Source organism: Emydura macquarii, unplaced genomic scaffold (genome assembly GCF_026122565.2).
Source record: "Emydura macquarii macquarii isolate MOO-44397 ecotype Brisbane River unplaced genomic scaffold, CSIRO-AGI_Emac_v2 contig_67, whole genome shotgun sequence".
NCBI classification, from domain to species: Eukaryota; Metazoa; Chordata; order Testudines; family Chelidae; genus Emydura; species Emydura macquarii.
In genome coordinates, this window is record NW_027130204.1 from 4,647,282 (window position 1) to 4,715,765 (window position 68,484).

At 55.9% G+C, this 68,484-nt stretch overlaps 4 protein-coding genes across 5 annotated transcripts; 1 reads left to right on the forward strand and 3 right to left on the reverse strand.

Annotated features, from left to right (window-relative positions):
- Positions 1-365: 365 nt before the first annotated feature.
- ECHS1 (enoyl-CoA hydratase, short chain 1) lies at positions 366-14,702 on the reverse strand. Of its 2 annotated transcripts, none has more exons than XM_067538769.1 (8): positions 14,547-14,702; positions 8,956-9,156; positions 7,179-7,306; positions 6,174-6,273; positions 4,876-4,980; positions 2,837-2,956; positions 859-926; positions 366-771 (listed from the first exon to the last, which is right to left on the reverse strand). In XM_067538769.1, the coding sequence occupies exons 1-8, from the start codon at positions 14,638-14,640 to the stop codon at positions 706-708; spliced, it is 882 nt and encodes a 293-aa protein (XP_067394870.1). In that variant the 5' UTR covers positions 14,641-14,702; the 3' UTR covers positions 366-705. The 2 variants fall into 2 exon arrangements, with proteins under 2 accessions (XP_067394870.1, XP_067394880.1); XM_067538779.1 differs by having other exon boundaries at positions 8,956-9,153; positions 14,547-14,675.
- Positions 14,703-19,780: 5,078 nt separating this feature from the next.
- On the forward strand, positions 19,781-28,454 carry SPRN (shadow of prion protein). The gene is made up of 2 exons (XM_067538815.1): positions 19,781-19,961; positions 25,103-28,454. Exon 2 carries the CDS (start codon positions 25,123-25,125, stop codon positions 25,546-25,548), a length of 426 nt encoding a protein of 141 aa, XP_067394916.1. The 5' UTR covers positions 19,781-19,961; positions 25,103-25,122; the 3' UTR covers positions 25,549-28,454.
- A 1,712-nt stretch (positions 28,455-30,166) lies between these two features.
- MTG1 (mitochondrial ribosome associated GTPase 1) lies at positions 30,167-40,482 on the reverse strand. The gene is made up of 11 exons (XM_067538803.1): positions 40,204-40,482; positions 39,993-40,059; positions 39,746-39,848; positions 38,419-38,499; positions 36,832-36,888; positions 36,412-36,502; positions 35,625-35,686; positions 34,510-34,606; positions 33,675-33,756; positions 31,632-31,744; positions 30,167-31,076 (listed from the first exon to the last, which is right to left on the reverse strand). The coding sequence occupies exons 1-11, from the start codon at positions 40,298-40,300 to the stop codon at positions 30,979-30,981; spliced, it is 948 nt and encodes a 315-aa protein (XP_067394904.1). The 5' UTR covers positions 40,301-40,482; the 3' UTR covers positions 30,167-30,978.
- Positions 40,483-43,272: 2,790 nt separating this feature from the next.
- PAOX (polyamine oxidase) lies at positions 43,273-56,763 on the reverse strand. Its single transcript, XM_067538791.1, has 7 exons — positions 56,540-56,763; positions 55,614-56,103; positions 53,962-54,161; positions 51,016-51,271; positions 46,684-46,796; positions 45,692-45,849; positions 43,273-44,264 (listed from the first exon to the last, which is right to left on the reverse strand). Exons 1-7 carry the CDS (start codon positions 56,700-56,702, stop codon positions 44,115-44,117), a joined length of 1,530 nt encoding a protein of 509 aa, XP_067394892.1. The 5' UTR covers positions 56,703-56,763; the 3' UTR covers positions 43,273-44,114.
- Positions 56,764-68,484: the final 11,721 nt, after the last annotated feature.

Below are 68,484 nucleotides of genomic sequence, written 5' to 3' on the forward strand. Positions count from 1 at the left end.
AGCCAGGCAGGCAGACACGCTAGCTCTCCTCCAGCTAACGGACTAAAAACAGCAGCGTGGCTGTGGTGGCACAGGCTTGGGCTAGCCGCCTGTGTCCACACCAGTGTACTTAGGTAGCTAACACACTCCCAGCTACTATGTAGACATATCCTTTGCGCATCTGGTGCAGCCATCCTGGCGGTTAGCCAGGACACGAGCCAAACAGAACTGGGTTTGGAAGACACACCCCTAGGGTTATTCCCACTGCTGGGTCTCTGCACACTAAAAGTGTTTGGGGTGCACAATCAGAACCCGCCTTCCCCTGGCAAGTGCAGTGCTTCAACATGGCCAGGGAAGCCTGTTCAATAAAGATCAATGTGACAATCTCCATTTTGGATTTTCTTATGAGGGACAACAGCATCAGGTCACTTGAGGTTCAGCTCAGACGTGTTCCCCACTCCCCATCAGCGGATTACATGGAAGGGACCAAAAGATAAGCTAATGTATGTCAGCTCCTCGCCCAATGCCCCATGTAATATAGCGTTTGTGAATCAAAAAATCAATCTCCTCTCAGGGCAGCCCATGGCAGCAGCACAGGATTAGGCACACACACTCGTTACTGCTGGGCGCATTATTTGTCAGTCCCACACTCCACGGGGATCAAGGCAGACGCCCCTTTCAGCAGCTCCTAGAGGATGCGGCACGGAGCACGCTGGCCGCGGGCATTCAGTGGTCTGTGAAGTCTGCCTTTCTCTTCTCAACAAAGGCTGTCATCCCTTCCTTCCGGTCATCCTGAGAAAGACAGAGTGGCTCAGAGGCACAGGCCGTACAGGAGTCACTCTACAGACAAGCAGCCCACAGGGCAGTGCCTATACTCACCGTAGCAAAGGTGGCGTGGAAGAGCCGCTTCTCCATTTTATTCCCCTCGGTTAGCGTCATCTCAAAGGCTGAAAAAGAAGAGCCAGTGGCAGATGCTGGTGAGCGGGAAGGGGAAGGCTGGATGGTTAATGGATCACATCTAGCCCGCTCCCTAGGAGGAGAGTCCCCCAAGGAGACCCACCTCTGCCGAGTGATGGCCTGAAACACGCACAGACCCACCTTCTCCCTCCCTCCATGTTTCCTTCCCAGCTCCTGGGAGTTTGGAGGGTTGCACCCGAAGCCACGTGACACTAAAGAAGGGAAGTTTAAGAGAGCACTTTGCTCGTGGCGAATCTCCCGCCCGCTCCACAGTGCATTCGATTCCCTGCCCTCCCCACTTGTTTGTTTCCCACCTCCTTGCCCAGGTTTGCACAGGCACAAACCTGCACTGTCTGAGCTCTTCAGGAGCAGGCTGGGGCTCTGGCACGTGGGAGACTAGCTGGAACTGCACTGCTGCCGCTAGAAGAGCCGGCAGTGAAAGGGTTAATGTTGAAATGCTCTTGTCCCTGTTCACCCGAGACCATCACCCCGCGCCAGGCTGCCCGCACACGTCACTGCAGCAGCTGACGCGGGTCATGTTTGCGAGGTTTGAGGCACAACTGGCAGATGCAATGAACAAAGGCCATCGTATTGAGATGGACCAGACGTGAGCTTGCAGAATGGGGGTCATGGAGCTGAAGGCTAGAAGGGCCACCAGATCACCTAGTCTGCCCTCCTGTTGGTCACAGGCCACCAAGCCCACCCAGCCCCCGGACACTAGCACCCAAAAGGAGACCAAAGCATTACAGCTCACAGGTGACTGGACTGGTATGTGCCACAGGCAATGAACAGGAGGGACCGAGGTGCACCAGTCGTCGAGACCCTCACAATGGCAGGGAAATGATTAGTGAGAGACACCCAGATAGTCCTGGCAAGTGACCCACACCCCATGCTGCAGAGGAAGGCAAAAAACCCCCAAGGTCACTGCCAATCTGACCCAGGGGAAATTCCTTCCCAGCCCCACACATAGCAACCATCAGCCACTGAGCATGTGAGCAAGCAGCAGCCAGCCACACACCCGACAGACAAAACAGTCAGTGCCCCACAGAGCCCTGTCCCTCCTCCAGGCTCCCATCACCAGCCATGGCCACCCCTGATGCTTCAGAGGAAGGGGATAAAACCCCCTCCCAGAATGCCCTTTCCTAGCCTGCGGTATCAATGCAGGGTGTGTGTATTTGCATGTTCCTGAAATCACCAAGCAAAAACCCTGCCTACCACGGGACTGGGGCAGCGGACTGGTTTGACCCGTTTTCGGCAGGCTGGGGGCACAAAGTTTCTGGTATAACAGGCTGAGTTCACACAGACTCTGAGTCCTCTTTTCTGACCCAGCAAATGGCCACGGCCTTATGTCCGAGGGAGGCCCCCTGCCAGCCTCCCCGTGTGAAGATGGGTGCTCCTGGGGAGGTTTAGCATGCATTTAGACCCTTTCCCCAGTGTTCTCTGAATGCTTTTGTCCTGAAGATAAAGACATCTGCTTTGGAGGAGCTGGGTGGGCACCCGGAACTGCTGGTGCATGCTACTCACATCCCTGGAGAGAAAGCTACGCACAGGCGCTGGGGATAGCAGAGTCAAGAGCAGGGGCTGCAGCCTAAAGGCCCCAGTCAGGAGGGAGTGGAATGAAGCCCCTGCCCAGCGACAGGTAAAGACTAGAGGCCTCAGACCTGAGGGGCGTTCCTGGGGTGCACCATGGAGGGAGGGTTAAAGGTGCAGTTGCCCTTGAAAGCATGATACGACTTTTTTCATGCAACCTCCTATTCTGGGTCACCATTCCTCAGCGAGGCTGGCCTCTGCGGCAGACTCCATGCTCCCAGAGCACCTCAGCCTCCACTGGGTCCTGGAGGGACCATGTCAGCCCGGTGCACCCACGCCCACATTCAGCCATCACTCCATACGGCTGTACCTGCATTAACAGCTTCCTTGGCCATGGCTGTGACTAGCTTAGAATTGCCTGCTATCTTCTCCCCACAACTGATGGCTTCGTCCAGCAGCTTCTCCACAGGGTAGATTTTGCTGACCAGACCTAGGGAGCAAATTACAGGACAGTCAGCACTTGGCACTCAGCGTTCCTGCGTCCGCCCCCGACGCCCCCATCCAAGAACATGTTCCCAACTCCCAGCCTCCCACCAGCCACCGTGCCGCAGGTCAGAGCACAGAGCAGCCGTGCTCGTCAGACAGCCTCGCCCGGGGTCCAGCGCCCGACACCAGTAACACAGAGCGTTGCAGAGCACTGCCAGCCATGAACCTCAGCTCAGTTAGCTGGCTCAGCACGTGGCACAAAGCCACACTGGAGCAAAGCATGACTACGGCCAGAGACGTGACTGTGCATAAACATCCCTTTCTATCCCCGCACACCCGCTCCCCACAGGTATTCAGAGCCACCTCTGCTGCCATTTGAGCTCAACAGCTAGTAGTGCCCAGCACTCTAGAACCAAGGCGCTGGAAGCAGAGGCGTTAGCAGCAGCATTCAAACCCAGCAGCTTTGGCCTGGTCACGCAGCCTTCTTGCCCTCAGCTGTGTTGGCTTTGCAGGGCTACGAGTCTATTCTTCCTTGGACTGAAGCCAGCTCCAGCGGCAGGATCTTTGTTGCTGGTTGGGCCTGAGCCAGAAAGGGTCCGGCTGGACTTGGAGCCCAGGCTGAGTTTAAGCGTTAGCAAAACCCTCTTACACTAAAGTGAGCCCAGCTGAGGGAGACAACTAGCACGGAGCTGCCTGATGCCAGTTCAGCACACCTGGGCAGTTCTCACTGTCACCCCGCTTTGGGACTTCCCCCTGCAGCAGAGTAGGGACAAAACTGGAAACACCCGAGTGAAGCCTGCAGAGCCAATGGAATACTAGCACCCAGTGCCGGGCTCCCTGCATGCTTCAGACAGAGCAGCAGCGGGCACCCTGCTCCGAATCCTCCCCCTTACTTCCCGGCAGCGAGTCCAGATGAAACAGCAGGATCCAGGAGCTGACAATAAGCGTGTGCCTAGCTACAGAGACGAGGGTCAAACTCCACCTGGGAGATGCACTGGGGGGAGGGTCAATACCTGTTTATTCTAGCTGTGGGGCACAGGGTTGCCAACTACAGGGACACGCTCCAGCACACACCTAACCGCCGTTCCAGTCAAGAGCAGCACAATCCCCTCTAGCCAGCCCCAGCTGCTGAGCGCATTAATTCACACTGGGGATCTGGCCGCCCCCTTTAGGACCACAGTGTGCAAAGAGCTCCCTGGCCTGCTGAGCTGGGCTGAAGAGCCCCCTAAGCGGGCATATCACCACCACCCAGGATCGGGGGTGTCCTACTGAAGGGAGAGTGCATGAGGGAGGAAATCCATTCCAGTAACGTCCCCGTCTCTCTGACTGATTTCTCCCAGGGCACTGGACAGAGAAGACAGACGGGATCGCGTGGAGAGTCAATGGTGGGAGAAGGGCCATTGGCCCCCAGCAGCTTCCAGCCAGGTATGCTGCTAGGGGACACTTTCTCGTGCCTTCCGGTCTGCAGCCTCCCGCACCACACGCTCAGCTACTGCTGGGCCACTAATACAGCAGGGAATAGTTATGGATTCGTACTCCAGACCCCACAAAGAACAGGGCTCCATTGGGCATGGTAGCAAACAGAGGACACCCTCTCTGCCCTGACTCGTTTAGTGAATTAGGGCCACATGCCCAAGGCACAGAGCCGGAATGATCTCAGCTTCCATGGGCACCTTCCCAGGAGCCATGTGCTCTGGAGAAGGGCAGAATGTGGCAGCTTCCATCAGCTGGCCAGTCAAAAGATCCTTGTCCAGAACAGATATGATGCCTGAGTAGCTAAGGTGGAGCGGTCGGAGCCCATGCTGCATCCCAGGGGTCACCCTCCCATCCACCGCATGGGTACGGAGCCTTCCCCTCTCTTCCCACACAGTGCCATAGGTGCGGTCTGGGGGGCGGGGGAGGTGTACATGCTTGTGCCCATACCTGCTTCTTTGGCTTCCTGAGCCGAGATCCTGTCTCCCGTGAGAACCATTTCCATTGCCAGGGACTTGCCCACTGCTCTCGTGAGTCTCTGAGTGCCGCCAGCTCCTGGGGTTAATCAGGAAGACTGCAATTAGCTTGCAAGGGACATTCAGGGGGAATTTCCTCAATCAACACACCCTGATCACACACACATGTGCAATGGTCTGTGCACAGGGGCAGCAGCATGGCTAGGAGAAGAGGAAGGTGATGGGCAGGGAAACAAACTATTGGATTCTTATGTAACAGACAGTAAGAGACAAGCGCATTTCCACCTGCTGGCTATTTCATCACAGGATGTCCCCATACTCGCCCCTGCCCCTGTGGAATTATGGGGGCACACTTGCCTGCCATCCACTCTGTATGTAACCACTTGAACTATATTCTGCACAGACCTAGGCAAAGAGTGTGCCTGGGCTTATCTAAATGTACATTTTTTGAGCATCTGATATGGGGCAAGCTCAGCAATTCTTTCCCGTTTATGGGTTTTTAAAGTGATCAGATGACGGACAGCTGCTCAGCACGGTTGTGTTCGAGTGCAGGCATGCAGGTCTATCAGTGGCTACCCGTCAAAAATCAGAGGGTAAATCAGGCTAATTACTGAATGCCAGGCTCCAGATGACTCAACAACAGCTCCACCTGATCTTGGAGGAAGTAGGGTCTCTCTCTAATGGACAAGAAAGTAGTCTGACAACATATCTAGCAGCTGTAAGACCTATGGGTTCCTTGTACTCCATACCTACTCTGAAAACAGATAGAAGCCAAGTCCCGAGCACTGAAAAGGCAGCAGGAACAACGAAGGATGAATGGGATCAGAGACTGGTGTGGGCATATAAGAAAAGAGAGAAAGACGCATGCCAGAGATCTAAAAGGCTCTCACTTGGAAGTAGGAAGCGGTCAGACAGCGATGTGTGTCTCTGCACCCTCTAAGCATAATTTTGTCAGGGGATCCAGCAACTGCAATGCCACAAGAGGGCCGTCAACATTTCCATCAGAACCCCCCCCGGCAGTTTAGGATTCAAAACTAACAAAGCTCATAAGAGATGCCTGGGTCTGAACTGGTCACACCAATGTCTCTGTTGGAGTGACCAGAATGGGTCAGTTTCCATGCACCATGTGTGTCACTGGAACTCCGACAATCACCTGAAATACAGCTTTTGAAAAGCGTTCGTTTCCCTAACACCACTAGACAACGGCAGGGCTGGGGAGGAGCTTTGCCGCACTAGACGCTTACACGCAGAAGTGTACTCAGCATGGGTTACCTGGAATGGTTCCCAGCAAGATTTCGGGTTGCCCAAACTGCGCCTTTTCGCCAGCATAGATGATATCGCACATCATGGCCAGCTCACAGCCACCGCCCAGCTTCAGGGGAAAGAGGGGGGGAGTGCATTAGAACTAACAGAGCAGACAAGCGTTTCTTCCAGTTGAGCTACCTGGCCCTGCTCCTATGGGGTCAGAGGCCTTGCAGCTTGTGCTGTATTCATCCACGCCCCAGGCAGCAGGGGAGGGGGAACTGAAGCACATGGTAGATAAAGTCACTTGCCCACAGTCACCCAAGGAGTGTATGGCTTTGCCAGAACATGAACCCACTTCTGCCAAGTTCCCATCGGATGCCCTAACCTATCCAAAGAGAAACAGCTCAATACGAAGCATTCCAAAGTCCACTCCTTTCCTCCATGAGGGACTGGGGGTAAGGGATCGTATATTCCCCAAGGGGTCAAGGGAGGAAGGCAGAGCTGCTTCCTGGGCAAAGCAAAAGCAGATATCTCCACAGCCAGAGCTGCAGGGAAAGAGGTGGTGTTGGTTTATGCAGAGTTGTTTGGATGCACTTCCCTTATCCTGCAACCTCGACCTCAATAGTTCCTGCCTGGATTTCCAACCCCCTGCATTTCTTACATGGCTCATCAAACAACATCCTGTGTTTCATTCACACCTCCACCTGGTTTCTATGTATAAATACCAGGAGGGAAGGAAGATCCCTGTTCATACTGACCCTGAAACAAGGTATTTTATTACCCTTTAGTAATCAGGGAAATAAACACCAATATTCAAACCAATAAGTGTTCATTCCATGGTATCAGGAAAACTTTCTATTAGCTCTTGCAATAAAAACTATATAAAGACCACCACACATCCCCATTAGGATTGGCTTCTGGATCTGCATGGAGCTGGCTGGACAATGACACAGAAGTGAACCATGATGCAATATTTACCAAGAAACATTTTAGGCTGTGGGGTAGATTAAGGAAAGGAAAACCGAAACTCACAGCATATCCATTCACAGCTGCGATGACTGGCTTTCTCACTGTAGAGACTCTGTTCCAATGCGCAAGGAAATTGCCCCCGTAACATTCCTGGAAGGTTCTGTTCTGCATCTCCTTTATATCTGCTCCAGCTGAGAAAGAGAATATTGCATAACTAGGGTGAACTAGGGAATGACCATCTTCACACCCCTCTTGTTGTAGTCCTATTGGTCCCAGTATATTACAGGTTATTCAGGAGATTGGAAAAAGAGATCTGTGTAAGCTGGAAAGCTTGTCTCTCTCACCAACAGAAGTTGTTCCAATAAAATATATTATCTCACCCACCTGGTCTCTCTACCATCCTTGGATCAGTAAGTGGTCAGCACTAGACTAGTTTAACTAAAACTAAAAGGGGCATCTTAATCAGGGTCAACTTGAAATAGTTTCAGGTCCAATCCCTGCCTCCGAGTCACCCTGGTAAGATGTGTGGTTTTCAAAAATCACAGAAATCTCCTGATCTAGTAAAAAAGTTTTCTTTTCTTCCATTACTGTATGAAAGACTGACATAGATGGGGAAAGGACTCAGGGACTGCATCAGGGAACCAGGGAAACTGACTCTATACTCAGAGCTCCCTCATTAAAGAGAGAGAACTATGTTTTTTGCTACTTTTTCCACAGAGTGATCTTAGGGGTTATTTGTAAGAAAAGCAGTAAGTGAAATAGGCTTGGACAGAGGTGTGGTGCTTAAGTTGAGTGTCTCTTTAACGAGAGCACCTGTCACATCACATGCCTGAAGGACATGGTTATAAAGCATACTGGCAGTAAAAATAATCCCCCCCATGCTTGAAACTTCACACTGGCTGCTCAATGGCAAAGCCAGACCTTAGCCGTGACCCAGGTCTGACTTGTTTTTGCTCCCAGGGGAAGGGCTGGAAGCCGTAGTGCTTGGGCATTTAAAAGCCAACTGGACAAACACTGAGGGTACGCCTATGGTAGAAAAGCGGCAACTGCACCACTGGAGCGCTGACATGTAGACACTGACTACAGTGACAGAAGGGGTTCTTCTGTCACTGTAGCAATCCACCCCTCTGTGTAGCAGCAGCTAGCTCTATGAAAGAATTCCTCCAGTTCCATCAACGTCACAGTGTCTACACCGGGGCAAAAGTTGGCTTAATTACATCGCACAGGGGATAACAATGTCATTAAGTCGACCTAACTCTGTATTGTAGACCAGCCCTGGGAAGTGTCCTTCACTAGCCCCTGGGTATGAGTGGGGCCCTTCCCATCTAACGCCCACAAGTTTCTGAACATTCTGGGGGAGCAGCCAACCACTTGGGATCCCCAGAATTATCAGCAGCTTCCTGCCTCGCATCTCTCACACTGGGCAGAATTCTCCACTTTCCAAGAGGAGGGGGGGAGAGACACTTCCATCCGAAACTGGACCCATGACAGGAGACACTGGTTCCCCTTTCCAAAGTCAAGCCCCATTTTCCTCCTGCAAGTGCTCCTGCTAGAAACAACAGCGCTCACTAGCGTGCCTGTCTGCAAGAGAGAGCACTGGAAGGGCAGCTCACAGCTGGCCTTGGAGTTTCCCCATAGGTCTCACACATCCTCTTCACTGGGAGATAAAGGATCAAAAGCAGCAGCCATCACCCAGAGCCCTTGGACAGCCCCTCCAAGCCCACTGCCTGCCAAAGGCAATAGGTACCACCTCAGGCAAAGCAGCCTCCAGCCCTAATTTCCAACCACCTCGCTATGGGACATGCTAAGCGAGCCACACCACAGCGCCCTCTCTGCCTACCTGCGAAGGCTTTCTCGCTACCGGTGATGACGATGGCCCCCACATGAGGGTCCTTCTCGAAGGAGTCCAGAACTTGGTTCATCTCGTTCATCAGGCCATCACAGAGGGCATTCAAGGCCTTGGGGCGGTTCAGCTGGATCACGCCTACATTCTGTTTCACCCCCTTCTTCTCCACCACTATGTACTGGAACTGGGTGCCTGCTGGGGGAAGGGACACCGTCACATCATTAGAGCAGCAGGCGGCTCTGCACGGAATGAACCTGCTTTCTGGCTGGCTGGGATCCACCTCCTCTCCTGCAAGGGCAAGCACCCACCCCATGATGCACTTCTGCCAGGGACACGCAGGACCATGCCCCCGCACCAGTGTGGAGCTGACTCTGGGCTTCGCAAGTCTGGTCTGCTGGCTAGCGTTCTGCACTGTGAGCGACTCAGGACTGGGCTGGCTTCCTGTGGCTATGAGCATGCAGTCAGCACACACCTGCTGCTTTCCCTGGCGTTTCTACAATGCACAGGGCTTGACCCTCCTAACTGGGGACAGCGGGGTCCAGGGCAATGCCGAGTGAGCAGCTCAGCTCCCCCACACCCAGGCTGCTGGAACTCCTACCCTATAACTTGGGTGGCTCCCTATTTCATTTCCGCCTCTGGCAGACAGGTCTTTAAAGCCCTCCCTACCCGCTGGAACAGAGAAGCATCCTCTGTCTCTCCACCCCTCACTAAGCCTGACTTCTGCAATAGTCTCTCCTCTACCGCACGCTCTCCTGGAGCCTCTTAGCCATGTGTTGTCGGGAGGGTTGGGAGGGACAACCTCTATTATTCTATCCCTTCCCTCAGCCTTCAGCGTTGGCCCCCTCCCCACAGCTTCTCTCTTGTGCTGGTCTTTGCCACTGCTCAGAGCTTCCTCAAGGAGCCGGGACACTGACAGATTCCTGTCTATTTCACAGCTTGGGCTGGTTCTAAACAGCAGCACAAGCCAAACTCAGTCTTGATCATTTCACTAGATGCTGCTTGGGAAAGCTTTGGGCAACAGCAGCGGCACTGGGGAGTCTGCAGTCTCAGGCAAACAAGGATGTGTCCAGTATCCCATTTGGAAGGTTTTGTTCCTAATCATTAAGGCCAGAAACCTACTTTTAAATAATTCACACCTAGCTCTTATTTAGCAATTGTCATCAGAGGATCTAGAATCACGTTACAAAGGTGGGTCGTACCATCATTCCATTTTATAGGTGGGCCTTGCGGGGTAAGGACTAGCCTAAGATCACACCAAAAGTCAATGGCAGAGCTTGGAACTGAACCCAGGAGTGCAGGATCCCAGGCCAGGAAAGGTGACAAATGAAAATGTAAATTCTGCAGACGTTGCTGGCATAAACCCAATCCCCCTTGCTAGGGAGGGTCCTGACAAACCACTGTAGGGTGCACTACCAAGCTCTCTGCTATGCACCTCAACAACATTCCTTCTCCACGGCAGTAGAACGCCCCAGATGACAGCCTGCAGAAAAGCAGCAATAATGCAAGGCAGTTCCAAGTTAAAAGCTGCAGCCTCCACAATTGGGAACCTCCAATTAAATGCATTGCACTTCAATATAAATCCCTTCAGTCGTTCTGGCCACATTTATTCCTGTGTGTCTTTGCAAGTATGACTGGCTCCTCCCAGTCTATCTACTTCTCTTAACGTGAACCTGCCATGCCCTCAAAATGGGGATTTTGTGGCACTTTTTGCCATAGCAATCCTGTCCCAAGTGCGGCCTTAGGGCTTTGCTGCAGAATCTAGCAGGAGGAACCAGACCCGCCTGGCAGATGCGTTAGGGTGAACGCTGCCTCATTTCTTGGCCTCCTCTGATATTGGGGGAACCATCCAGGACAATATTTTCAAATCAGGGCAACTGAAAATCCTTAGGTAGGTTGCTAATGAATTGGCCTGGATTTCAGAACTGCCGGGTACTTAGAAGTCCCCCTGGAGTCAATGTGAGCTGTGTGCGCTCAGTAACATTGAAAGTCAGGGTGCTTCTACACAAGGACCTACATACAGATATGGAAGTCCACCACCAAGGCCCATCTTATTGATTTTTAAATCACAAAAGCTGCCTCCCCAGGCTTCGGTGAACTTGGACAATCATGGGACTCAAACTCTGTCCTCGCTATCACTAGCCTTGACAGACCCAATTTCCTGTCCAGATCCTGCTTCACATTACATCAGTAGCTGTGGCACCTTTGGCAGCATGACCAATGGCCCCCAGTGAGCCTGGAGGTGGGCACAGATTGAAAGGGGCATCAATTGGAATTTTTAAAAACTAATTCAAACCCCATTTCCTGATGCTCTTTACAGGGGCACCATCAACCTGGGGTTTATTCTTATATTCTTTTTTAAAAGTGTATAAGGGTTTTTCTGCTCCTCTGTTGATTTTTATAAGGCTCTTTTTCCAATCAGCTGTCTCCCCCTCTCTGATGAGACAGGAGACCAGTGCAACTGATGCTGCAAGGTCCTTTCAATGCACAACTGAAAAAAGAGAAAAATATGTTTTCCCACCAATCCGTCAGTTACAGGAAGATTGGGCCCTGTGCACAAGAGGCCCTGTGCAGGAGTCAGTTCAGCTGCATCATGTGTCAGGACAGGGCACTTTAACAGCAGCAAGGGTGATTTTCAAGTTGACCTTGAAGTCGGTGTCTTTTGAAGTCAAATTCCTTAATTAACTGCATATAAAATACAATGGAAGTGGACTGGTCAAGTAAACTGATCTAGATATATATAAGTGCACTATTAGTATGAAAGTCTCATAAAAGGATCTCATCTGGTGTAAACAGAATCAAAGCATTCTATATACACATCACTCCTGTGTAGATTTCTGTGTTTCACCTAACCAGTGCTAAGTGTAATTCATAGAGAGCTTTCATAGCTCTCCAAGTATTTTACAAAGGAAAGTCAGGATCATCACCCCCACTTTACAGATGGCAGAAAGAAGGCACAAAGGGGAACTCATTGCCCATGTGCTTTTCTGCTCAAGGGCTGCAGCTGTTCTGGTTGCTTCCCCCACAACTGACATCATAACCCTCCACTTGTGATGTCACAGTCACCTCCACGGCAGCCAGAAGAACCTTAAGTGAGGACATTAGCAGGCAGATGCTTAAAGGAACAAAGATCCTATTCACATGATAGGTTCCCATGGCATAAAAACAGGGAAAGAGAAATGCAGGTTTACTTAGGTTAAATAAGTGTTATTGCCCAAATGCATTATGATGGCTAGCATCTACCCTGAGTAACCAAAAAGGGGAGAAGAATACATGGAAAAAATCACAAGGATTCCATGCCCAAGTTTAAAGGAAAGCATAACTGGACCCAGTTGCCAACCCAGCTCAGGCTAGAGCTCCTGCCAAATACACCACAAGTGTCAGCTCCAATATGCGGCTGAGCATGAATCTTCCACTGAGAGAGCACAATGTCCAAGTCCTGCTTCATTGGTTGGATCTGAGAGAATGCTGTCCTTCAAAAAATCATGTTACTCTTTCCTGTACGAAAGGTATATGGGAGCCAGTCTCACATGCACCTACACTTCAGACATCCACCCACAGGACTTTCCACACACACACACGAGGACAAGCAACCCAGGCATACTCCAGAGCAGTGGTTCTCAACCAGCAGCCCACTAGCCGCTTGTGCCCCAATCAGCACACAGTTGTGGCCCATGTGACATCCTCAGGGCCATGCATATAGTAAATATATAGTGTGGATGTGGCCCACATAACGCACAGAGAGCTGCCTATGCGGCCCACTATGGTAAATAGGTTGAGAACCACTGCTCCACACTGCTGTGTGAATAGATTATCAAGCAGCTACAAAACCCAGAATTGCCAGATATATATACACAAACTAAATAGAGCAACTCTCTTCACTCTAACCCACTAGCACTCCTCAGCAGGCCTGTAATCGAAATAATTTGGCTGTAATTTCTTTTCTCAACATTAAAAAAAAAAGTTCATTGAGAAGATAGGAACAATATTTTTATGCAAAGCCATGCGTATCAGCCCAGCGACACCGTCTCCAGAGCATTCACGAAATGTCCAGAAAACCAACAGTCCCAACAGGAGGAATCTGTAAAAGGCTCTGAACACACTGAGCTAGAGTTGGCATTTCAGAACTGAAATGAACATTCCTGTGACTATGTCAGAGCAGTCGCACAGAACCCAGCCTGGGTAGGGTCAGTCTTCTGGGGGGCAATTAAAAGAGACACTTGTTTTTTCATCACTCTCACCACAGCAATGATGGATGAGGAGATTTGGGCCCAGGCTGCTGGCACGCTTCACAAGGCTGATGTCAGAAAAGAACAGCTTACAAAGTAATGGCTGGGGGGAACTCAGCGGGGAGGGACTGAAAGCTGGCAGCTGCCAAGGGCCATTCAGCTTCCTACACAAGTGGCAGCCCAGCTCCTAGCACCAGCATCATTACAATGGCCCCTTACCCGAGACCCACCTTGCCACACAGCCGGCCTGAGGCACACTGGTGGGGCAGCGCGGGGGAGACTTGCCCTGCTACTGCGCACACTAAACTTGACCTTGGATACAGGTTTCCTTCTGCAGAGCAGCACATCTGGTCCCTTCCATGAGCCCTGAATTAACTGAGCAAGAACTGAATGTCGAGGCCTCACAGACAGGGCTCCCATCACCATCACCCTGAGCCTCCCCCGCCAGCTCCACACACATCCGCCGCAAGAGCTGTTGGCGCAGAGTGGGGGAAGAGGGTATGTCCAGGAGGCCCCCGGCCAGTCCTCAGGCAAGCCCCTGGACCCAGGCTGAGGCATGGACAGCGGTGAGGTGCTGTCACGAGTGCGCAAGGCCTCATGCCTGCAAAGCACTGTGGGTGCAAGGAGTGCCTCAGAAGTCAACAGAACAGACAGCTCAGGGGCTTGACGTTAAGCACATGCTTTGGTGCCTTGCTGGATTGGGACCTAGGGATGGCTCCAGGGCAGAGGAGCAACTCACCATGAGGAGTACTTCTGTGCCCCGTCAGTCGGGACATGGGGCTCAGAGGCTTGGCCTCCAGCCCAACGGAGGGAGCAGGCTACCCAGGTAGTTCCAGCCAGCTCGGAGGCGAGACAGCTCGGCTATCTGCCCACAGAGCCGCTGGGAGGCACCTCCAGAGACCAAGGCACGTGACTGGCAGGAGCTGCTGGGGAACCGGATTCATTGGCAGAGTCAAGCTGGACTCCGGAGAACTTTGCTCTCTGCTTCGGGGCAACAACAAACCCGCAGGCCCCCGCGCCAACTTCCAAGCACAACACAGCACGGCCACCACCACCCCACACCCTGACCTACGCCAACCCCAAGGGTCACGTTTGACGGGGAGGTGTGGGGAGCTGCCAGGAGCCAGCTCTGTGGGGCAGGAGCCTCCCGGAGGGGACGGGGAGCACGTGCAGCCAAAGTGCGCCGAGGCCCAGCCAGAGGGGCTCCCCCCCAGCACCCAGCTGGCAGTGCAGAGGGCCATCGCCCGAGGAGCCAGCCGGGCAAGGGCACCGGGCTGGATCACCCAGCACCCCGCCCCCCCGAGACACCGGTCCCGTCCCGTCCCGTCCCGTCCCGCTCCGGGCCGGGCCCCCACTCACTCGTCATGCAGCGCCGAGCCGGAGCCCACGGCAGCAGGCGGGTTGGGGCCGAGGCCCGGGCCGGACAGAGCAGCACGCGCAGACACACAGCCATAGCTGCGCCACGACGTCAACGAGGCCAGGAGGAGCCACCGAGCTCCGAGTCCGTCCCCGTCGGCTCATAGCTCCGCCCCCTGCAGCTCCGCCCCTCCCCCGGACTCCCGACCGGCATAGCCCCGCTCCCTGCTCCTGTGGGAGTGTTCCAAGGAGACGGGAGGATGGGGGTGTGGGTGGGTTCAGGGCAGACGGGAGGATGGGGTTGTGGGTGGGTTCAGGGCAGACGGGAGGATGGGGGTTGTGGGTGGGTTCAGGGCAGACGGGAGGATGGGGGGTGTGGGTGGGTTCAGGGGAGTGGGGAGGATCAGGAGCCAAGACTGGGCTGTGGGGCACAGGGACCGGCTGGTGAAGCATCAATGGGGCCAATTTCCTGGTGTTGGTGAGGCGCCCTTGGGGGCAGTGTGATCTCCACTATGGGGTGGTCTGTAGTAGCACAACCCTGGCTGAGCCGGAGCACCACTTACTGATGTGGGGCTGGGCACTTGCCGGGTCTGCTCGGCCCAGGACACTGCCCCAGCTGGCCAGGAGCAGGGCGTCCTGGCTGGCCCTGGGGCAGTGCATTGAAATTCAGCTCAGCCATGGCCATCTGGGCCCAGAACTGCCCAGCCACACCCCCTGTCCCTGAACCCTCTGGGGGCAGGCAGGCTGTGAGGCCCAGGCCCTTCCAGGGCAGCACCAAGCAGCAGTGGCACCCAGCATTCCTGAGAGGGCAGGCAGACCTTCTTATCCCACCCGATGGGTCCTGATTGGGTACTGTCCCCTCCCCACCCTTCTAGCTGCTGGAGGACCATGTCTTGTTGGTTCCTTGAGAAACTGTGTGACATCCCTAGGCAGTGCTTGGAGGTCTAAGCTCCCTGCCCCTCTTTCCCATGCAATGCTGTTCCTTTGGGTTGGTGAGTCTGGGCTGCAACGTCTCCAGCAGGGGCCAGCGAAGTCTTGATGTACTCAACACAGACACTTAGTTGTTCTTAACCAATCAGCAAGTTTATTAGTTCACCAGGAACCACATCCCTCTATGATCAATAATTTTAGAGATCAGATGTAGATACACCAAATGCTCCAGGCATGTAGTGAACACACAATACTCATAGTCTTGTAAGCCATTAAGAGATCACCCATATCATCGAACAATACACATCACCAAGATTTCTTATTACATTTACTTATAATCATCGGCCATCAATTCTGTAGTATTTTAATAAGTTATCATGCTTCCAGGGAGTGAAGAATTGGATGCACTTGTCTTAAAGCAATCATAGCACTGCGGTCCCTACTGGGCTAAGTGTCCGGTACCACTTTGGGATTCTGCAGCTTATTTGTGGGTTTGGTCAATTGTGAGATCCCTCACAATGACTTCAATTTTTATACCCTGGTGATTCTTTTATTTCTATTGGACTCTTGCCATCTGACCTCTTACTTTTCAGCTGCTTCCATCAGTACCCAGTGGATGGCATTGTTGGATAGCAAATATCTGACCTTTTCTGATCAAGGTTTTTAGTTTTCTTCATTTTAATTAACCCCTACTATTAAATGGAATTTCCCCCTACTTAACCAATTTCTTTTAATATTCTAAAGTTATACACTGATCAGGTGCTTATCTCTTTCAATATTTTTTCTCCTTTTGGTGCCATAGCAATTCTTATCACCTCTATAATGCAACAATCATTTGAAAAGGAAACAACCCTAATATTGCCTCTAAATTAAATGGACATAGTCTGTACATTCTTTCATTATATGGTACCTTTAATTGCCCATCTTTTCAGGGATCGCAACAGAACAAGAGAAGTTAATCACATATAGAGAGGCCATCTAGCTGATTCCTAAGCTGGACCAATGTACAGATACTAATTTGGGGTGAAAGCTGGTTGGTTTAGATTTGCTGAGGTATCAGAAAGTTTGACCTCTGGAAACCTTTAGGTTTCCGGGTCTCACAGCAAGCTATTCCTTAAACATAACTTTACATTCCTTGAACAGTTTATTTGACCTAGAGCCTAGCACGTCATCTTACATTACTCTCCTCCCCACCCCCTGAAGGCACTTCCCCAGTGTTTTTGGATCCCGCTTGTCAGGGCACAATTGATGGAATTCATGAAGGAGGTCAGGTGTATGTATGTTACCGGCTGGTCCCCATGTGTAATCAGCAGGGCCATACCCTTCCCAGTCCACGACATACTTCAGTTGTCCTTGGAGGAGTTTAGAGTCCAGGATCTGTCTCACCCACATGTTCTTACTGCCCCTGAACCAAGATGGGGGTGGAGGTGGCTATGTGCGTCCAGGAAAGGCATTGTCTACATATTTCTTGAACAAAGAAACATGGAATATGGGATGTATCTTCCTGGTACAGGGCAGCTAGAGCTTGAAGGCCATGGGATGAATCTGTTGAATGATCCCAGGTTATGGTGGTCTAGTTTCCTGGAGGATCAGGAGGTGTCCCAAGTGCTGAGTTGAGAGCTATACCCTCTCTCCGACTGCCTTGGGAGGATGGTCCTGTTGATGAAAGTCAGCAGTGTTGTGGTTCTCCCTGGCCAAGTTCAAGTGTGGTTTGAATTCCTTGTGAATGAGGTGGAGGCGTTGAACAACTGTAGGCTGCAGGGACCTGTGAGCCTAAGAAGGCATTTGGAGACCTTGAACTAGTTCTGCCATCTCAGTGGTGGGCTTGCCTGGAGATTTCATTTCAATTGTAGAGGGCACCTGCAGGCATAGAAGCTCCATTGAGCTAGACTGGGGTGGAGTCTGCTCACACTGTCAGAAACTGAGATGGAGATGGTCAGGCCTAGTGGTCAGAGCTGGAACAGTCAGGTCTAGTGGTCAAAGCCAGATCCAAGCATCCAGGGCGGGGTTGGAGCAGGACTAGGAGTAGGGCAATGGTGAGAGCAAGGCGAGAGCAGGACTAGGAACAGGACTGGAGCAAGAGCAACAGTGGGGCAGGCTTAGGCCTGGAGAATCTGTTACCACCATCAGGCAGGAAAGAGTTCGAAGTCCTAGGAGTCAGACTGAGCTGTTGTTCCTCCCGTGGGGCTTGTATACCTGCTCTGGCAGTCACACAGCCAGTTCCTGGCTTGTGGATTGGCTGGAGCCTAGCACAGGGTGACTCATAGGATTGGCTTCAAGGATTGCCTTTGATGTGAGATCTAAGGTGCAATTGATCTGGGGTAAGTGGCTGGTCCTTTGGGACTGGAAGTAACCTGAATATAGCTGTGATCCTTGGTGTAAGGGACCATCTATCATGGGTAAGCTTACCTGGGTGGTAAGACAGATCAGAGTAGTGAAGGGACGGGCTGTGACTCCCTGGCTCGGCTATTACAGTGCCTGAGGAGTTCATATTTGACAGTTGGTGAAATCTAAGTTTAGAACTCACAACCAATTTGGGGCTGTGCCCTGCTTTCTAACCGCCTGCCCTTTGGTTGGGACTCACGCTCGTCTGAACTGCTACCAGCAGCATTGCAGGCAGCAGAGTCCCTACAGGTAACCATGCAGTGCCAAGAAACTAAAGACAAGGCAGTCTCATAACCAAGCTCTCCGCAAGCAGCCGGAGACGCTTCCTAAGAGCAAGCTGATGAGACACAACAGGAAAGGAGGAAGCCCATTGCTCGAGGGTGCATGAAGCCCTGGAGAATGCATCTGACGCGGGAACAATCTGTGCTAACCCAGGCGGCTGGATGGGGGAGTTTTCCATCTCTAATGTGATTCTATAAATAACTTAGCCACCCCCTCTGTGCAGACACATGCACAGCCATGCACATGCGTCCACAAACACAGGCATGCACATGTATGCACCTCTCCCCCCCCACGTGTACCCTTTCACACCTGCACACGTGCATGAAAACCCCTGTGCACACCTACACACACAAACGTGTACCCACCCACACTCATGCAAGCATCCACACACACTTGCACACATGCATGCATGCATCACACATGAATGAAGAGAGCAAATTCCTCCCTGTGTGCCCACGGGATCATGCTCTTGGTTTCCCTGTGCCCAGTGCGGTGTGCTAGCTGTCTTTAAGATGGCTGTGCTGCTGCAAGACCCGACCCCAGAGCCCAGGCTGGGCACACAGGACATGCCAGGCCCCTGCTGCACCCCCTCACCCGCCTCTGGCCCACTGTCACTGTAGGGCTGGAGGGGGGGTTCCCAACAAGTAGCTGGAGGAAGATGCAGAGGCACTCAGGTGAGACACACCTAGCTTTGCCTTCCCTCCACCACTCTGCCCAACTGCCAGCGTGCCCCCTCCCCAGTCCTAACCCCACTCACCCCAGCACTCTGTCCCTGCCACACCTCCCCCCAGAGGGCTCCCCAGCTCACGACCCCCTCTAATCCCAACTCCTTGACATACATTCCCCAGAAAATACACTGAGTCCCGCCATCGTATAGCGTGGTATAATCCCGCAGTGCCCCAGATATACATGCCAATCTTCATCACCATCTCCGGCGCTGAGAGCTGGAGGGCTGGGGGGGAGGGGAGCTGGGTAAAAGGCTCTTTGTGAACTATGGGGGTGGCACTAAAATCAGCGCCCACCCCTCCCTCCCACCCACCCACACACACACAGAACAGTCGTGCCACACCCCAACCCCCCCTCCGCACACAGAGCATCCGTGTCACACCCCAACCCCCCCTCCGCACACAGAGCATCCGTGTCACACCCCAACCCCCCTCCGCACACAGAGCATCCGTGTCACACCCCAACCCCCCTCCGCACACAGAGCATCCGTGTCACACCCCAACCCCCCTCCGCACACAGAGCATCCGTGTCACACCCCAACCCCCCTCCGCACACAGAGCATCCGTGTCACACCCCAACCCCCCTCCTCACACAGAGACCCCAACCCCCCTCCGCACACAGAGCATCCGTGTCACACCCCAACCCCCCTCCCCACACAGAGCATCCGTGTCACACCCCAACCCCCCTCCCCACACAGAGCATCCGTGTCACACCCCAACCCCCCTCCGCACACAGAGCATCCGTGTCACACCCCAACCCCCCTCCTCACACAGAGCATCCGTGTCACACCGCAACCCCCCTCCCCACACAGAGCATCCGTGTCACACCACAACCCCCCTCCTCACACAGAGCTCCCCCCTTCCCGCATCGGACCCCCCCGGCCGTGGTGGGCGGGGCGCTCGCAGGGCGGAGCAGGCAGGGGCGGGCCCGGAGCTGCCAGCGCTGCTGCCGCGGTCCTGGGGAGCCGGAGCCGCGAGGCAGGGGCTGAGCCCGAGTCCGGCGCGGGGGTTCCCGGACCGCCCGCAGCTTCCTTCGGCAGCACGGAGCCCAGGCAGCGCTGGAGCCTCGGCCGCTAGGACGGTCCCACCCTGCCCGGTAGGCAGCGGGGCGCGGGGGTGGCAATAGCTTTGTGTGTGTGTGTGTGCGTGTGTGCAGACAATGGCGGAGTGTGTGTGCGCGCAGAGATTATGGTGGTGTGTGAGGGAGTGTGTGCAAAGGACAGTGGGGTGTGGATGTGTGCGTGCAGAGGATGGTGGTGTGCATGGGTGTGTGTGTGCAGAGGATGGTGGAGCGTGTGTGTGCAGATGTTGGTGTGTGTGTGTATGCAAAGGATGGCAGGTATTGCGTGTGTGCATGCAGAGGATGTTGGGATGTGTGCATATGTATACAATAGTGGGGTGTGTATGTATGTGCATAGGATGGTGGTGTGTGTGTTTGTGTGTGCAGAGGATGGCAGTGTGTGAGGGTTTGTGTGCAGAGGATGAGGGGGTCCATGTCCCTCTCGCTGGGTGGTGGGGGAAGCGGGGCTTGCCCTGCCCAGGATGCGGAGACTAGGGGACTGGGCAGCGCCAGTGAGCCTAGCCTGATTCCACTTGGGTGACTTGGGGTGACCCAACCCCCTGCGGCCCAGTGGCTGTGAGGTGTCCGGGTGCCGGCATCCAGCCCGTCCCCTCCATTGAGCGACCCAGCCCAACTCTGCAGCTCTGCCTCCAGCTCCTCTACCCACCCCACAACCCTGCCCCATCCCCACTCCTATTCCTAGCTCCCTGCCTGAGGTAGCCCGGGCTATAGACAGCATCAGCTCTGCACATTCTAAGGCAGCTGGCTGTGCTGAGGGGTCACCAGCGAGACACCAGTCCATCCTTGGAGAGGGGGGTTGGGTTGTGTCTGGGGGTCTGTGACGTTCCCCCCCTGCAATCTGGACTGGTGTGTAGCTGTGTCACCCCAATTCCTCACTCCCGGGGCCTCGATTTACCCTGCCTTGCTGTGTGAACCACCCACTCCTGGGTTGGCCCACGCACAGCCTCCTGTGAGTAATCGGTCCCTGACCTAGTGAAGGAGCGCTTCTGGCCAGTCACTCATGGGATAGACCCCTAGCAAACACCCCCAATCCCAGATGCAGCCCAGGAACTGCCATCTTGCAGGGTTCAGTGCTGCACACTGCACCCTGCAAACTCATTTACACTTGTCCATCAGTTTATCAAAGAAATTGATATGCACCAGCTCTGTCACTCTAAGTGAGGTCTCTGCACACACTCAATCCACATGCACTGTTTTAGATAAAACACCAAATAAATGTATTGACTACAGCAAGATTTTAAGTGAATATAAATCAGATTAATATAAATCAAGAGATTAATAATGTGTCAAGGAGTTGGTCATAATTAACTAAAAGAAAACTCGCATCCTAAACTAAGATTAATATTTCCATAGCTTTTCAGTCTGATGTTAGCTTACCACACAGGCTGACTGCAATGCCTCTAGCAATCAGGCCCCTCCACTCTCCCCTGTGGGTAGATTCTCAGTCTTTGCTCTTGCTTAGAAGATGGATTCCAAGGGAGAGCCTATAGACAAAGATGCCTCAGCTTTTAACAGGTTTCCTCGATACCCCCGGGAGTCAGGTGATCGGCCATGTCTGGCAATGAGCATGATTCTTCCTTCTTGAGCCAAAGTGCTCAAAGGTGCTTAGGCCAGTCCATTGTTCCTGTATGCATGTCTCTGTGGGGTGTGTACCTTCATCTTTGTGTTTATCTGCATCTATTCAAGCCATGAAAGACACATTTGGGGATATGACACAGCGGAGTTTCATATCTGTACATATGTCTGACATTGCAGGAAACATGCTACCATAACAATAATGTTCAGTACGCTGTGAGCATTCCAAAAACACCTTACCTGGCATACTTTGTACCAGACCATACGCAGTTACACTGTCAGGGTGAACATGAATGATACACAAATCACACCATAAGGGTGTACATGGAGCACAGTGTGTCACAGGGTCCCAGCTCCCTCTTGCCAGGGTTGTGCCTCAGTGGATCTAATGCAGTGGTGCCCAAACTGTGGGGCATGCTGGGGCCTGGGCCAGTCCCAGTGGCGGGCAGGGAAGGAACATCACCCAGCCCCACTCTGTCCCGGCCCCTGCCCCCAGGTCCAGCCCCCAGCCATGACTCTGCTCCTGGCCCTGGCTCCTACCTGTGGCTCTGGCTCCCAGGGCAAGAGGGGGCACAGACAGATTCCATTACGGATAAGGGGGCAAATGGTAGACAAAGTTTGGGGACCACTGATCTGGTGTGTCCTCAGACTCAGGAGCGCACCTTGCATTGCTCCGTGCGGAGTGTGGCCTTAGGTCCCGGACTCATGGCAGGCCCCGCACTGCAGGGTCCCTGTGGCACCAAGATAGCATTTGGGGAGTTCCATGGTGCCTCACCTGGGGGCCCCAAGGGGCTATGGTAAGCCAACATGACAGCCATTACTGCGGTCACTGCTGAAGGTGACTCAGTGATGAGATCCCCTTGGTCTAGGGGTCTCTTGCTTGCCCGTGGGGTGGGGACAGGCACAGGCACACCGGCCTGGCATGGTTCAGGCTCGGGCGCTGCTGTAACCACTTACTGGGACTGAATCTTTTCATCAGGGCAAAACCAAACCCACAGAAATAACCCACCCAGGCCCTGGCTGCCCTGCCCCAGCCAGATGCTGCATGGCCCAGGATGGGGGGTGCCGCAGGTGAGGGCACCAACAGCCCTGGGCACCGAGGGCACAGGCCCAACCCAGCAGTAGCCACAGCAGAGAATGTTCCCTCTGCCCTAGAGCATACAGGGACGCCCCCAGCTTCCCAGCCCCATGGGGAAGGAGTTGCTGCAATGTCAAGGCAAGCATGCCAGGTGCGGTGAGAATGGGAATGTTTGGCAGACTCCCGGCCCTGCATGGGCTGTGCAGGGGGGAGGGGGGGTGTCACCTGGAACCAGCGGGAACAAGGCAGGAAGCGAGCGACTCAGGACAGAAGAGCAGCAGATTCCCCCCTCGCAGCAGCTGCACAGAGGCTGCTGGGGTGTCTGGATGATGGGCTGGGGATTTTGCAGCCCTTGGGAGAGCTGGGTGGGTGCCCTGGCCCCACACCTGCCCAGGGGGGTCCGGTCCCAAGGAAAGCTGAGGCCTGGGCTATGGGGGAGGGGATTGCTGCGGTGCGGGAGTTGAAGCTATGGCTTGTTGCTTGGAGACGAGCGTGCAGCATGGCGCTCAGCGGGGGGCGCGGCCAGGGCCAGCATGGGGACAGCTCTGCTGTGTGGAACAGATAGGAGGGGCACAGGAGCAGCAGGTGCTGGGCATCGCTGAGGCCCAGACTGGCAGTGGGGGGTGCTGCTATTCCATTATTCACCGCTCCGGGAGGCTTCCCTTCTGCACCAGACGCCCCCTAACCACAGGCAGGCAGCCCGTCCCCTTGGCAAAGCTCTCCCCACTCCACTCCAGTGCGGGCACCCTGCAGCCAGCTCTGTGCTGCTCAGCGCTGGCCATGGGCTCCCTGCCCGCCCGGGTGGCTGGGGGTCACTGGTCTCTTCCCTCTCAGCAGGTCTGTGACAGCCACATGCCCTGCGTGACTGAGACCCACCTTGCTCAGCCTGTGCACGGGGAGAACGGGGGGGATGACGACCGCGGCTGAGTCCAGGGGATGGGGGGCCCCTTGCCATCCCTCTGCATGTATGCTGCCTCTGCTTGGGGGCTCTGGAAAGGCCCCTTAGGCAGGGGCCCTGGTGCAGCTTGGCTCTTGTGTGCAGGGCTACAGGCCTGGGCGTCTCTTCCCAGCCCCGCACCTCCCTGCCCAGCTGCACCCAGGGGCACCTATGGAGCCCCAGCCCTGCTGCCCCACAGTTCTCCATGGTGTCACTCCCAGCGTCCCTGGCTCCAGCCCGAGGGGCTGGGTTTAGGGTGCCCAGAGCTGACGGCGTCATCCTTTCATTCCTGGCCTTGTACAACAGCTGATGGGGGTCTGTAGTCCTGGAGCCAACCTGCTGGCAGGGCCGGCAGCTCTGATGGCCCACGTGAAGGGCCAGGTGGGAGCATGGGGGGGCCAGGAGGCAGAGTGGGGCCCCAGACACTTACTACTAAGAGCATGCTGTACCCATTAGCTTCTACAAGAGGTAGCTCTGGGCCTGGTAGGATGGGGCTTTGGGTGCTCGGGGCACAAGGCTGCACCCAGCACCCTGGATTGGCTCCGCTGGCAGCTGAGGGGCTGACAAATTGCTGCCTTCCAGGCTGCCCGCTGCCAGCCAGTGGACGGGCATCATATGCCCACAGCTGGTTTCCCAGCTGGGACCAGGCCCTTTCTGCATAGGGTCTCTGTAAGGGTCTCGCCCCCTACTGCAATGCCAGGAGGGTGTGTGGCTCAGCCGCATGTGGCAAAGAATGAAAGCTGGGCTCCTGCAACGCCTGAGGGTGCTAGGCCTGGGAGGGAAAGGTGGGAGATGGACCCAATGGCAGAGGGAGATGGACTGGCCAGGGAGAAAGAAACAGCATGTGATGGTCAATGTTATCTCCTGCCCTCCAAACCCCTGCAGCCCCCAGCCCCCCAAATCCCACATGCCTCAGAGCCCCCCAACCCCACTCCAGCCCCCCACTCCACCACATTCCCATAAGCCCCCCTCAACCTTACAGCCCTTCCCCCACATCTGCCCATGTCCCCCTGCACCTCGTTGGCGGTGGGAGGCAAAGGAGCCGGGGGTGGGGTGGTGTGTGTGTGTGGGGGGAGGGGATTGACATTTCAGAATGGAAGAGCTCCGTTCGGGGCAGCCCAGGCTGGTTTTCAAGGGAAGCCGTGCCTGTGGGCCCTCAGGAGCCAGTCCCAGATCGCCGCGCATTCACCAGCTCCCCACATCAGCCAGCCCCAGGCAGAGCCCAGCAGCTGATCCCGGCTGGAGAGTAACGCTCCGGCTGGCATGGGCCCAACCGGACAGTTGCTAAGGCAGTGGCCCAGGTTACCTGGCCGCTCACTCCAAATGTGACTGGCACTGAGACCCAGTGCATGGGGTCACAGCCCCACTCCACTTTGGCCTGGCCACTCCTTGGCCTCGCTAGCAGAGCATGAGCCACCAGCTCCGGTCAGGGGCCAAGAAAGGGTGTGGGCCCCCTGCAGCCCAGCCTGAGGCCTGGCCTGGCCTGCCCTGGGGGATGGTGCTGCTGGCACAGCCGCCCCTGCTGGAGCCGGGCGCTGATGTGCCGCTTGGTCGTTCTCGTTCTAGGTGCAGGGGCTAGCAGCGGGATGAAGCAACGCACCGCCACCTACTGGACGCTCCTCCTGCTGGCCGCCTTCTTCTGCGACAGCGTCACCTGCAAGGGTGGGCGGGGCGGGGCGCGGGGGGCAGCCCGGGGCGGGGCCCGGGGCATGGCCCGCAGCCGGGCCAAGGCCGTCCCTCGCTATGGCTCCTCAGGAGGGGCGCTGCGGGTGGCGGGCGCGGCGGCGGCAGGCGCAGCAGCGGGGGCGGCGGCGGGCGCGGCCCAGAGGAGGATGAGGATGTCTGGGGAGTGGGGACCAGACGACGGCACCGAGTTCCAGGAAGGCAACCGGACAGCCAGTGGCGTGTACAGCTACCGCTCGTGGACCTCGGCTGCCCGGGCCCGGGACGCCGCCCACCTTGCCCTGGCCTGCTGCCTGGTGCCTGGCCTCCTCCGACTCCTTCCCCTGTAAAGGCCCACGGCGCCTGCCCCGCGTCGGAGCCTGCTGAGCGCCACGCCAGCCCCGGCGGCTCTGCCCTGCAGCAGCTTCGGAGCAGCCTGGGCTGCCCAGCGGCCTGCAGCCAGAGCAGCTGCCAGGGAGGGCAGGACGGGACCCCACCCAATGCAGCCTCTGAGGCCCCAGCAGGCAGAACTGACGTCCCCACTCACTGCCTGACCTGGACATTTCCCAAGTCACCAACCCCGCCAGCCTGAGCCACGAGGGGCAGGGCGTGGGCCCACAGGCTGCTGTGGGGCCACGTGTCCCAGCACCAAGGAGCTGCTGCTAGCCCCCTGCCTCAGGGCTCCGCTCTGAGGGGGTCTGAGCCCCAGTGAAGTCAGCCCGACATGCTCCATCAAGCCAGGCTGCTCAGACTGAACCAGCACTGCCTACTGCAGCCCCGCCTGGGTAGCCACTCAGCTCCAGGTTTGCCCTGACTTACGTCCCTGTTCCGAGCCGCGCGGCCATGCAACATTCCTGGCCCAGGCGAGAGCCGTGTCCCAGCAGGTACCCAGGCTGCTTTGGCTGGGGCTGTGGAGTGGGTGCCCGTTACAGCACGGTGCCACCACGGAGCGGGGCGGGACGGGCTCAAGTTTGCACGTACAGCAGAAGTTCAGTTTCTCGGTTTCGCGTGAAGACCGCGGTGCCTCAGCCCCAAATCTGCCGTCCCTCATCACAGCGCAGAGCTGGGGCTGCAGTGGCGTGCCAGGAACATCAGTCCGTTGGTTTTGGAATTGCTGCGCCAGCAGACATGGGCCCCTGCACAAGTGCCCATTCTGAATGCTGTGACTTTGCAGGCCCCACCAGCTTGAAAACGACAGCGGAGGAAGTCCAGAAGGCTGGTGGCGAAGCGATTGGGTGGGGCCCTCCTGGGGCTCAGCCTCCCTTTGTTAATCCACACCAGAGGGTTGTGTCACGCTGGCTGGCTTGTCGCGTCCCGGCTAGCCTGAGTGTCCCGGCTTCCTGGGGGCGGCCACGGGCTCAGGGGTTGAACCTCATCCCTGTCCAAGAGGCTGCTCTCAGGGCTCTGGGGAAGCGAAGACCCTGTGGAGCAGTTCTGGCAGGCAGCAGCTGCTGGTTGGTGCTGGAGCAGGTGTGGGAAGAGAGGGCAGGTTGCCAGGGGAATGCTCCCATTCAGGCTGGGTCAGCGCTGGACACCCACACCCATGGAAGAAAAGGCCAAGGGCTCAGTGCACAGGGATGCTGGCCTTTCCCCAGCCCTCCGGGAGACAAGACAGCAGCTTTCTTTGCAGCCCCAAGATCAGCAGACCTCATGAGGCACTGGAGCAGGCCACCAGGCCGCATGCACGTGAGCCAGTGACCCTCACTCTGGAGCCTTGGGGAAGGCACACTGATCTGAGGGGCAGGAGCCAAGAGCTCAGCTCTCCTTTCTGCTGCCTGCGGTAACACTGCTGTGCCCTCCCTGCATCCGATTCACCCCCCTTTCCCTCCAGCAGGCAGTAAAGTATTAACCCTCCTCCTCTTACTACGTTAACAGGTTGCACAAGGTCACTTCAGGCACCCCAGCCTCTGCTATGGCAGACCCAATGCTCAGACACGCTGCCTGGCAGAGTGAATGTGCCAAATATATGTGCGTTGGTTAGCCTATCCCTCCCCACATGATGACACTCCCCTCCAAAGGCAGGGGCAGAACCCAGGAGTCCTGTCTCCCATATTCCCACGCTGTCCAGCAAATCATCACATGTACGTCCCTCCCCCCTCGAGCGGCCAGGCGCCGTAGGAAAGCTGGGAGCAGGTGTGTGCTAGGCTTCAAAAGGCCACAGCTCAGCCTCGCTGGCTGCTGCAGCAACTGCGGTTCCTCGCCTGTTCTGTGCTGTGAATGACAGGGCCCCGTGCAACACGCTGCAGGTACCGCCAGTGGTCACTTGTCCCATGCTGGCAGGCCAGCGGGCCTCGGCCCACGCGCTGTGCTGCCTGCCCTGCTACTGGCAGGTTTGAGAAGCTGCTGCAGGTAGAAACACCCCTGAAAACAGCCAGCTGTTTGCCAGGGAGCTGCAGGTGCTGGCAGAGGGAGGAACTGAGCCCAGGTGATGGGGAAAGAATTCCCAGAGGTGCCCATGGGAGGCAAGGAAACTACCCAGTACCAAGAGAGCTCCCTTGGGAGGACAAAGGGGGCAGGAAACAAGCAAATCCATGTGGGGATCCAGAAAGCCAGCACCACAGCCACCCACCCCCTGGCTCCAGCTTCAGCCCGGGGCCTTTCCCAGCACAGCCAGCACTTAGTCTTTGCAGCTTTTCCACAGTGCGTGGGGAAGAGTGCTCTCCCCAAAGTCCTGGGGGGCTCCGGCCTGAATGGGGGTAGAGCTCCCTGCTCTGCACAGGCCTGGGGAGGGGACTCTATGCTTCCTATCTGCCAGGCTCATTGTCAGCCCTCCCCCCCCCCCATTAGACAGCTTGGCCTCCCCACCCGCAGTGGGGTGCGCTGCCTGGCATTGGTACACATGGGTAGGCTCTCACCCACCAGAGTGGGGGCTGTGCATGGGATCACAGGGGTGCTGGGCTTTCTATATTTTGGACCAAACTCCCCTGCTACCCTCTCCACTTAACCCCAAGCAGCCAGAGGTGGGGCAGGAGATAGCGTGGCATGGAGCTGTTCTGTGTGGGGAACCCCCAGGCCCTGCGTGGCAGTTTGGGATTCAGCCCCTCTGCATATAGACAGGCCCCTGCGTGACCAGTTCACCATCTGTGCACATCAAATAGGGTAGTTACAAAACCCCTCTTCCCCCTGCACCAGCACCGGTGCCAGCCCCCAGCAAGCAGGCAGGGGCATGTTCTTGCACTCCTGTGTTTATCATTCCTTGTTTGTAATGGTTTTATAAGTGTGTTCATGGTGCTGTGAAAATAAAGCCGAGATCTGACTTGCTGTGAGCTGGGGGAGGGACATGCCAGACCTGCACCCACTCCTGGGATCAGAGGGAGGGCAGCTTGCAGACACCCCCTCCTGCAGCCCTGGGGGCACAAGGGCTGGCTCCCTGCTGTATTTGGCATGGGAGCTTTCCCCGCACTGCTGCAGGCTTCTCTCCCCGTCACCCTCCACAGCTGTCATGGCTTTGCTGGGGATAGAGGTTGGGGGTTGGTGGTGCCGGGTGGGAGCCACAGTGACTGAGCCAGTCCAGTGCCCACCCTCAGCACCTGATTGCCAGGGAGCTTCCAGGAGGGTGGGGGTGCGGGTGCCCTGTTCCTACACTCTGGGTGCAATCGTTGCTGCATGCCTCACGGGTGGGAGGAGGTTGCTGTGCCAGGTTGCCCTGCTGAAGCAGAGGGCGAGCTGAGTGCAGGGGGAAGTATAGAGCACACACCATAGCCACCACACGGCCACGTTTTCATCTTCCCAGCCAGGCACGACTGCCCCAGCCAGCACCAGGGGAAGTGTAGATCGCTCCATCTGGCCTATTGCTCTCAGCACATGCAGGGCAGCCAGCAGATACACAGGCAGAGGGTTCTCCCATGCCTGCTCATGAGTAGTGTATGGCCTGCAGCGCCTTCCCAGTGCTTTGGGAATGGACAGCAGTCCAGCCCTGCATTCGCCCTGGGAGGCAGGGAGATCAGAGCAGTTAAGGGCAGACGGGACAGGTCTGATCTGCAGACCACAGGCAAGGAACCACACTGTGACCTGCAGCCACCAGACCCTATCTTGTGGGTGAGCTAGAGGCTCATGTAGAGACATCCTAGCATGAGTTAAGGCTCCATGTGACAGAGTGCCCAGGTCAGCTATTCCAGGAGTTCATTGGCCTCCCTGTTAAAAACAGGGACCTTACTTCTGCTCCAACTTTGTTTAGTTTCAGCTTCCAGCCGTTGGCGCTCGTGCAGCCTTTGGCTGCTGATTTCAGAACTCTCCTGTTAGGCCGTCCTAGCCCAGGTAGGTAGATGGATGCTGCGATCGAGCAGGCTCTGGTCCTCCGGGAGGCAGTCCTCTGGCCTGCAGACTGAGCCCCGCATGGAAAGAGGGGGCCCTAGGCACCAGGGCAGGGAGAGCAGCCAGCTCCTGTGGGGCAGTGTGAAGTGCTGCTCCAGCCCCTCAGTCCTTGCTCTGCCTGTCCACAATCTGGGGCAAGCGTGACTACGCTCAGACAGATCTCCAACCACCATGGCAGGGCCCTCAAGGGGCTCTGCGGGGAACTTGCTCTGTCTCTGCCAGAGATAACAGCCATCCTGGTGCTGCAGGGAGACAGTGGCACACGTGCCTAGCATTGAAGGATCCCCCTTACATCACAATCATGCTCACAAGCTCAGCTTCCATCACTCCCACCCTCGGGCCTGCAAAGGGAACCATGAAAGCGTGACCAACCTGTGAATGACACAGACACTGCCTGAGCCCATTGCCCTGAGTGTGACTGACACAGTGGCAGTGCTTGAACCTGCAGAGAGCCTGAGCTTATTGCTCTGACTGGGGGGAGCAGCTGCCCCTGCAGTTGTATCTGAAATCTAGACAATTTACATCACAACACTTAACTCTCCCCCCAGATCACTGCAGCACAAACATCCAGCCAACACACTTTCCCCAGTACCAGCTGGACTCCCCTCTGCTCCCCCGAGAATGCCAGCGATGCATTAATAAATACGACCACGGTGACAGGTGGCACTGAATTTAATGGTCAATCAATCCCACGAGCAGAAGGGCTTGGATTTCATTACAAACGCCCCCATTTTTATTTTAAACGAAGCAGCCCCCACACGCAGTACCTGGCCTCAGGACCGAGGCCCAGCGTCCGGCCTCCAGTGCCACAGCAGCGAGAGCAGACAAGATGGCTGGAGCCCCTCCCCGCCTGTGCGGTGGGACAGTGGAAGCATGTCTCATTGAAGGGGCCCCTGGCAGGGCATACTCTGCTCTTCCAGGAGACGCAGAGGCCGGCTCTGCCCACAGGGGCAACAGCCCAAAGGAGCATGAACCTATACAGGGAGAAGGCAGGGCCTTATACTGCCACAAGGCCTCTCCCCCCCACCCAATACAGGATGGGGGAGTCTCTGGGCCAGACTCAGCTCACAGCACATCACCCTTGGGGATGAGGGGCAGAGGCACCCCAGTGATGAGGGGGTCCCTGGCAGGGAAGCCAAACACAGCCCATGGGAGGGCTGCTCTCCTCACTGTGGCCACACCACTCCCCTGCAGACGCAGCTCTGGGCAAGGGGAGGGAAATCGTCTGGGCAGAGCCACATCCCGCTTTGCCCATGTGCCCCCTCTATTCCATGACCAGCCTGGGCAAGAGGATGGCAGCTCGCCCTGAGGCAAGGCACTCTCAGCGCTGGGGGCAGCACTGAGGGGACAAGGCAACGGCGGCAGATGAACCTGCCAGCAGGTCTCTGGGTGCCTTGCACTGGCAGGTGGGTCCCTTCTCCTGCTGACCCCGGCCAGGTGCGGGGGCTGGGCAGTGCCCAAGGGGCTCAGTCCAGCAGCACCTTGCCCAGCTCCCCCTTGCGGAAGGTGCGCAGGAGCTCGTAGGCAGCAGCAGAGTAGTCGGGTGCGAGCACGTTCACGTCCCCTGCAAGAGAAGGTGAAAGCTGTAGGTGGAGGGGAGGAACAGCCTGGGCCACGGCCTAGCCCTGCACCTCTTGATGGGCTCCAGAGTCCATCTGTGTGCTGCATGGCCCTGCCTCCGTGCGAACCGACATGCACAAGAGGTGCTGGATGCTTTGCCACCACACACCAGGGCTCAGTGATCCTCCCTCTCCGCCCTCATGGTCACCAGCCTCCATCGCCTGACTGGCAACTCCTGCCAGCCCCCACGGCCTGGCCTCTCCTCTTCAAACAATCACCCTGAACACAGATCTCCAGCTGACAGCAGCTGGGGCTCCCCCAGAATCTCCAGCTGGCAATGGGGGGGAGATTCCCCTTCTTCCCCCCACCCATGGGCCCTGCAGCCAGGGGGTTCCCTTGTCCTCCTCTCTCCCCTTTGGATCTCCAGGTAGCAGGGCAGTTACCCACCTCCTGCCCAAGCTCTCCGCCTGGCATTGGGAGGGTCACTCCACTGCTTCCCCCCCCACCCCGGCTGGCAGTCAGGGCTCTCCCCCGTCCCCCATGGGGTCCCTGGCCTCACCTGTCCCTGTGAGCACCTTCACTTTGTGCATCTTGCCCAGTTTCAGTGCCACCCCTTTCAGCACGCTCTCGATGTCGTCGCAGGGCTCGCCCAGCCCGTAGCGCTCCACGTAGCTGTGCCAGGGTGGCAAGAGCTGGTCAGCACGGCCGGGCAAGGGCAGAAGCACCAGCCAGCCAGGCCAGGGCGCTGCAGATTTCCCTCAGAGCACCTCAGCGCCCCTCGGCCAGGGCCGGCAGGCTGCAGCTCCAGAGCGGGGTTCACTGCCCAGCGCCGGGTGCTCAGGAGTGTGCAGGGAGATGATGTGGCTGCCCAGAGGGCAGGGCCAGCACTGCCCCACTCCCCAGCCAACTGCAGATGGGTCCCTCCCAGTTCGGCCCCAGCAGGCACACGAGCAGCTCTACTGCCACCTCTTGGGGACTGCTGCTACCTGCATCACCTTGCTAGCTACCACTCTACAAGGGCGGCTGGCTAGGAGGGGCACTGGGCAGCAGGGCTGACACCTGCCCTTTCCAGGGGGAAACCTTCACTAGCAAAGCCACTCAGAAGCCCCTGCCCACCCCTTTCAGGAGCCCCAGGGCCTGCAGAGCAGACTTTCTGGCCATAGCTTTCAAGCCAGGAATGCTATGCCTCCCAATGGCCACAAGGGGGAACTGAAGGCACCAGCAAAGTACAGCAGAGCTTCAGCCCTTTCTGGGACAAGCACTACATTTTGCTCTGTATCTGCATGATGCTGGCAAACCAGCTCTTGCTCAGGCTGTAGGCCTCAGCCAAGCACGGACAAATTCATTGCTGGAAACCAGTCCAGCTTCCCCATGTGTCAGTATGGCAAAGAAGGGTACTGAACTTAGAGCAATGTGTTTAGACTTCATGAAATGCCTGTAAATTGCTGCCTGCATTAATCTCACATGTAACAGCTTTATCACATGCTACAAGGTAATACTTCCATTTTTGATTTATAATTTATAATTGTTTGCTCTGAAACTGTGAATCTGTCAGGAGGAATGTCTCTATCAAAACTAAATGAGCCATCGTGGGACATCACAATACAAAGACTTTGTTAACTTTCCCTTCACACCCAAGAAGAAGCTACCTGCAAAAGGGCTAATTCCATTAGCTTACTTTCTGGAAGAAGGAAATAAAAATAGCTAACAAGAAAATTTTTCATCTCGTTTGCTGACTCTTGCGGGGCTGGAGCTACAGAACAGAAGCAGAGACCTCCAGGGTCAACCTGAGTTTGCCCTAAAAGCCATTCCATGCTGACAAAGTCCTCCAGCTCTGTCACCTTTTAAAACCATTGACTAACTCATTTGTGCATATATGTTTGCCTATTTTAACCTTGTAAGACCTTGCTCATTTCTTTTCTGAGTGAACACATCTTTAGTTAGTTTACTACAGGACTGGCCACGTGTGTTGTCTTTGCTGTGAGATCTGAGGCACAAATGGGACAGGGAGCAACTTGAATCTTTTGTGATCAACAACCAGATATCACTAAATCTAGCTTGCCTGGGTAGCAAGACAGACTGGAGAGTGCAAGGGGACGGTCTGTGACTCCATGATAAGACCGTTCTAGTGGTTCAGGAGTTCACACTTGCTACTGGATTGGTGAAATCTATAGAACATATAACCAGCTTGAGGGGTCTGCCCTGTTATTGACAGCCTGCCCTGAGGCTGGCACGCGCAGTGGTGAGCTACTACAGACAGTGTGATACTCTGCATACCACGTGTGCTGGGCACCCTCTCCATCTCCTGCAGCCACTCATGGCAGCTCAGTGCAGGGGCACTGCCACCCAGGCTCACATCAAGAGTGGACAGACCCTGTGCTCTGGTAAGGAATGTCTCCCCGGCAGGAGCTTGCCCTGCAAAGGGTGTATGCACGAGCAGACTCCAAGCGAGAGTGGAGGGGTGGCACAGGGGAGACATGGGCAGCAGCCTGCCCTGCCCCAGTACCAGAGGAGCCCCTGGGGACTTGATGGATGAACCCAGCCAGCCCATCAAACCCCACCCCAGGATGCTGCAGCAGCCGGGCACTCAGAAAGGGCTCACCTGAATTGCTGCTGCTTGTTCAGCGTGTACAGCAAGTAGTCAGCTATGACATACTCGCCCACCAGGTGGTCCCGGATGGCCCCTACAAGAGACAGAGCAAAGCCTGAGTGCCAGCCATTCAGGCAGACAGAGAGCAAGAGACAGCCCTGTCCGCACTGACCTGGGGACTCCTCGACTCCTCTCCCACGGGACTCCAGCCGCCCGCTCTGGGGCCGGCTTGGGCAGCCTGAAAATATATGCACAGGGCACCTCCGAGGCATCGCTGCCTGGGGGCCACGCCGGGAACAGCCAGGCTCCAAGCCCAGAATGCCACAGTGACAGGCACAGGATGGAGGCCTAGCAAGCAGTTCCCCTGGGCGATGAGACGCACCATTCCTACTGAGCTAGAGCCTGCAGCACCATGCCCATCCCTGGGGCTACCCCTGGGGGCAGGAGCCCCAGCACCGGCTCCTCTTGTCATTCACCAGCTGCAGCTCACAGACAGCAGGGGCAGACAGCTGGGCTGGAGCACCCTGTGGGACTGGAGCACACATCCTGGGTGATGCGCCCCTCTCCAGAAAGCTGGAAGCAGCAGGGTAGGTGGACAGGGGGTGGCTCTTCTGCAAGCACCAAACAATGACAGGTCTCAAAGCAGGGACTGCGCTGCCTACACAGCACCCTGCTGCCCGGGCCTGTCAGCTGGGGTGGAAGGCAGCCCCCCTTCCCCACTATGCCCCTAATCACGAGCTCCAGGGCTTTCTATCCATCTTCGCCCGACCTGTCGATGATCACCCACAGCCAGTGAATGAGGACAGTCCCTGGCCAGAAGCAGCTGCAGTTCCAAAGCCCTTCTCACCACACAAGGCCAGCTTCATGCCAGTCTCCACGTTCTCTATTCTCGGAGACAGTACTCCAGGGGTGTCCAGCAGGTACATAAGGGGCCTCTCGGAGACCTAGACAGGCAGAGACAGGCTTGTTAAGAGGCTGTGCGGGATGGAGGGTGGAGTGTCTCACTCCTCCCAGCCCAAAGCTGAACTCTGAGCAGCTGCACTGCACCGGCAAGGATTTATTCCCCCCCACTGGTTGGCTTGGGAGCGGCATGCAACAATTCACCAGCCTAGCATGAGACTCTATGGAGCACGAAGAATGATACTGAAAACAGCCCCGTACAATCAGGCACCCAAGCTCCCCCCAGAGGGTCCTGTGAGCATGTTGCCATCAGCCCAAGGGCCAGAGCACAGTACAGAGCAGGGCAGATCCCAGCCCCCTCCTACACTAGTCATCTGCAAAGAACCCACACTGGGCTGGTGTCCTCCTGGCTTTTTCCTGGCATATCCAGGAAGGTTAAACACTAGGTGTGGAGCTCTGATGCCTGGCTCTACTGGGGGACAAATGGAGGTGGGTTAGGAGCTCCCAGCTGTTACCCAAAAGGGTGGGATCACCGAATCCTTAGAGAGCTCAAACCCCAACATCCCTGGGGCTGCTAGAGGGCGCCCCAAGATAGCAGGCCCCAACTGACTGATAGTCTGCATAAACATCGCCTCCCTCCTGAGGGCAGCAGGTCTGCTAGAGCCAACCCAGAGAAGGCCCGAGCCCAGAGCCATTTCCTCTAAAGGGGACCGTTACCAGCGGTGCAGTCTGCAGAGAGTCCAGATCCTGGCATGCACTTCACTGTAGCCCTGGCCAAACAGTCTGGTCTGGGGGCCCAGCTCCCAGCCCCATGTTTGATCACTATGGGGCCAAGGGAAGGCCTTGTCTGCAGCACACAGCAAGGCAGCACCCCAGAGCTGTTTTGGAAGCTGCCAACCCTGTGTTGTCCTGGGGCGGGGGATGCGAAGGGATCTCAACCCGGCCACCTTCTGATCATTTCAATTCAATGCCTGCACTGTGCACGCTCGCTACACCGTGCAAGCACACACACGCCCAGTGCATGGCCGTCAGCTGCAGGGGCAGAGCACCCAAGGACAGTACCTGGATTCTGGTAAGCACGGCCCTGGTGATCCCTGGCTCTGCACCGACCGGGGACGCCTTGCCTTTAGGAAAAGGAGACGCTCTGTCAGCTGGAGAAGGAAGCCGCGCTCTGGCTCTCAGGGCAGCGATGGAGCTTTGCCATTGGCCTCACAGAGCCGGGGGAGCCCTGTGTGTATCAAACCAGTTTCCCAGCCGTCCCTCTGATTGGCGTGCCTCATGGGAGTGATATTGTACAGTTGAAGCCCTGTTCAGCCAGCAAATGTTTTAACAGTTCCCCCCCGCCCCCTCACCGGGGTTTCCTTCTCACTGCTGCTGCAACAAGCACCCTGGGGGAGCTTTGCCAGCCCCTCTGCATCCTTTGCAGAGCATCAGAGCAACAGTAGAGCAGCTGCAGAGAGGGGAACAGGAGCAAGCAAGAGCCCAACTCCTGCTGCCTCCCAGCTAAACACTGGCTCAGCCCAGCTCCGCTCAGTGAGAGACACTGAAGGGCCAGGGAATGGATGCAGCATGCAGCCTCACTGTGAATTGTTGCTAGGACCCTGACCCCCTCCGGGGCCGCACTGCAGGGCTGACTCGGCACCTGGGGGAGTTGGTTGCCTTGCAGGAGAGGGATGAAGCACTAGGAGGTTTGATGAACCACCCTAAGGACACTCCGAGTCCAAAACCATCCCCAAGGCCATCCCAAAGCCTCAATTCCTGGATGCCCCCAGCCCTCCAGAGATTTGTGACCCCCAGGTAGGGGGTGCTCTCCCTCCGAGCTGCAACAGGAAGGCACACCAGCAAGTACCTTTTCTGAGGTGCAGCCTCCGCATGGAGTTGATCACGGAGGATTTCCCCACGTTGGGCACGCCGATCACCATGATGCAGTACTCCACATTCTGGAACAACAAGAAGGGAGATGGATGAGCTGCTCCCTCCCTCAGTAGCAATGCCAGGTGGCACCACACCAGGCTCCCTGCTCCCCCTCAGCTGGTCCCCAGATATGCTGGGGGCACTGCACCAGGCTTCCCATCCCACTCAGCCAGACCCCAAATATGCCAGGTGGAATAGGCCCTCTTTGGGCACCATCGACATGTCTCATGTGTGCACAGGCTCCTGATCAGCACGCCCAGCTGGACAAGGTCTCTGCTCATCTGGGGAATCACACAGCAGTGTGGGGGTCTCACTTGCACACTCATCCCATTGTCACTCTTGCCCATTAGCTGACCTCAGCTCTCTGGTAGCGTGGGCTGCTGCTGACCAGATCCGTGATGAGGGGAACGATCTGCAAGGCAATACAAAGACAGATGCTAAGGAAAGCAATGGTGGCTTTGTCCCAAGAGGGTATGTACCCTGCCGTTAGATTCCCTGGCCAGCACAGTGGAGTTATTAGCAGCTAGGCAGAACTCACTGGAGGGACAAGCAATGCACCAGCTAGTGGGAAAGCCAGGGACTCCTCTGAAGCTAGCATATACTTTAAATTGGCAACAGCTTCCAAATGAAGGCAATTACAGGATGGAGAGTGATATGGTGAGGAGAATCCTTCCTATTCAGCCTTCATGTCCAACTGTGATCAGAGTACACCTTTAATGCAAGCAAAGCAGGGGAGACTGGTAACATTTACACACACTAGATATGCAGCATTTTGTGGGGACTGGTACAGTTAAGGGTGTTACTCGTTCAGTATATAACATTGTCCATCCAGGGGAAGCGCTCCCCTAAAGGGACAGCCTATTACCTAATAGACCTTTTCAATTGCTAACTATTCTTCATTTGGAGTTGTCCCAGTACTTAGCACAGTCTCTGTGCGTTAACATTGAAATGTATGATTATTACCCTCTTCTAGAGTCACCCGAAAGACCTGCTTTCACTGCTGGTGGGACTTTAGCTTCTCACTGTAAATAAACCAAACCCGCTGGGTAGCATTTATTTTAATGAGGTCTCATTTCAGCCAGTGCAATCTGTCCACACTGCAGGGGAAGCGAAACCTTCAGGCTCCCACCTTACACTGGATTGCTCTCCATGCAACCAACAAAAGTCTCAGCAAAAACCAGCACTACCCATCACATAGTGCGCTCCTGGAACATTTTGGAAAGGAACCAAAGCAAAGGTCAGATACGGCAGAGGCGTTCCTAGAGATACGCTGAGAGGTGGAAATGTATGGCGGGTTTTGTTCCACAGAAAAGACAAGACTCTGCTCTGCCCTCTACAGGGCAGATGTCAATGGATACCGAACTCCTTCTGCATGCCCAGATCTCCCGCTGGCAGGACAAAATATGGGAGCTGAGGGCACCCATGCAGGTCTGAGAGAAGTGTTTGGCCACAGACATGGCTGCACGAGCATTAGGGTCACAAAAATCGAGCCTGACCCTGATGTCCCTGGCATGAGTGCCAAGATCCTACTTCTGCATGTACCGCAATGGCTGTGCCTACCACTGGGGCACTGCTCAGGGAGGCACACTGGACAGATGTCAGCAGGCAGTGCTGCCCATATAGTCTCTCAGCAAGTCTCTCAGCTGGGGGCAAATGCACTCAGTGTACAAGTAAGGAGATGCTCTTTCTAGCTGCCAGTATAAAAAATTCCCCTGGGCTCAGAGATTCAAGCTGGGCTCTAAGATCTGAAGTCAACAATTCCAAGGCTATGTTAGCTAAATCGGGAACTTACTGCAGTCACTAATGGGACCAGATCTGACCGAGATGCCTGGGGCACTGAACTGCTGAGAGCAGCATGGCTTTCCCTCAGCCCCAAGCAATTACATCTCAGAGTGGACACACACTGTAAGGAATTGTGGTTAGAAGAGACAGGAGCTGTTACCTTCTTAACATTTTCATCTTTTATGCAGTTTGTGAAGAGGATGTTTTTGAGACCTTCCTGCTCCAAGCGCTCCAGAATTCTCTAACAAGAAATGAGAGAGATTTCCATGTCACAGAAAACAATGCCCCATGGTACCCCCCGTCACACGGGACAAACCAAGGTAAAGTCGCTCAGGCTGGAGCTAGCTGGGGTGAAGTGTGCAAGCCATCAATTTGCTTGAGTTACCCTTCGCACAGAAGGCACAATAGTAAAACACAAATGTCTGTTCAGCTCCCCACTACCTATCAGGAAAGCATAAATGTTAGCCAGTTGCCCATGGGAAACCTCCCCTCTCCCCCCACTGCACACTGGTTGGATGGGAGCACCTAGCAAGACAATCTTTGCAGAGAGCTGCAGCTGACTAAGACCCTGTAAACAGAGTACAAAAGATATGGCCTGTTTGACACTCTGGGGAGTTGGATCGCCTTAGCGCCATCTTGATGGACTGTGGCCGCAGCCTGCACCCACAGCTTAGTGGTAGGAGATGGAGGGCTAGAAGAAGAGGGAATAAGTGAAATTGCTGAAGGGAAAACCTTACTTAATACTTTAAGTTTCAAATGCTTCAACTATTTATCCTGGACCTTTAATAAAAGGTAAAATTGCTGTTTCATGGTGTGTTTGCCATGGCACTAAACAGGCTGAGCGAGGTCTCTGTACACCACACTCCGAACCTTGTTTAACACGGTTTAATATTAGGACCCTGACTAGTTACGTTAACATGTTTGGCTCACAGATTCCATCCGCATTAACACAACAGATCCACTAGCAGATCTGTGGACCCTGTGGGCTGGTGCCAGGGCATCCCCGTCAGGGGCCAGACCTGACTGTGCTCTCACCAATTCTCCTGTGATAACATGAAATACAGCTGCACAAGGCTCCTTGCAACTGATGTGCATTGGCTATGGTCACTCTAGACAGCCTGCTAGGAGGCACCATGGAGCTGGTACCCACAGAGCAGATCTACACTGAAAACAGTGTAGCGCTTCAGCAAAGATGCTACTACACTGACGGGAGAACATCTCCTGTTGGCGTAGCTAATCCACCTCTGTGAGAGACGGGAGATCTCCTGTCGACATAGTGCTGTCTGCATTGGGTGGACTGCTCACGAGTGCGGCTCTGTCACACCCCTGCGCGACCTAGTCACACCAACGTAAGGCTATAGCTAGACCTGGCATCCGTCTAAACGTTCGCTCAGGGTTGCAAGGAGAAGCTGCGCCCGCCCACTAAACAGCGAGAAGATGCTTGTGGAGAGCGGGAGGCGAAAGCCGCCCTGGAGACGGGCTCTTACCGCTTTATGAGTCAGATCAGCCAGGTCCATTTTGTTCAGCACAAGCAGGTGAGGTCTGATGCCCAGCGCCTCCTGGAAGGCCGGGTTGCGGCCGGAGAACGGGATGTGCCACCGTTAAGGAAGCCAAATAGCCCAGCTCCCTGCAGCGCCAGGGGGAATCTCCGCCCCGCCCGAGACAAACCCCCGCCCCGCCGGCCCCCCACACCGCCCCAGGCCCCAGGCTCCCGAGTCCCGGCCGCCGAAGGATATGCGGGCATCGTGCACCTCCACGAGACAGTCCACGCTGCGCAGCGTCTCCCTCATCCGCCGCAGGCCTGCCAAAGAGGAGCCGGGTCAGCCCCGCCCGCCCGATACCGCGCCGCCACCCCCGGGACCGGCCGGCCGCGAGCCCCCCGGTGAAGTTCTCGCGAGTCGCGCCTGAGCTGGCTGGAGCCCAGCCGCCCCGCGACCCCACCCACCTTTGGCCATGTGCCCGGGGAACCAGGCGGCCACGTCCCGCCCGCCGAAGTCGAAGCACTCCCGCCAGGCCCGCAGCGCGCCGGCCGCCAGCCGCATCCCGCCAGGCTGGGAACAAAACGAAACGGCCCCGGGGGCACTGGGAGGGGAGCGCAGGCGGCGGTGCGTGTCACCCGCAACACCACCCGCCCTGCCAACTTCCGCTTCCGGCCGCTCAGAGCTCGGGGGCGGGGCCCGACCGAGAATAATGGGAGGAGCCAAGACGTCACGGCCGGGGCGATGCCTCACCAACCCCTCTACTGGGGAACGGGAGCGCCCGTCCTCGCCTAGCAACAAGGCCGGCGTAGGCGTATCTCACCTCAGCGTGGTCGCCCCGCCTCTTCCCTTCCTCCCGCGCTCATGTGTGACGCCATTAGGGGAACGGCTCTGTGACGTATATTGGGGCGGTGTTGAGGGGTGTTGTGGCGCGCGTGCGCCGCACCAGAGCTGGGCGGCCGGCCTGAAGGTGAGGGGAAGCGCAGTGGGAGGGGCAGATCTGATGTCGGGCTGGCACCGGGGCTGGGCGGGGCTGGCTGGTAGCGGGGGTACTGACAGCTGCTCCCCTGACCTCTGCCCCTTCTCTCCCCCAAGGCAGCGATGGCAGCGCCGCAGCGTGAGGGGCAACCAGGAGGTGGCACAGGGAGTCTGGATCCATCCCCTGGCTTGCCGGGCACGGTGCCCCCAGCTGGGGCAGTGCCCCCCACCACCACCCCTGCTGGGGCAACGCCCCCTTTACCAGGCACAGGCCCCCCTGCCAGGGCAGCTCCCCCCATGGCTCCCCCTGCCAGGGCGTCACCCCCTGTTCCAGGCACAAGCCCCCCTGCTGGGACAGCTCCCCCCACGCCAGGTGAAGCAGTGCCCCCTACACCCGTGCTGCCGCTGGATGATGTGTGCTACCAGATTGTTTGCACCAACTGGTACTAGAGCTGGCCAGCGCCACAGCATCTGGTGGGCAAGCCCCAGAGCCCAGTGTGCCAGGCACCCAACAATGCAGATGGACTCCATGTCATCCCCAGCATCTCCAGGAGCACCTGTCGCTGCTCTCCTTGAAAATGACATCCTGCCTACTGCTGCATCTGATGCTTTGAATAAAGAGCCAGGCTTAAAGCTGCTGAGTTCCTGTCTTCTTTCCTGCTACCAGGCTCTCAGGTCTATTGGCTTTCCTGTTGATCTCCCCCAGTCACTTGGGCAGCAACCCCTTTTGTAACCACAGGGCCTTTATCACTCCCCTGCACCCACAGAAACTTTCTCTCCCAAGGGGCCATATCTCCTCTCGTCCATGCACACTTGTCCTCCCTTCTTGAGGAAACCCATTCACTCAGGCAGAATCCTTGTGACTGATACAGCAGAGATGGAAGAGCAGGGATTATAAACTTCCATAGGTCAGACCCTTCGCAAATTGTCACCCTTGCTGCTTCTTCTCTGAGTCATGCAATAAGGAGTTCTGCAATTGAAAATCCAATGATTTTTGCTACTCCCTGAAATGCTGAGTAAAATAATCCCATTTAGGCAACATTTGTCCTGTTGCTAGAACTGTGAAAGGAATTAAATAACCAGCGTGCAGACCTCCTTCAGTGTTGCCAATCTCATGTACACAGGGGAATACAGAAAAGTATGCTCAGCTTAGCCAGGAGGCACGGGACTATACAGTAAGCTTCCTCCAGACAGCAGAAATACAGAGACATTCAAATGATGGGGAATTTCCACAGGTTCAGAACATAGTTTAGTACTGCATTAGTGGGGTTACTTTGGGCTTGCAGTGGTGTAGCTGGGAGCAGCACTGGTCTCCATGTGTTCAGATCTAACCAGACTCTCTCTCAAGACTTTTAAGTATACATCAGATCTGAACTTCTGCTGCAGGTCAGCTTGAAATAGTGGTGTTAAGAAGTCTCTTCCGGCCCGCTGAGCAGATGGAGGGAAGAGTGCCACCCATGACACTATTCAACTGACAAAACTGAAATGCATTCCTTTTTATAAAAATTAGGGCAGGGACTCAGAGTATTTGCCTGAAACATGCAATGACGTTCAGTGCTATGGCTGCTGGAAGAGGGTTAAGGGGTTCTGTTGAGGCCTTATCTCCACTCTGATATAAAGGAGAGGGGAGTGGTTGGACCACCTCTCTCTTGGACCCTGTCACAGAGTTTGCTGCTGGAGAAAGGGGATTCTTTGTCAAGCCTGGCATTCCTTGAACTCATTTCTCTGTTAGAGGTGACAGCCCCACTGGGTCTGTTGTATTGCAACCCCAACAGGAGTTCTCTCACTCCACAGCAGGCTCGGCTGCCTTCCTGCCTACTCTAGCTCTGGAGGGGACAGTACTGGCCCCAGGGCCCTGACCCCTGTGGAGTCATATACCTCAGTTCACCTTTCCTTCTTTTCTGCTGGCGTCCTTAGTGCCCAGCTTCAGGCTGGGAATACCTACATGCACATCCTGCTGACAATTGGAATGATTCCACCCGCTTCCCTTTTGATCAAGTAAACTGAAGTGTTTAGTTGATGGAAGCCTCTGCACACAAGCTCTCCTGGGTGAGAAGAGTCTCCATCCAGCTGCATTTCTGCCCTGCTAACTCAACCCTTCCACTCCATAACCTTGGCACTATCTACCCTCTTGTTCCCACCCTGGCAGCACTGCCCATGTACACCACAGCCTCATTGGCTCTTGTCCACATTTCATCACCATGGCCTCTACCTTGGCTGTGGCTTAAATCAGGGAGTGGATAATACAGCCAGTCGAGTTTGGAGGAGGGTTAACCTGGGACTAATCTTTGCCACAGTCCTCAGGGACCAGAGAAGCCGAGGCCAGACTGTGCGTTCTTATTCAGTACTTGTGTATTAGTGTAAGATTTGTGCTGTCTCCTCTTCTGGCAATGGGAAGCGATGCTGGGGCCCAGAGTAGCTGCTCTGCTTTGAACAGGAGCAGCATGTTCCAGGCCTGTGAGCTGAGTGCGCAGTGGTGATCCTGCTCCTTTCCCTACTGTCTGCATGTGTCACAAGTACAGAGGGAGAAAGTGAAGAAACTCCTAGACAATGGAGAACTCGTGCTATGGCTCAGAAGAGATCACTGCCCCTAGGATTCCCTTGGGCTATATCACCTGGACTTGCTGCTGGGGTCTGCGGGGCAGGCTGAGGGGCATAGCACACAGCTCACTCCTCCCCACACCTTGGGCACTGGCCCTTACAGGATACGAGGCCACAAGGCCTGTGGGACACTGACACTCCCCCTCGGCCAGGCAAGCATCCACCCATTTTTTGTCCACTCCAAGGCAGTGGAGGAAGTTCAGCCGGCAGTTTTCACGCAGCCCTTCTATTGGCCGACCTTCCACCCTAGGTCATGAGAACTTCCCCTATGGTCTGAGCTGAAGTCAAGCCACACTGAAAAGAGCAGGACTCTTCCCATTGCTTTCAGCAGGACTCATGGGTCACACATTTACACTGCCTGTCGCAGAAGTGGCTGGGGCTCATGGCCTGGCTCACACATTTAGAGTGCCTGTCTCAGCAGCATCATAGTTCCCATGTTCCTCTCAGGAGCAGGCAAAGAAGACAAGCTGCAAATGCAAAGCCCCAACAATAGAGATTTACTTGTTACTATTGACAGCGATCCATTGCATAGTTACGTAGCATTTCAGTTCCCCAGTCCCCGCAGTCATGTGGGTGCCGCGGCTCCCAGTGCTGGGTTCAAGCCTACAGCCAACCTGCCTTTTTTCTGATCACAGGGAGATTAGAAATACAAGCCATAAAGAGCAGAGGTGCCAGCTAGAGACAGACTAACTCCTTCCCCTTGGCAATGGCAAAGGACAGATGGAATTGAAGGTTGAGGAATGAGCTGGAAACCAGAAGCTACAGCATCCTGGCAGCAGGGACAAGTGAGCGGCTGATATCAGAGCCTGGGCTTGTGCTGGTGGGATTTGGATGTGTCGTACAGGCTGAGCAGACGGTCGGCCTCTCGCCAGCCCGACAGAAGAGCCCCATGCGTGGTGGAGTAGAAAGTCCGGTGCGTGGCTTCTCCAGCAAATAGAATCTGCAGCAGCTGCAATGGGAAGGGCAGAAGCAGGAGTGTGCACAGGGCATCACAGTGAGGGTTAAATCACAGTTACTGGACTCGTGCAGAAAGGCAGCTGAGTGCCCCTTTCATGGCTATTCAGTCAGCTTCCCGGAGGAAGTTTCTCACACATGGAACTGGGGTGGAAGGCTGGGGATGGGGTCTATCAGAGCAATCCCCACTGCAGCCACAACTTTGAGCGCACCCAGCACTACATATATCATAGTTACCATGGTACTTTCCACGCTGGGTACAGCAACCCCCCTGTACACTCTAACACCACCCTCGGCGACCTGCTCGGGGCATCTTCTCTAACACTCCATTATGGGTTTTGCTGCAATATACCTATGCCCTGTCGCTGCATTATGGCTAGCGGGGACCGGGATCCCACATCCTTTTCATTTAGCTGTCAATTAATGGGGCTTTGTAAAGCGTTGGATTCCCGGGGTGTTTAAATGCCAAGTAGCCCTCCCCATGTCCCTTGGCTCTGCTCTCCAATGCTGTAGCTGTCATGCCGGGGCTGTGCCACAGCTAGGAGTGGATATTTTCAGCACCTCCACCAGCACAACCAGCTCTGCTCAGAGCTGACAAAGGCCAGCATCTGGTGCATCATCCATCCCCCTCCTCAGCCCCGCTAGGGCTACAGCTGCACTAATGCAAGGAGGGAGATTTCCCCAAGGCTGTCAGTGGAAGCGAAGGCTCTGGCAGCACGCCGTGTTATGTCCGCCAACCGGGGAGAAAGGAGGGCAATGCACCAGCCGGGCCCTGCCTAAGAACAGGGGGTGTGAGATGCCTACCCCCCTGGCCCCTTCAAGAGAGAGCAGCTCGTGCTTGTACTGGAAGGATCATGGGACATGAAGTTCCAGGAGCAGCGGCAGGGGCTGTGTGTGTTCAAAATCACTTGAGCACCTTCTCAGGGACCCTGGCGAGCCTTGGAGACAGCGAGCCCCTGGTTGGAGCTAGTCAGCCACCTGCAGTTGTGGGCAGGGGCTTGTGACCATGCTGAGCCAGCTCCATGCAATGGGAGCTCTGTCCCTCCTCTGCTCTGCCTTCCTGGTGAGGGCAATCTCTTGGGCCTTGTAAGGACCATATGCTCCCTGGCCCGGCCTAGCTCTCTACTTCCCCACCAGCTGATCCTGCTACAGAACACGGCTCCCTCCAGCACTGCTGCCTCCATTCATCCTAACACAGGCAGCAGTGCCAGAGCAGGCCCTACACACACCCCATCAACCAGTCAGAACGGGGAGAGGGGTGGGGAAGACAGATGTCAGAGGGGATCTTCCTCCTCAAGCAAATGCAGTTAATTCCCATCTCCAGCTCCCTCCAGCAAGTGCAGTTATCTACCCCAGAGGCCAGACAGGCAGAACACGGTGCTCCTTTGCTATGGTAAGCAGCTGTAAAATCAAAGCCATTACCCTGGGGTCAGCTGCATCCTCAGGAAGGGGTTGAGCCAGCGCGTCAATGTCGTCTCCTGAGCTGCCAACAGCCACATAACTGTAGGAGCCCCTGGTATAGGGAGCGCTGTGCCACTGAGATCTCAACACCTTCTTCGGTGGGGCGAGGTGGGGGTTCCCTGAACCACAAAGACAGCAGCTGAGCACCAGGCAAGGGGGCACGTATTTCACCTCACAAGCAGCATTTCACAGGTGGGCAGGTGCTAGGACCCTGCATGGACATGCAGAACTGTTCTGTGACTCACCCTGGCACCCAGACCAGGTGAGTCACATTAGCTCCAGCTCAAGATTATATCAGAGCTTGAAAGGCTTTAAGAAAGAAGAAACTAGGAGCAGCCAGCCAGCCAGCACAGGGTGACGCTTTGGCCAAGGTTTATGTTATTACGTGAACAATAAGGGGCCATGCAGGAAGGGTAATTTGGGGTCCTACCCAGAGCAGGGGGGCTACGCTAGCGAATGAGAAGGGACAACGCCAGCTGCTTATGCATCCTTTACAAGCTAGGACATGCTGAAGAGTCCAGCTCACCACTCCATACATTATGGGCGTCTGCCGCTGCAGGCAGCTCTGAGAACCAATGCGGGGCATTGTGCTTCTACCACTGCAGCAAAGCGGAGATCTCAACTGCTGACGCTGCCCCAGGAGAGCTCTCCCACGTGTGGTGGTGGCTCGCTCTCTAAGGTGCTCTGATGGCGTGGAGCCCTTGGCTCCTGGTTCACGGCCTCCATTTTCCAAAGGGGCTCATGCGTTTGGGTGTCTCAGTTGGAGTCACTATGGAAAGGCCTGATTTCCAGAGGGAGGGTGCTCAGCACTTGCTGAAAACCAGGTCCCTTTAAGGCAAGTCAAGTTGGGGCCCCAGACAGCGAGGCCCCAACATCACTAGTCCATTCTGAAAGCTCAAGCCAACGTACTGAATAGTTCATGTGTCTGCCAGTCCCTGCAGAAGAGGGGATACCTGTCAGTCTGCGAATGACATCAGTCAAGGCCGTAAGAACTTCAGCGTCCGTGAGGGTCTCCATGTATTCCGATTCCTTCCCAGCTATGAAGCCGCAGAGGACGTGCCCATACCTAAGAAAAGACTATTCCAGTCCGGTGAACAGCTTCATTCCAGAGAGGGGATCTGCTAAGAGCGGTGGGACCCTGGTTCATCTAGGTAAATAGCTGTGGGCCAGAACTCTGCTGAGAGCAAAGACGGGTGCTAGGAATGGGGAGAGTCTGGCAAAGCTGCACTTCAGACAGCAGGGAAACTGAAGCACAGCTGCATGGTGGTGTGGTGTGGTGACTCCTGGGTGTGGTGAATACCTGGTACAGCTAAGAAATAGCTGTGGGCCAGGACTCTGCCAGGAGCAGGGTAGACTCAGGGTGGCAAGCAATGAGGTTTCACGCCTTAGGGGGTTACAGAATCCTTTACTGGCCTGGGTAACCCAGATGGGTGTGAAGCAACCATTGGGGGAGTGTGGATGTTAAGGAGGGAGACAATCTATGGGGACTTTGAATTGACCCCTGTACAGTAGCCAGTGGCTAATCCTATTGCATCAGTGTCGGGGGGAGATGTAACAGGTCCCATAGTGATTCGCGGCTCTGGACCAGCAGCTCTGGCCAGGCCTGACATGCTCAAAGCACCCCACACACTTCTGTCACGGTACATACTCCAAAGGTGGCACGTACTGTAACACTGGAAACTAACACCACGCTGGCCATTAATATTAGTGTGTGGACGGTCAACAGCTAAAAAGTTATTGCTCTGTGCTGGAAATATGTTCTTAATGTGTACTCGGCAAGCAGTGCCTAACCACGCCTCCCCACAGAAAGGCATGAGGTTACACCTACTTGAAGGTGCCCCTACTGTAAGCTGAGCAAGGGGTGACCAGAGATGATAAAAAAAAGCAGTTTTACATGCACAGTAAATCAAAGCCATGAACGGAGCAAGAGGGTAAAGATGGCTGCTTAGCAATCAACGGGGGCTGGAGACTGCAGTCCCAGGAAGCTTTCCTGCCCCTTGAGGCAGGGTCAATAAACTTTGAGAAGAACACATTGCAAAGGTTTTCTGACTTACACAGACAGGGGGCGCACACCTCTACCTTATCCATGGCTTGATGGACTAAAGGCCCTGGGCTCTTGAAATCGCAGAACAATGGGTCCTTCAATAAGGAGTTTGATTATAGGTGAGCACTGACGCCTCCATTCATACTAACCCAGGCAGCAATGCAAAGGCAAAGATTCTAACTTGCAGAAATTAAGTTTTAGTCTTAGACCTGATCTACACTAGAAAATTAGGTCAGTTTAACTATTTTGCTCAAGGATGTGAAAAATCCACACTTCTGAGTGGCGTAATTAAGTCAACCCAGGTCCCTGTGTAGACAGTGTTAGGTTGATGGAAGAATTCTTCCATTGACCTTGCTACCGCCTCTCAGGGAGGTGGATTACCTATGCCAACAGGTGTAGTGTCTACACAGAAGCACTATAGCAGTGTAGACAAGCCATTAGAAATATTCTTATTTTTGTTGATTTATCAGCCTAACTTTATTCCTTTTACTTGATATCACTTAAACCTGTGACTTATGGTTTAATAAACTTATTTTGCTTTTACTATAAACCAGTCCAGTGCCTTGATTAAAACAGCGTTTATTAACTCTAGTCAAGACATTGAGATGCTGGTGTGCTGTCTCTTTATGGGAACAGCAAGCTTAACTTCTGTGAATGGTCAGTTTGAGGGCTGAACACTAGAGGGAAGATGGTTTGGGGGAAATTCAGGTCTGGGGGGTGTTGGGCTCACCCTGCATAGAGTAACTGGGTGGTGGAAGCCAAGATGTGACCTGCAGACGTGTTTGGCTGGCTGATAGTGTCAGGGCTGTGAGCACCATAGCATAGCACTGAAGGCACCTCAAGTTGCAGGGTAGGCGGGGACACAACCCCTTCCTGGTCTGGATTGAATTCTGCAACGTCACAATGCATCATTCAGAAAAAAAATGGAGTCCTCCTAAGGGAGATGTGTGTGTCCTTACGACAACGTAAGAGACAGAAGGAACTTAGCTTATCCAAGAGAAGCAGAAGAGGAGGTATCTTGATCACAGTCTGTTAATATTTACACAGGGAAAAGATGTGTTACTCGAGGGCTCTTACCTAGCAGACAAAGGCAGCACAAGAGCAAAGAGCTGGAAGGTGACTCTAGATACATTCAAAATGGAAATAAAAAAGCCACCTGCTCAGGTTGGTTCTCTCTAAAAGGCCTGGTCCGGCTCAACCCAGTGCTAGGGCTGGCTGCAGGGCTCACTGGGGGAGGTTCCCTGGCCTGTGTTTCAGGGAGTCAGCCTGGATAATCTTGGTGGGCCCTTCTGGCTTTACCTCCATGGATACTCCCCCCACCCCAACAGCATGTAAAGTGGTTAGAGATGTGCCATTAGCCAGCTCCACCCGTTTGCTGTTCTGTCCAAGGCATGCACACAGCCTCTGCTGGGATCTCCTCATCTCAGACAGAGATAGGGGCAAAACGTGAGGCAGAAGGAAGAAGTCCTCTCTATGGCAACGTGCTCTGGAAATGGAAGAATCCCCCTCTTATGTTCTAGGCCACACAGGAGGCTGACAGGATTCTGGACAGCAGCACTGCTCTTTGCTGTGACGTTTTGGGGTCCAACCCAGACCAGTGAGAGGTGGTGTCACCATCTGCCCTGTAACCCTGGATGCCTGAACTGCGCTGCTGCTGTGGTTCGCAGCTCGGACACCGACAGCTAGCAGACAAGCATGCAGGCCTAGTTCAGTGCTCCAACCCCAGCAGCCTCTCTACAACACAATAGCCCTACCCTATTCTCCATCAGTCTTGGTTACGACTTGCTGGGGGACCCCAACTTGACCCCACCAGCCCAAATTTCCCCCAAACAGTCTGTCCTGCAGCATCCAGCCCTCTAACTGAATTCTCACAGAAATCAATAAGCTCGCTGTTCCCTTTAAAGAAACAGTCCAGCAGCAGCTTATTGCCTTCACGGGATTAACAAACACTCCGTCTCAATCAAAGCACTGGATTAGTTTATCGTAAAAGCACAACAAGTTGGTTAAAGAAAAAGTCCGAGGTTGAAGTGATACCAAGTATCAGGAATAAAGTCAGAAAAAGGTTACAAAATCCACCAAATCCGCTTTCTAATGGCTGAGACCTAACTTGGCCAGCGAGAGGCATTGTTCAAGGTAGTTTTCTCACCAATCATTCATTGTCCAGCATGGCTGACCAGCCCCTCTGGCCTGGATCCAACACATGGAGCTCAAAGTGTTTGGCTCCTTTGTCTCCTCAGGTGAAGGAGAGAGCTGGAGTTTCTCTGTTCCTTATCCCCAAAGAGACTGTCTTTGTCTTACAAGTCAAAAAAGCCCCCCGGGATCCCTCCAGGCTCTCTCGGGGGTGCAGGAGCCATGTTCATTCTCTCGCAAGTTCAGGGTCAGGATAATGCTGCTGTTTTAGCTCAATGGCTTCATTTACTGCTAATAAGTAAACTGAGGTGAACCAACATTGCTTTGTCTGGCACAGACGGGTTTGTCACCTTTACCTAGACTAGGCTGCCTGGTCTTAAACAAGTTCTACTAATATCATACAGAGGGAATTCATAACTTCACATGTAATGAATGGCAATGGACCTGCATTTCACAATGGTATTAATGACCAGTGTGTTATCAGCTTTCATATGTTAACCTAAACACCACCTTTGGATAAATCCCTTGGCAGCAGAGTATTGGATGTAGTGAGTTGGAAGGTCTGATGGGAGACAGTGTATCCTATGCCAGTGGGCTTTAGGGGCTCTTAGGGTCACAACTGCATGCTGTGGCTGCTTGGCAAAGCCCTGAGCAGCCAGAGCGGCACTGGGGCTGCCTGTCAGCAGGCTCAGGAGGGCGACTCTGCACCAGTTACACTTGGGCCACAGTCAGAAAATTCTCTGTGCTGCTACAAGGGCTAGAAACAAGGGTTTGTAATAAACTGGAGTGGACCAGTCAATTCTGCAAGCTCTGGTCAGTAACATGCATGGTCCCCTGGCAACCTGTCCACATATCTAGGAGTGACAGTTCTCAAGCGGCTGAGCCGGTGGAGTCTGCTGGATGGCTCCCGTAAGAAAAGGCCAGAGCACTGCCGTGAACCAGTTGCCTGAACTATGGGGAAGTCTGGGACTGGTGGGAGGAGGAAGTCTGGGACTGGTGGGAGCTGGAAGTTTGGGCATGGCCCTCCCATGGGCTGAAATGTACCGTGTGTACCAACACCAGAGCACTCCCAGAAGCCAGTTACCGAGCCCCAGCCCAGGCCCCCACATACCGTTCTGGCGGCTGGAGGACTATGAAGACTGTAAGTTTTCTGAACCACTTGGCCTGCAGGTCGGTCCCAGCCTTGACCAGAGGAGACTCGTCCTCCCAGACGGCCTCAATCAGCTGGCAGCCTGGTGGCCAGAATGGCTGCTCAAACTCCAGGAAGATCTTGTTGTTCGTCCCGAAGCCCAGCTGTCTAATGGCTTCTGCTTTCCGGGGAGGCAGTGGTGGGTCGATAAAGGTCTTGTGATGCTCTTTAAGGAAGCCTATGAAGGGAAAATAGCTCATCTGTATTTCCATTGCAGCCACCTCCCCAGCCAGACTGTGATCCTCCCAGACGATGGCATGCAGTTAACAGGGCTTCCAGCCCCACACAGCAGCTGCCCAGGTGGGGGAGGACAGAGTCAGCAGGCCAAGGAAATATTGGCAGGGCCTTTTACCCCGCTGACAAAGATCCCTTTATGCCTCCTAGCAGCTGAGTGCAGAAGCCCATGGTGGCATTTAACCTACAGAGACTCCCTTGCTGGAGAAGTGATCTGACCCAAGGGAGGGAACAGGGCCCCGCTGGACTGTCTAGATTTAATCCCCAGACTGACGGCAGGAAGCCGTCTATCCAAGGCCCTGCCAAGGGGGACACAATGGGCTCGGGCCATGTTTTGCTCCTGTAGGATGTGTAGAGGCTTTAAAGCTGCTGAGACAGCAGGGGTGTCACATTTGACCTTCCCGCTGGGGGAGCACTTCTTGGGTGGCTGAGATGTGAATGGGGCCCAGCTCTTCACACACACACAGCTGGGTGCTGAAAGCTTCCCTCTCCTGTGCTGGACTGAAACAGGAGATAAATGCCATTTTTGAACAGCCCAAGTGCCAATGCCTTCCCCTTCACCAGCCAGGAGTCTAGCTCTGCAGGCAGACCCTGCCAGGGGGGCAGGACCTGACTGTCCTGTTCTCCGGCACACCTCCCAGAGCAGCAAACAGCCATGGCCCTTGCCTCTTCCTTGGCAGGACCCCTCGGCTCTCACACCCACGCCAAGGGCCGTTCAGCACGGCTGGCAGCTCATTGCATCTTTCCCCGCTGCTGCACGTGCTCCGCCCTGCTCCGTGACCTTCCCGTTCCCTTTATTTGGCGAGCGGACATGTCCTGGCTGACAGGAATCGGTCCCTGCTGAGATCACACACAGCTTGGCAGCGGAGCACCGTGGGTTCAATTTCTGCCAGCTCTCCTGCACTGGGGGCTCAGTCAGAGAAAGCTAACATGCTGCTGTCCTTTGCCCGGCTGCAGCAGCCACAGCCAGCAATCCTGCCCGTCCTGGTGCGTGTGCAGAGCTGCCTCCCAGCCCCTTGTTGGACGGGCTCCACACTGAGATCAGCTACGAAAAGGGAGATGTCCCCTCTCCGGAGGGCTTTTTCTTGGTCTCTGTTACAGAGAGCAGATGGAACAATACAACATTGGTCTCTGCTACAAGACCAGACTGAATCATACCCTCCCGGCAGCCTTTCCAGCCATCCCAGAAGCCTCTGTGTTACAGCGGGATGAAGGAGCCAGCACATTTCTCTGCTCTGGATGTGTAGCTGCAACACTGTGTGATGCTTCATAATGAATTACCCAGGCCTCCGTATAACAGAGCACATCACGAACGCCACCCGCTGCCAAGGTCTCAGTCTTGTCCCCGCCAGAGCGTGTGGCTGCTGCAGGGAGGCCGGGTCAGGGTAGAGGGATCTGCATCTCCTTCTGCAGGCACTGGCCAAGCTTCACGCCCACCCAATTGCTCCTGGGAGCCAGTTCCGGTCGTGGGCCATTTGCTGGGAGAACTCCATCCCTGCACTCCCCAGCTGCTCCTTCAGGGTTGGCAGCACCCCTGTGGCAGCAGGGCAGAGCTGGCGAGGGTGGGCGTGGCAGTCACAGCCCCAAGTCACACAGTTGGTGGGTGCTGATGCAGCAGGCACATGTGCCCAGGCGCTGGGTCCCCAGGTGGCTCAGTTCTGTAGGGCATGGGCTCTTGCAGTGGTCACTCTGATCACCCTTCAGGGGTCGGGCCTGGATGGCAGGATGGACAATCCATCAAGGGGCCAACATGCAGCAGCCCTCCAAAAACAAGGCCATCTCCAGGGCCGCTCCTGGCTCTTGGTGAGATGGGCAGCCGTGTCCCTGCCCTCCTGGGCCCTGACACTGGGTCTCTGGGCTGGAGGATGCTGGACTATTCAGCAGAGGTCCCCCGTCCCCTCCCTGTGGGAACCAGCTGGGAGTTTACTGATCAGAGGAAGAGAGGGGGCAGGGAGCTGGGTGCCCTTTCCAGCCAACCCTTCCTATGGGAGGCCTCACAAGTCAGATGGGCTGCAAGGCCTTTGCACAGCGTGCATGAGGGCTGCCCCCATTTATCCTGCCACCCCCCCCGGGCTTGGGGGCTGGAATGCCCTCTGGCACTGCCCAGCCTGTGCTCTCTGCTCGGCTGAAAGGGGTCCTCTGGATGTACAAAGAGGCCACTCAAGAGGCTTTCACCTACTGGGGCTTTTGGACATTGGAAGTTTGGGTCTTGTCTGCCCTGACGACTCTCTGGGGACAGGAGATCTAGCAAAACGCATCGGGGGGGCCAGGTCGCCGGAAGCTGAGGGAGGGGACGGGGGGCTATCGGACTGTTTAAAGCTGGCTCTCTGTTATGGCAGTTTTTGGTTTCTCTTGCACAGAGCCCCTTGGTAGGGGAGGGGAGGCTGGGTTGTTACTAGGGTTCCTCCCCCCTGGTCATAACGCCACGCGATGGGTCTCACCTGGGCTGAGTTTGGTAGGAGGGACAATGTGGCACCTAAGGGGTCAGGGCAGAGCTGCCCTTCCCGGGGGCAGCAGACAGGCTCACAAGCCCAGGGCCTGGCCAAGCCAGGGCGGCAGTGGGCTCATCTGCCTGTAAGAGAGGGTCAGTAGCTGCAGCGGGCATGAGAACAGACAGGGTGTGAGGCGTTTCACCTAGAGGCACCGTGATGATGACGTGATCGGCCAGGAACCTCTCTCCATCCTCGCACTCCACCTGGACTGGGAATGTCCGCCCCTCGTGGCTCTCCTCCCGGTAGGAGCCAGCCCAGCAAATGGTTTTCACCGGCTTGTGGAAGATGACGCTCTCCTCGGGCAGGGAGGACAGTATGCAATCTGGGAGGCCCCCGTAGCCGCTGCGGGAGAGGAAGTGCCCGGCATCAGCACGCGGCTCGCTGGTGCCACCGGCCTCCTCCCCAAGCTCACACAGACCCTCAGGCAAGTTCAGCTGCCTCCCAATGGGGAAATGCCCCCAGCACGCCCCTGGCACCCCCTCTCTTCCACGGGACTGTCTCCTGAGGAGGCTGGCTCCAGCCTGGCTCTGCTGGGGGAGCCTAACACCCCCTCACTGCTGGTCTTGCTGCCTCAGCTGGCCAGGATCACTGGGATGCCCCAGCATGTGGGTGACTGTACGGCTGCTGGGCTCCCTCTGCATGGGGCAGCTCTGCTGGCAGAGCAGCCACGTGGGCAGATGGATGAGAAACCAAGGAAAGGAGAGACCAGAGAAATACCCAGAGGAGTGGGGGAGATGGACACACGACTGGCACACACATGCCTGTGGAAGACACAACGCATGGGCATGTCCACAACTTCCTGGGAAGTAGCGGGGGCATGAGGAGAGATCGGCCTCACTCACGCTCCCGTAGCCCTGGCCAGGACGCTGGGTCACTGGCTACATCAGGCACTCGATTGCCATGCGGCGCAGACAGCCGGACCTCTCCTTGTACAGCAGCTTGCCCCAAAACAGCAGCACCACAATGGCCCCTGCCCCTGAGGCTGGAAGCCTGGGCTCCGTGCCCTGCAGCCCAGTGAGCCGTTAGCGCTATTATCACTTTGCACAGACACAAGCTGGACACATACAGGACAAGCCAAGCACCTGGCAGCTCAGGGGAACCCCAGCTCTCCCTGGGCAAGAGAGAGGCCAACCCTGCCTGCCCGTCAGCCAAGCGGTACTGAGCCCCAGGGGAGGCTGAATCTGAAGCCTGGCCTCCCACCTCACTTCCCCTTTAACTCTACTGCATGGTGCTGCCTGCCTTGGCTCGGCCAGCTGCACCCCATGCTGCCCTCTGGGAAGAGGACACAAATGACACGGGGACAAGGTCACTGCTTCTTGAGCAGCCAGGTCCGTGATCCCAGCTGTCTGCAGATGCAGCACTGTGGAAACACTTCCCTGCCTGCATTCCCTGTTTTAAGCCACCCTCATGCTCTTAGCTCCTCCTAGGCAAGGGATGCAGCTATGACAAGAACCAGGCCCAATGCAACGCCTGCAGAAGCCAACGGGAGCCTTTCCCACCACCTTCAATGGGAGAAAGCCCAGCTCACCTTCACCTTGCCAGCTCCACTCTCAGGCAGGGCTGCAGGTTCCCTGCGCTGTGGACGGAGGGCTGGGAGTCAGTCACTGCTGCATCCTTTGCTCTGAAGGGCCATTTTTAAAAGCAGAGGCTGTGCTGGTTGCAGAGCCTAAAAGGTGGAGCTGGGCTCTCCTATCCTGTGGGACTCTGCGTAGGATGGGCAGATGCTGCATCAGGTCGTTCTCACAGCCTGCAAGCACAAAGAAAGCGCAGCCATCCCCAGCTTGCACCACTCACCTAGGGAAGGTGCAGTCCAGGCCAGGGAGCATGGTGTACTCCCCAAAGGGCCCCAGTGCCACGAGGTCCATGCTGTGGGTCCCACTCACGCAGCACTCCAGCTTGAAGTATGTGTTCAGAATGGCCAACTTCACCCTCTTGGTTTCGTCATCATCGGTCCACTCCTTCACCTGCTGTGTGATCTCCTTGCACAGATACTCGCCCACGCTGGGCACGGGGACCTGCATCACATGCAGGAACTCACGCGTCTGGTCCAACAGGATGGAGAACAGGTTCCTCGCCCACTCCACCAGCTCTGGGCTCAGGACCTTCCCCGTGCTGGAGTAAGACACTGAGGGCAGGAGGGGGTGACCCCCCACCTCGATCTGCTGGTTCTCCTGGGACATGGCTTTCTCCTCCAGCAGACCATACTCAGCCGCCAGCTGGAAGATGGGGTTTTCTTTGGAGGGCCCGTGGATCCAGTGTGCTCCCATCTCGACCACTTCGCCCCCTAGGAGGAAGGGGAAACATCACACATCACAACTCTGATTGGCACTGCGGGCAGGCTCTGAGCTGAGCCCCGCTAGCCCATCTCTGAGACGGGAGAGCAGCGGCTGCTTCAGAGAGAGGTTTAAAGAGCCCCGCAGGGGCAGGTGTGGGATAATCTGCCCCGCAGGAAGGCTCGTGCTCGAGGGGCTGGCTTGGGCCCTGGCGCGCGGCTGGAGAGCATCCGGAGGAAGGGAGCAGCTGCGGGGTCCTGCCCTGCTCCCGGGGCGGCACCTTTCACCCGCGGTGCCGCCTTTCCGCCAGCCGGGGCCCGGCCAGGAGCAGCCCCTGCTCCAGCCCATGGCAGACGCGGGGTCGCAGGGACTCTGCCCCCAGCCCGGCGCTGTCCCCCCAGCCCCTGCCCCCGGCCCGGCCGCTCGGGGCCCGGCTCCCCGCGGTACCGAGGCGCTGGGAGCAGACGCGGCCCCCGGCCCGGCCCGTGGCCTCCAGCAGGCGCAGGTGGGGGAAGGCCCGGGAGCTGTGGAGCCGCTGGGCCGCGCCCAGCCCGGCCAGCCCGGCGCCCAGCACCAGCACCCGGGGCCGGGCCTCGCCGTCCGCCTCCATCCCGGCTCGGCTCCGCTCCGCTCGGCTCACTCAGGGCAGCGGGCGGCGTCCAAGCCAAGATCCGCCCCGCCGCTTTCCGCCTCCCCCTTCTCCTCCCCCGGGCCCCGATCCGGGCCCCGCCTCCCCCCCCCCCAGACCTGACCGTACAGAGTCAGATACACTGTGCGCGCCCACCCTGACACCGTGCAGCACCCCCGACACACACACCCCGTACACTCCCCCTGCACACCCCGTACACACACACACACCGGACACCTCTATGCACACTCACCCACCACCCACCCCATACAACCGCTCCCCCGACACCCTCCCACACACCGTACACTCCCCCTGCACACTACACACACACACACACACCCCATACACTCCCCTTGCACACCCCGTACACTCCCCCTGCACACCCCGTACACACACACTGTACACCTCCATGCACACTCACTCACCTACCCACACCATACAACCCTCCCCAGACACTCCCCCACAGACCGTACACTCCCCCTGTATACCCCGTACACACACATCCTACAGACACACTGTACACACCACCCACACTGTACAACCCTCCTTGGACACCCCCTCACCATACACTCCCGCTGCACACCCTGTACACACACCCACCCACACCATACACACCCAAGCAGACCCACATCCATACAGACCCGAATGTGTACACACCCACATCCACCGTACACATTGTACAACCCCGCCGGAAACTCCACTATCGTACACTCCCCCTTCACTCCCCATACACACACTATACACCCCTATACACACACACTGTACACCCTCATGTACACACACTATACACACCCACCCACAGCATATGCACCCACACTATCACAGACACTGTATACATTCACTCACACTGCACAAACCCACTGTACAACTCCCTTGTACACTCCCTCTCTGCAGTCCCCCATACGTACACACTGCACATCCCCATACCCACTTGTACAGCGTCTCTGCCCAGCGCGCACTGTCATGCCCACCCAAAGGCCATTTCTGGAGCTGACCAGAAGGCAGCGCTGTTCAGTGGCCTGTGGCACCAGTCCCTCCTTCCCAACCCTTGGGCATTCCTGAGGGCCCAAGAGGTGTCAGGCCTCTCCACTGAGATATTAACTTTTCCTGCCCCACAGGCTCATTTGCCCTGTCGTTCCCACAGTGCAGTTAGCTTCAGCGCCTGGCTGAGGCCTGGTTTTAGGACAGTCTCCCCCAGACCCTGCGAACATGGTGAGGGCGGCACAGTAATGGGCATGGAGTGGGTGGCCAAGGACTGGTCAGTGCCCAGCAGCTACCCCCGCCCTGCCTGGGGCCTGGCTGCCATGTCGTTCCGTGGTGCCACTGCTGCTATTTTTCTTGCCTTTTAAAAAATGTTTAAAAAAATGTTGTGGGTGAGACTGAAACCAGAGCGTCTTGAGTTTATTCCAAAAATAAAAATGCGTTATCCAAAGATATAGACCTGGCAGCATGACACCCCGTGCACACACACCAGGACTGCAGAGACACAACTGCCACAGTGTAACACACCCAGAGTACAGCCCCTGACAGTGTAACACACCCAGCGTGCACACACACTCTGGACTGCAGATACACAGCCACAGGAGTGTAACAGAGGTAGAATACAACCCCAGAAGGCCTAACACAGCCAGAGCGTACACACACATGCATAAACATGAATGCAATGCAGCAGAGACCATCCGCATCAAAGCTCAAGCCAGCCTTTAGGGGGAGCCATGAGGACGTGCACTTGGCCTGGGTTTCCTGGTTGGCCCTGTTCCCAGGTCTGGGGCTGTGTGCACTCCCCATTGCTCCAGCTCTCCCCTCCGGCTTGTCAGCCCCCATGGGGTGTGGGATAGCCTGCAGACCCCAGGGGCAGACAGCCCACTGAGCAGAACCCCACTGTTCAAGAGCCAGCCCCTGTCCCACAAAGCACAGGTGTTGCACTGAGCCCCAGCTCTGTTATCCAAGTTCCCGGCCTGTCCTGTCAGGGTGACACCCCCCCTACCCCTCCAGGGCCAAGCCTGGCCAGCTCCCAGGCCCCTCTGAGACACAGGAATAACCCCCATCGTCCAGCATCACCTTCACAAACCAGAACAAACCAATCTTAAGTGGGTGAAATTATGGGTACAGCCCCTGCCTGCCCCCAGCCAGCGCCAGGCAGGCAGCAGCACAGGCAGCCACGTGCCATCCCTGCTGGACAGGGCTGCTTTGGCGCCACTCCCCCCCAGTGCCTCCAGGAGATGCTGCACCTCAGGCAGGCATCACTGCCTATCTCCGCCACCTGGGAACCAGTCGCCCCCCTTGGCTGCACTGGCCCCAGAGCCCTCATTTTCCCTTCCCAGGGGCCCTTCCTGCCCTCAGAACCGCACCTCCACTCCACTGCAGGGAAATAAGAGCCACCCGACTCTCGAGGAGTTGGCCCCAGGCCGCGGGGTGGATGGCGCAGCCCCTCCTTCCATTCCTGCCCCAAGCCAGTCGTTGGGAGCAGGTCCTACATTCTCGGGCTGGCCTGGGAAGCGGGGTGAGGAGCAGTCTCCCTCCGTCGGCTATTAACCCTTTGCGAAGGAGGGCTCATCACAGCAGTTGCAGATGGGTCCCTGGATCACGGATTGCCCTGGACAGCTCCCGAGGGTGCCACTCGCTGCTGGGAGATGCAGGGCAGTTCTAGCCACGGCCCAACAGCCAGAAAATACGGCACCAGGTCCAGAGCTGTGCAAGGCTCAGGAGCAGGGAATCATCTAGCACAGTTGCATTGTTCCCAGGAACCAGTTTACAAGAGTCCCCCCACCCTCCCCGTGTCCAAGGCAGCAGTGGGGCAGCTCTGTCAGTGCCAGCAACTGGCTGTAGTGTGGGTGTCCCCATGAGGTCGGCTTGCAGCCTGTGCCCCCTTCTGGCCTGTCCCCAATGGGGTGACGGATGAGAACGTACAAGGGTGCAAACGAAGAGGGCACACAGCAAGCCTGAAAGGCTGGGCTGGGGCAGAGGGCACCAGAGCAATGTCACGGCCACTTGCAGCAGAGGGACAGCAGCCCGGCCCATGGGCACCTTGTGGTTGGCAGGGAGATGCCTTAACTTTAACCCTCCTCTCCCCATTCATGCCCCTCTCCTGCTCTCCCCTAGCACGTTCCTTCAGGCCAGGCCCGAAGGAGCCCAGGTAACCTCCAGCCACCCAGGCCGAGGGGCCACCGCCACGTGGAGATGCCCCCCGCCGGCTGGCCACCCATCAGCGGTGCAGCAGGGAGCAGAGATCCCAGCCTGTCCCTGCGAGCGGCTGATCAGAGAGCACCGAGCAGCAGCATATACACTGCCAGACAAAGCCAGCTCCCTCGGCCATGCCGACAGCCAGCGCTATGTGCTGGGGCAGAGGGTCCCGGCTGGGCCCTATCAGACTAGGCTTGGCCAAAGGCTCAGGTCACGTTGGGTTTTGCACAGGCGATGCTGTGTGGGAGCTCGCTGGAGCTGCTGTTCCAGGCTCTTCCACCTACCTGCTGGCTCAGAGGCAGCATCCGCAGCTCGGGGCCAGCAAAGACCCTATAGGCTGTAACTGTCCCTGCAGGCGCTGGGATCAGGGACAGCCGAGTCACCATTCATCACCAGGGGGTGCCAAAAACGGGGACTCGAGAGGCCAGAACAATATGAAAAATGTCGGTTTGGTTGTTTTTTTTCTCCCTGAAGTTGTTGATGAAATGAACCAAGGCCTCAATCTTCAGTCCTTGGCCAGGTCTTTAGTCACTTTTCTCCTTTCTGGGGAAACCCCCCCCCCAAAACCAGAGGCGGAAAAGACCCCAAGAAACTGAAAAACCATACATGCATTTTCAGTTCAAGTCAAAAATGTTCACTGCGATTGGTTGAAAAAGAAAAATATTTGTGAAGGAAACTCCCCCTTCCCCGAAAATCTTTGTTTCTTTGAAAACTCATTTCTTGGGGGAAAGGGAACCTCTCGCCCCTGTCCCCCATGGCAATTCCTGATCCATGCTCCCAGGTGGGGGGGTGGGGGGCAGGAACCATGCTAGCAATGCCAGGGCCCTTTGGGAAGAACAGACACTTGCCATCTCCCTCTGAAGGATGGGGCCTTCCTGGAAGAGCAGCTCAGTCCTGGGCCTTGGCTATTTTGTGCTGCTGGGCTGCCCTGTCACAGGGGTGCCAGGAGGTTAAGGGCTCAGCAGGGGGGCATGTGACGGGTGGGGCAGCAAGTGGTGGGGCAAGACAAGGCCACAGAGCTCTGCCAGATCAAGTGGCGTAACTGAGAGCATCCTTTAGGGTGAGGCTGCTCTAAGTTATGCTGGGCTGGTTTCTCCCTGCAGTGGGCCCAGGATCGGGGAGCAGAAAGGAGACACAGGTGGGGCACCATTTCAGATTTTGGTAATGGGGGGCAACTTTAACTGTGATTCCAGGGGCTACTTAGGCATCTGAAAACTCTAGGATTTTTTTGCAGATAACTTAGAAATTAGCTGACGGGAGCACTGTATCTAATTCCTATGTCAAGAAAGAAAATTCAATACATATTTATACCAACTTTCCTCTAATGCTAACATGTTCTGACATCTACTGTCAAGTCACTTAAGGGCCACTGTTAGGTTTAAAATTTGAATGTATATTCTTACTTTGTTACAAACTCTTGAATACAACAATTGAAACAAAGGTAGGAAAAATCTAGATGACTTTTTGTCATTTAGGCTACTTAGTTTTTGCAGTGCACCAAGCTAGGACTAGACCATTTAACTCTTGGAAACATCCTATTAAGGCAAGGCCCTGTGAGTTTATACTGCACCTGCCTGGGATTATAGGGGTGTTACCATACTACAAATACAAATACATACTACAAATAGAAACTGACTTTAAACAGGCATGAAACTGACACTTTCAAGTCACTTTCACATTATTGCCAACTGCTAATAATTAAAAATCATGAGTCAGGCTCACCAAAAATCATAAAATTGGCTTAAAAATCATGAGATTATGTAAAAATACTAGATTTGGTGTTGTTTTTATTTGCCTTCTGCTTTTTGAGCCTTTAGGGTGCACTGGGGTCATGTTTTGAAGCTTTCATCACAGCCAAGAGGGCTAGAAATTTACTTTTCCTTTAAGAACGAAGGCTGAAATCATCACATCTCCACTTGACTCCAGGAGCTGGGGCTTTAAGGAAAATAATAATTGCCATGAGACTCCTGACAAAATCATGAGAGTTGGCAATACTGTTTTCACTTCTGTTTAAAAGCTAGTTACTTTCCAGAAGGCTCTTAAACACAACACCACAGTGATTGAGTTGCAGGGCTCACAGGAGAATCTTTAAAACCAAATACCAAGAAAATTCCACATTTTAAAGTTGAGAAAAAAAATTGAGTCTTCTTAGATATATCAGGGCCACTGCAGACAGGGAATGAAAATAAACAGGCACAGCAGCTCTGACCAGCTCTTCCTCTTGAAAAAAAGTTGGAGGGTTAAATCGTATAGTCCTTAATCAGGTAAAATTTCTGTTGCCATCAGTGCCTCCACTCACAGATATTAACATGTGCTCGGTAACTACACACTTCATACTTAAGTATCTGAGCCATCATTTCCAGGGCTACACATTTGATACTCATTGGCTCAGAGACTACATTTTCTGACATATTTTGAACAGTGCTCATGGGGCCCAGTGAATAATACAAATCCTGACAATAATCGTCAACTTTATGGACTCAGTGGATGCAATTTCTGTTCTTTCTTCTGGAATTGACCTGAATACAGCTGAAACTCTAAGAAGTTGAGGCACAAACACATCTGATACTTGTGTGCCACTTTTTCATTCCTTCCTTTTCTCAGACTCAGAAGAAAAATTGACAAAACAAAATGGTTAAGATGAAAAATTGCACAGCAGTCATTGCTGTACAACCCAGCATGGGGCAGAACTGGATGCCCCTTGCAGGTTAAGTGATCTCCTCTCATTTGACTTTCTTTCTTTCTTTCTTTCTTTCTGACGTCTGTGCTGCTTTTCATGCTCTCAGCCATGACATCCTTCCCAACCGCCTGGGACCATTTGCTGGAGTCTCAGAGAATTGACCTTCTTGGTTTTGCTCCCATCTATCAGACCCTCTTTTTTTTTTTTGCATCATGCAGCAGAGAGAGAGGCTGGTCCACTGGATAAGCAGCTAGCCCTGAGAGACCTGGGTTCTACTTCTCCCACGGACTTCCCATCTGACCTCAGGCCAGTGCCATAGGGACAGGATTTCAAAGGCTTTTATGCACCGAAAAAGGCAAGTAGGCATCTAGTGGGGTTTACAATGCACCTAACCTTCAAAGTGCCTCTGAAAATCCCACTAGGTGCCTGAATACCTTTGAAAATCTGGCTTTCCATCTCTGTGTGCCTCAGTGCCCCCTCTGTACAACAAGGATAACAGCACGGCTCTGACTCACCAAGGGGCTGTGAGGCGAAATAGGTTAGACACTGCGAGATACTAAGACACTACAGTGATGGGGCCACATAAGCACCATAGGGAGAATGGGAACTTATACCACATGTTGTCCCGTCCCTGGGTTTGGCCCCTTCTTTTCACTTCTCCTCCTCCCATCTCCCCATTTTCTGAATGTAACCTTGGCTGTATTTCTTCCGAACCCCGTGTTCTCCCCTCAACACCTCCCCGCCCTTCCTTATCGACATCACCCTGCCGCGGTGCGTAAACAAAATCCTGACTCCCTGCTGCAGTTAAGAGATCACCTGGCCCGCACAAAACTCAGGCTCGTGCCCCCCCAGATGGCACCCCTGACACGGTGCCAGCTGTGGCGTTATTCCACGGTGCCAGCTGGTGTGATGCAGGCGGGCTCCCCTCAGACAGCGCACACAGGGGCCCAGGTGAATGCACCCACTCGTGGGATGAGGCTGCAGGTGCAGGGAGCATATGCTGGCTGGAGACAAGTGAGGGTCCAACCCAGGAGGGCTTGGCTGCCCCTTGCCATCCGCAACCCCCCACAGGGCTCAGGATGGACCACAGGCTGTGCTCACAGCTGCCATTAGGAGTGCTGTGCACCAGGTCACGGCTCTGCCCCTGCCATAATCCAGCCACAGCCAGGGCAAGGCCTGGGCTCTGGAATCCTTCCAGCGCAGACACAGCCCCTGCCCGTCACTGCTGGAGTACCTCCGGGGACCTGATCCAGGCAGCCAGACTATACGTGATGTGTTCACCTGCTGTCAAGTCCTGGGAGGGGTCTAGTGGCTTCATGTGAGAGATCTTTGCTCAGGAGGGAACGAAAAGCAGAAGTCACTGATTGTTCCATCAGTCCTGAATGGGCAGAGATGCAGACAGGATCAAATTGCCAAGGGAGGGAAGATCCCTGGACAAGAAAGCCCCAGCCTTTCCCCCTTTAGTTACAGAGAAATGCTCAGCTCTGTTTAAACGCACCGACAAATCTAGCTGTGCATGTGCAGAGACACAAGTGCCAGCTACATCACACACACAAGGAACATACACACACACACGGGTACAGGTAGACACGCACACTGAAAGGGACACGTGCACATACACACATACCAAGGGAGGGCACACTCGCACATACACACACGCTGAGGGAGTATGCATGTGTGCATGTGCACAGAGAACACACATGCACACATACATACCGACAGAGGGACTACATGTGCACATACACAGACAGGAGTGCACATGTACATATACACACACAGAGGGAGTACACATGTGCGCACACACACACACATACTCACTTACACACGGGGAGTACACGTACGTGCGGACACACACACACAGGGAGTACATGTGCACACACAGACACACACACACACACAGGGAGTACATGTGCATGCACACACACACAGGTAGTACACGTGCACACACAGTCACACACACAGGGAGTACACGTGCACACACACACACAGGAAGTACACGTGCTTGTGCACACACCCTCACACACACAAGGAGTACACATGCACACATGCATGTACCCACACTGAGCTGGTATTAGACCCCTGCTCCGTCAGTTCCAGGCCCATCTCAGGCCCCTGCCTGTGAGCTAAGCGAGACCCCAACACCCGTGCGGCCCAGGAGCAGCCAGAGCCATGCCCTGGGCCCTAGCTGGCCTGCCCTGTCACACAGACAGCCAGTGCATCACATTCTCGCTGGCCAAGCCGCTGCCATGGCAGCCAGCCAAGCAGCTTCCACTGAGCTGCTCCTTGTTTCCAGGCACGCTGGCTGCCCCGAACCACCTCAGCGATCTTGTGGCTGCAGAAGTGGCCACCGATAGCAAAACGAGGTCGTCCCATCCCCTGCGCCTCCCCGGTGCTGTGCTCCTTCCCGGGACTGCCCAGGCTGAGCGGGGCCACAGGGCTACGGAGCCCCTTCCTCCTGCCAGCTGCTCCAGAGGAGTCACACGGAAGCAGGCAGTGGCCAGTCCTGCCTCCCTGGGGCATGTGGGCCACCCCATCTCTGGGGCCAGCTGTCTCCTAGCCTCCCTCAGCCAGAGGGACCTAGGCGCTGTCCTGAGCTGCCAGGCAGCTCCCCCCAGCATTGGGCTCTGTTACTGCTGCCAGGCTCGGACCATGGCTTCATTGTCCTGCCGCTTCCAGGCCTCTCGGGCTCCTCATGCCACAGAGCAGCACCTGGAACAGACAACAGCAGCACAGTGGTGGGACAGGGGCAGGGGAGAGGTCCTGGCCTCCGCTGGGGGAGCCAGGGGGTCCAGCTGCCCCTAGGGAAAGGTTCGCCCTGCGCCATTCCTGCCCTGCTGCCCGACTGACCCAGTGAGGACTCAGCCTGAAGAGGCCGTCCTTCTCCCCAGGCCTCTGCTTTGTGGCACTGACCCTTGGATGCGCTACCTCCCCCTCCAGGGAGTGCCCTGCTCCCCCAGGACCCATGGGCGTGTCCACACGCGGCACTATTCAGAACAGCCCTTCCTGAATAACTGGCACTGCCTGTGGGACCCAGCCCTTATACAGCTGCACGAGGCAGGGAGTAGGATGCAGCCATATCTGGGGTGGAACATTGTTTAGGGCAGGAAGTGAAGAATAACGTACCCAGGTGAAACGGCAGTGGAAATTTCAGTCAGGGGCTCCCCACTCTGTTGAGATGGGGCCAGGCACATGGGGCAGTGCCCCTGCCCACTGCTGGGAGAGCTTTGATGACCACAAGTGCTCACCACCAGCTCCTATCTCGGGGAAAGACAGCTGCTCCTCCTTCAGCACAGTGCCTGCAAGGCCCCGGCGGGAGTCTCCCTGCTGCGGTGGGGCCTTTCCTGTAGGAGTCTCCCAGGCACCTATGATCAAGGCCCAATCCCGCTCAGTGATCACCAGGGGCTGTGTGCATCTGGGGAAGTTCGGGGGGGCTCCGGTGCCTGGCGCCTTGCACACCATTTACAGCAGGGCAGAGCGGACACGAGGCACTCTGCTGTGGCAGGAGCATTTCACGCTGTGCTAGTGCTCAGTGCTGCCCATGGCGCAAGGCCATGGAGACACAGTTACGTGGCCATGAGCCGGGGCTAGTCCCTGGGTGCCAGTGGAGTGGGTGCGGACGGGAGCTAGAGCAGCTGTGGGTGCAATGGGGAGTGAGCAGAACTGGGTCCTGCGTGGCCGAGAGCAGACGCAGGCCCATGCCCTGCGCCCGATGGGCGTGGCAGGACCCGTGCCGAGATGGTGGCAGCCTGCACGCTGGAAGCGCAGTGCTTGCTCAGCCATGCCTGAGTACACCCTGCTCGCCCGGCCATTGCAGTCATCAATGTGCGCTGGGACTTGGAACAGGGAAGGTGGATTCTCTCCATCTCATCCTGCATCTGCAGGCGGCCGGGCCGGCACAGGCCCCAGGATATATTTAGCAGCCCCCGTCTTCCTCGGGGATGGCCAGGGAAGACAAGAATAGCCTCGGCAGAGGGGAAGCGGGGGGGCCGGCCAGCCGCTCACGCTTCCCTACGTGCTTCGCTGCATGGGCCTGGCAGTGGCTCCGCAGAGGAAGGGCTCCCCCCGGCCGCTTCACCTGCAGCGCCACACGCGCTTGGCTGGGCCGTTGCAGAGCAGCGTGACCCGGGGCACGGCCCGCCCAGCGAACAGCTCCACGTGGCTGCAGTCACGTACAGCCGGGCTCAGGGCTGGCTGGGGGCACTCAGGGACTGATCTGTAGGGAGAAGCCAGGGGCCTCCCAGGCCCCTGCCCGCACAGCCCGGGGCCCAGAGTGTACTCAGCCCTGGTGCAAGCAGGTCAGAGGAGCCCCAGCGGCTAACACCAGGGCCCGACAGATCAGGACTCGACGCTCTGCAGATCACGCTGCTCGATGCAGCCGCCTTTGCCGCTTCTGACCATTCTTCCCCTCCCCCCCCCCCCCGGTGCAGCGACCCTGCAGCCACGCCACATCCTGCCCCAGCGCTGCCCTGAGCAGAGAGCAGCTGGCAGAGCTCTATCCCTGCTGGAGACGCCAGGACAAGGAAACATGCATCTAGCCCCTGGCCGGTCTGGCACTCAGCCCTCCTGGGGCTCCAGTCCTCTCCTTGGGGAGGGATTTTGTGCTGCATTTTGGCAGTGCCAGTTTGGGTCCCTGAGGCTCCGTTAACCCCTCCCTTCCCACAGAGGGCAAAGCGCAGGCACCAAGCTGCCCGTGCAGAGCTTGGTGGCTGGGCACACACTGCCTCTCATGGCCCTGTTCTGGGGATGGGCTGCTTCAGCTGGGACCCTGCTGCTGCTTGTCTGTCCCAGTGCGCGTGGCCCTTGGCACCCTCCCACTCCAACCAGCAGCTCCCTAAACACACCTGGCCCCAGAGGGGCCTGTGGCCCAACACCCAGCACTGCTCTCTGTAGCCGCTTCAGTGGAGAAGTCCCCAGGAGCTGGGAGGGGAAGGCCAGGGAAGCCCAGCTATTGTGCCCCTCTGTCCTGCTGGGGAACAGCAGGGCGGTGAGCACTGGGCAGGCTATGCAGCCCTGTAACATCCCCATGGGTGGGGATCGGGCCCTGGAGAGGGGGTCCCCTTACCATGGGACCATCCCCTCACCCTCAACGACTGCCAGCTGGTATAAATCGCTGGGGTGCCACTGACTCCCACGGAGCGATGCCCATTCACACCAGCTGGGGATCCGGCCCATTAACTCCATTGGAGCGATGGACACCAGCTGGGGATTTTACGTCACCTTTACATTAAAAAAGTGATTTTCCTGTTTGTGTTTGTAAGTTGGAAATTGCAGAAAAGCTCCGAAACGTGGTGCCATTCGCCTTCCCCTGAGTTCTGTGCACCCCACTGCGCCACAGCTGACTGGGGTATGGGACTGAGCCCGGGTCCCAGTAGCAGTGCTGCACAATGGCTGGCCATTCTGTACGCTTTCAGATATCAGGGTTTCAGTTTGCTCTTTGTCTCAGCCATCTAAACACTAGGAGATTTGGGATTTTTTTTCAGAATTTCATGACCATGGAAATTTGGCCACACACACACAGGAAATTGGGCACATTAGGCATTGCATAAACAGCTTTGTTCAAAATGGGCCCTTCTGGGCAAGATGCTTTGCAAAAACTGGGCAAATTTCAACCCACAATCCACTGGGGCAGAGCCTTTTCCGCGTTGCTGTGATTATTTCCATCTCTTGAGTCCATGCAAAAATAGACTTCCAGTGGGAGCTGGGGTGTTTTCCACTGTGCACTTAAAAAAACCCTCAAAGTCTTGGGACTGGATGTGCCCAGGTGCAGTAAATGGCCTGAGCCTTCCCTGTGGATTAGCATGAATTGAATACTCCTTACTGTATAATCAACAGTAATTGAATCTGCAGGGACATTAATCTGAGAGAGAAACATTTGCTGGAAGGTCACAGAAATTACCCAGG

What these genes read in the sequence shown, in the direction of transcription:
- ECHS1 (XM_067538769.1), bottom strand. Translation starts at nt 14,640, where the DNA reads ATGGCTGTGTGTCTGCGCGTGCTGCTCTGTCCGGCCCGGGCCTCGGCC. An exon ending in TAGCGAGAAAGCCTTCGCAG is followed by an intron (nt 7,307 to 8,955) that starts GTAGGCAGAGAG and finishes TCTCTTTCTCAG; the next exon opens with CTGGAGCAGATATAAAGGAG. An exon ending in CTTGCTGGGAACCATTCCAG is followed by an intron (nt 4,981 to 6,173) that starts GTAACCCATGCT and finishes GATTAACCCCAG; the next exon opens with GAGCTGGCGGCACTCAGAGA.
- SPRN (XM_067538815.1), top strand. Translation starts at nt 25,123, where the DNA reads ATGAAGCAACGCACCGCCACCTACTGGACGCTCCTCCTGCTGGCCGCC.
- MTG1 (XM_067538803.1), bottom strand. Translation starts at nt 40,300, where the DNA reads ATGCGGCTGGCGGCCGGCGCGCTGCGGGCCTGGCGGGAGTGCTTCGAC. An exon ending in CTGATCTGACTCATAAAGCG is followed by an intron (nt 38,500 to 39,745) that starts GTAAGAGCCCGT and finishes ATTTCTTGTTAG; the next exon opens with AGAATTCTGGAGCGCTTGGA. An exon ending in GAGGCTGCACCTCAGAAAAG is followed by an intron (nt 35,687 to 36,411) that starts GTACTTGCTGGT and finishes CTTTTCCTAAAG; the next exon opens with GCAAGGCGTCCCCGGTCGGT.
- PAOX (XM_067538791.1), bottom strand. Translation starts at nt 56,702, where the DNA reads ATGGAGGCGGACGGCGAGGCCCGGCCCCGGGTGCTGGTGCTGGGCGCC. An exon ending in TGTCATTCGCAGACTGACAG is followed by an intron (nt 45,850 to 46,683) that starts GTATCCCCTCTT and finishes TTTGTGGTTCAG; the next exon opens with GGAACCCCCACCTCGCCCCA. An exon ending in AGGATGCAGCTGACCCCAGG is followed by an intron (nt 44,265 to 45,691) that starts GTAATGGCTTTG and finishes TTCCCATTGCAG; the next exon opens with CTGCTGCAGATTCTATTTGC.